This window comes from Equus przewalskii, chromosome 10 (assembly GCF_037783145.1).
Source record: "Equus przewalskii isolate Varuska chromosome 10, EquPr2, whole genome shotgun sequence".
Classification (NCBI taxonomy): Eukaryota; Metazoa; Chordata; class Mammalia; order Perissodactyla; family Equidae; genus Equus; species Equus przewalskii.
In genome coordinates this window covers 40764270-40815333 of record NC_091840.1, presented here as the reverse complement: position 1 = coordinate 40815333, position 51064 = coordinate 40764270, and the positions used below count along the sequence as shown (strand labels likewise).

Below are 51064 nucleotides of genomic sequence, written 5' to 3'. Positions count from 1 at the left end.
GGGGAGCCAGAGAACAAGCTCAGTGCCTCCAGCTCTATGGGATTTTGTCCCAGAGGCAGGTTGATCCCTCCCAGCCGTGGAGATGCATGTGTGCAGCTGTCTGGCAGGGTGGCTGGGACGTTAAGATTGTCCATGACACCCCCCACCTCCACCTCCACTTCCACCCCCACCCCCATCCCAGGGGCTCTGAGCCTGGATTGCTAAGGAGCCTGACTCCTGGGGGCCATTTGTCGGGGGCAAAAAGGGCTGAAGTCCCAGGGTTGACTTGGAGAGGTAGACTGCATTGTGGGAAGGACAAGCATGCATGAACGCCCTGGAGACCGGGCCTCTCTGAGATGACGACTTGGTGAAATGTGTCCTAGACCACGGAGGTTGGGTGGAGAGGGGCTGGTCTCGGGCCTGCATTTATTGGCCAAGTGACCCTGGCAAGTAATTTCACCTGTCAAATGCGTGTTATGATACCTCCATCCTAGGGTTGTTGTGAGAGTGTAAGGAGAAGCTCTTAGCACAGGGTCTTGGTACCTAGAAATTTCTCATCCTCATCACGATGAGGCAGTATTTTTCAAATTGCAGGAGGTAACCCATGAGTAGATCATGAAATAAACTTAACAGCTTGCAAGCAGCATTTTTTACTGGAACAGAATGGGATACCAAAATACATTTCAGTGTGTAAGAATTGTTTCATGAAACACTTTATATACATATATAGATGTACATATTTCCTACCATGGGGCATGACCGAAAGTTTGCAAGCCACTGTCCTAAGGCAGTGCTTCTCTCAAGATGGTCGTAGGAGTGTTTTTCTAACTTTAGAAATTTGCATGCCACTGTCACCATTTTTGCCAAATCAGAATACCACTTGTATTATTGTGGACTAAACATTTATCTTTGAGTTGGCCCATTTTAACCAGTTTAACCTCATCCTAACAACAATATTCATGAAACTTGCATTTGAAAATATAAAAATTTTTTTAATCTGAAACCATCTCACGTATGAACACCGCACTTTGGGGAACACCGGTGGTGAAGAGTGTCATTGTGAAAGCACCTTCTCGAAGCTGGAGGCCAAGAGAATTGTGGGACACGAACGAGTGCCAGCCCCTCTCAGGGTCCCTTCCTGGCCCTGGAGGCAGCCCAGTCCCACTGCCCAGCTTTCCGAGTTCTTGTGGTTGACCTGCCCACACCGACCACCTCAGGAAGCAAAGGACAGGCCCTGTCTGCTTGTGGACCAGCCCAGGATCTTTCTTGGGATGTAACCCCCAGTGGAGGAGGCCAGGGCCCTGGTATTTATCTTTCTCTTGTGAGCTGCGTCCTGCCGCTGCACCAAGTTTGCAGAATTTCCTTTCTTGTCCAGCTTTGATTCCATTGATGGGATTAGGTGCCCCCCACAGCCATGTCCTTTGATGTGGTCAGGGGGTAGCAGGGAGATTTCAAGCTCAGGGAGCAAATCTTAATCTTCTGCGGGCTTCTCTGGGATCAGAGCTGGGGTAAACCCATTACATCCCTGCCCTTTCATCCCCCCAGGACACCCGCTTCTCCAGTCTCAGAGATCCAAAGGGTTTGTCAGATTTAGAGAGAGCAATAAAAGGAGAAGAGAAAGTAGACCGCGAACCCCAGACCCCCTCCAGCATCGGCAGCATCACCAGCAATGTCAGGGCATCTTCCTCTTTCTTCCTTCTAATCCTGGGCTCCCACAAAATGGGGATTACAAAGGCTTGGGGCCGGGGGCCTGCCCTGCCCTAGCACTGGGCACCTCTGCCGGCACCTGGCTGCCATCTGCCCTCCAGCCCCCCAAGAGCTGCTCTCTCCTGGGAGCACCTGCTCCTGCGCATCTGTCTGTCCTGCCCTAGAATCCTGATGTGGGGCCGTGGGAGGGGCAGCAAATCGAGCTGATAAACCCCTCAACCTCCACCGCTGTGAGGTTTTAAGGCATGATTTGGATGGTGAGGCTGGGAAAGAGAAGACAGGAACAAAGCCAATCTCTATGTCAGGCCACAGACAGGTATGTCTCATTATTTTCTTAAATCTGACTTCAAGGCTCCATCTGAAGAGAGGTGGGGGAACTGAGTCGTTATTTGGGCTTCCCCATCACTCCCTTATTCATAGTCCCTGGAGTCCTGGCCATCTTGAGGATGGGGATCTTGGCAGAGGCCTATGGATGCTCCAGACTGGTCTCAGAGAAGGCACGCAGTTACTCCCCCACGTTCTGGCGTCTCCGAGAGAGCGAGAGAGCGGGGCAGGGGGTCCCCATCAAAGGGGATTCCACCGACCTCTGACCCCTCCCTAATCTTGGGAAAGCTCCCCCTCGGCCTCGAAGTTTCTCTGTACCACCCTCCTTCCCTGCCCACAGTCCCCCTAGAGGAACTCAGGTTTTGCAGAAAGCACCGCCAGGAAGAGGTGTGCAGGCAACTGGAAAACACAAAATTAACATCTGAAGAAAGCATGCTGCGGGGTACCAGGCTGGGCGCCTTCCATTTCGCATCTCGCTGGGTTGCCTCCAAAGCCCCGCAAGAGGGGCCTGGCCGGCTCCAGGTTCCAGGTGGGGAGGTTGAGGCCGGCCGCGGGAGCGCTCCCTCGGGGCGGGGACAGAGTCCAGGAGCAGAGCGGCCGGCAGGGGGCCCTCCGCGCCGGCCTTCGCGGGAGGAAGCGCTGGCAGCGGCTCGGACCGGTCAGAGGAGGAAAAGGGAAAATTACTGGAGCTCGGGGGCGGGAAGGGCTGCGGGACCGGGAGGAAGGCGCTCGAGGCTGTCGAGCCGGGCGGCCCGCGCCAGGCCCGTTCCCGCGGCGGCTCGGGCAGTGAGGAGCGGGGCCCCGGGCCGCCCCGCCGCGCGCGGGCGTCTTCGCGCCGGTGCCGGGGGCCGGAGCGGGCGCCGCGGCCGGGGCGGCGCCGCCGAGGGGCGGGCGGGCGGAGGGCGGGGCGGGGCGCCGTCCGCTCGGCTCCGGGAGGCGGTGCGGCGGGCGCTGGCCGCGTCCGCCCGCCGGGAGCCGCGGGCCGCGCAGCCTTCCTGATGTGTCACCAGCACGTGGAGCCAGCTCGGGCCGCGCGAGCAGGCGAGCGGAACTCCCCCGACTTTCGAGGGGTCTCGCTGCCGCGCTGCTCTCCTCGCCGCGCCGGGCTTGCTCTCTTTGGGGAGGGGGCGGCGGCGGCCCCCGGGACCCGGGCAGGTTGCATGAGGCCCCGGCCCGGGGCAGGCGCGCGCTGGGCGCCGGAACGTCGGGGCGCCGGGCCGGCCCGCAGCCACTCCCTCGACCCCCGGCGGCGGGCGCGGCCTGCGGCGGGAGGCGGCTCGGGCCGGCCCGGCGCCCCTGGAGCGGAGCGCAGGTAACGAGGCGGCGCGGGATCGTGGGGAAGTTTCTCGGCGGGTGACTCCTGCGCTCGCCCGGGGGCAGGCTGGGCGCCCGCACCCCCGCCCCCGGCCCTGTCCCGCGGCCTGCGCGGCGGCGGCCCGGGGGCGGCCTGGAAGCCGTGGCGCACGCCGAGCGTCGTGTAACCCTTCGAGGGCTGGTTTCGGCGCGCGCGGGCCGAGGGCCTGCGGGTGCCTTCTTTGGGGAGGCTCGGAGCCTCGGCGGGCAGAGCGCGCTGGGAAGCGGCCGGCCCGACCCGGCCCGCGGAAGCCCGTCAGGGGCGCGCCCGCACCCCAAACTCCGAGACGCGCGGGAGCTGAGGGCTGGGTCTTTGCGGGCGAGATGAGGGTGTCAGTTCAACTGGCCTACAAAGTCCCAGTCTTCGGCCCCCGGGACCGGCGGCTCCTCTGCGCTCCTCGGGCCGGGCCGACTTCCTCCCGGGCCCGCGCGCCCTCGGCGCCCACGCGGGGTCTGCACCCCGGCCCTGCCGCCGCCTCCCGGGGCCACACCGGAGCAGGGGTGGCAAGGCGCGCTCGTCGCGGGCTCTGTGCGGCGCTCCAAGGGATCCCCGTGCTTCGCGGGAGCAATGGGGACGCGCTCGGAAATCGGAGTCGGTCCCTGTATGCGGTCCGTGTCCTCCCGCATCCCCACAGGGCAGACCTGGAGTGAGCGGGGAGACGGCCTCCCTCCCCAACGGGCCAGCGCATTCGCCTACCGGGGCCTGCCCTGCTGTGCTTTCCAGGGCGGCAACCTTGAGCTTGGGGGTGGGGAGGACCCGGCCGACTTCTAGAGCTGCCCCTGGGGAGACGGGACGGGATGTGGAGGTCTAGCCGCCGGGGAGTGGGAAGCCCCTTTTTCTCCCTCCCCCCATTTCTTTAAAGATGGATTTTGGTGGATGTGTTGTGAATGGCTGGCCTTTTGTTCCCTGACATATGCAACATAATGCTGGCCGCTCAGAGTCCTCTTCAAGTTTTCTGCTGAGATTCCGGTCTCCTTAAACTCTCTCCCAATAGCTTTGTTTCTATCCACCCAGGAGAAAAACCCCACCAACCCCTGAAACCTCGGGTTTGCCTGCTGTTGGAACTTTTCGTTTGTTTTTGTTTGTTTCTATTGTGTTTTGGCTGTCCCAGCAGTGGGGGCCTTGGAAAAACATTTGGGAACACGCAGTGAGGTGACCTGAAGGGTGTGAAGGGCAAGTTGACAAAATAAGGCACCTTGGGGCCCCTTCTTCCTGGCTTTGGAAAAGAGGAGAGGTTTTTCGAAACAGGGAAGAGGGAGAGAGAGAAACCAGCCCGACTAGGTTGGCCCACCTCTCTCAAAGTTGTGCAAAGAGCCATTCTGGAAGGTTTTTCCACAGGTTTCCCCGACTTCTTTGGGCTAGTGTAGAGTAGACCTTGCAGGAATTCCACAGTGCCTTTGTCCCTGTTTTGATGGCCTTGTGGGGGCCTGATCGGAGGGCAGCCAGGTGTGTGGAGGTCTGTGGGGTCACTGAGGCCGGGTAGGGCCTGTGAGCCCAGGGGTGGGCACAGCCCTGCACTGTAGTTGTCCTCATTTTTTCAGTCCTGAGTTTTGTCCTGCATGCCGTAGTCAGTGGAACACGCCGCAGATGCCAGAATTATGGGAGGAAAGAGTTTCTTTGGCCGTATATCTAAACAGGCAAGCATCTTGACAAAATCTCCATTCTGAGGCAAAATCATCTAGGAGGAGACTGGTGGGAGCTTCCACTGGAGGCCTTGCCCTAATTAAGAAACAAGGCTCTCTTCCGAGGGAATCGGAGTTGCATCAAGTTGGGAAACTGAATCAGGTTGGGAAAACAAAGTTCCCCTTTGAACCCACGCTTCTCCCAGCCCTGGGGATCAGTATCTTAAAGTAAATGAGGTGGAAAGCTCCAGAATATTACGTGGTCATAAAACACCCGCAGAACTGGGCTGGAGCAAGGAGATGCGGAAAAGCAGGCAGAATTGGCTGCTTCGCACCCACCCTGGAGGGGACAGGCACATTGGACGAGGGACATAAGTCACTGAGAATAAGGCATCAGGAGCCTGGCAGCGCCCCAGCCGCCCCTGGCCTGGTCCAGGCTGCTGGCCGTTTTCCCTGAGGCTGTGTCCCGTGGTTGTCGGGGGCTGATCAGGGTTTTACCGATTTTTTGGAAATGGCTCGGCGCTTCATTTCTTTGGGGGAAGTGAGTGATTAGGTTTTTCCTTCTTGGGATTTTTCCTTTGCAAAATGTGATTGAATCAGCTACGCAGTGGGCTGGCCTGGCCTCCAGCAGCCAATTTGTGCTTTGATTTAGCAATCTTTGTAGTTCGGAATTGTGTTTTAGTTGAGAGCTTTTTGATTTTGCCGTCCCTTTTGAATTCTCAGTTTCCTGAAGCAGATGCCCTCTTCCTCCCCCTCCCCCAGTCCATCCCTCTAAGCTGGGTACCTCGGGCCTTGCGTTCACCTCTGTGGGGGGAAGTGGCTTAACCGGCAGCCTTGTTTGCCCTGGAGCCGTCCTCAGGAAGCAGCTAAATGCAAGGTGGAAAGCTGGTGGGAGGGAAGGATTTTAGCCAGACCCCCAGGGAGACCCACGGAAGACTCCTAAAAATCCAGCTGGACTCCTCGCCCTGCCTACTGGGAGGAAACTTGCATTCCCTCAACTCTTAAGTAAATTGCAACCTGGTGAATAATTAACTTTGGGCTTGTAGGTTTTTTTTTTTTAAGAAAAATAAAATCCCAACCTATGAAAGAGATCAATTTTTGTCCAATAGGACTGGATTGACAGAGGAGGTGTTGGGAGAAGCTGACCCTCTCATCTCCACACCCAAGTCCTAGCAACTCTGGAAATTCTGATAGTCAGGAACCCCTCCAGGGTTTTGCTGGCAGCTGTTCCGGGGGTGGGGGGGCCTTTGAGCTACTTCACCTGGTCTCCTTCAGCGCCCCTTTGCCCAAAGCGGAGCTGTCTGAACCCTCAGCGATCGTCAGGATTCCGTCCCTAACTTTGTATAGCGACAGCCTGCCCTCACTCCTGGCTCTGCTGCCAGGCCTGTTTGCCGCTCTGCTCGGGATGGTAAATATTTGGCCTGTCTCAGTTCTTGTATACAAAAGAACAGCGCTTCTCATCTGTGACAAGTCCCTCAAAGTGCTGTCTCAGAAGCAAGGGATCAGTTTGGGGTCCATGGAGGGTTTTTCTCAAAGCAGCCTGGTGTGAGGGCCATGGAGGTGGACTTTGGGTCCAGATGTGCTCGAGTTGGAGTCCTGACGGCCACTTGCCAGCTGGGTGGCCTTTGACAAGTAACTTCTCGGTGCCCGTTTCTTCCCTTGTGATCGAGGGTCATGATACTCACCGTGTCCCTTGTGATCCAGGGTCATGATACTCACCGTGTATTGTCGTGGTGAGGCTTGTGTGAAAAGCACAGGCACAGTGCCTGGTGCACACCAGGAGACCCTGGGCCGCTGGTCCTCTGCTCAGCTCTCTTTCTCTGAATCTGCGCATGTAGATGCACTGGCTGAGTAGCGTGCAGTGATGGAGGCCTCTGCCTTGTGCGTCTGGCAGTCTCTATTGCTTGCTAGTGTGTGGCCTTGGGCAAGTTACTTCACCCACTGGGAACAGCAGCCTTGTCATCATAAGGTGGGGGTAACATCTGGGAACCCCTTCTTCTTTTCTGACTCCTCTGCAGCTGAGGAAAGTCTCCCGCGGGATTTCACAGCTGCCTTTGGTGCCGCAGAAGCAGGCTGCCCAGGCTTCCAGTGCGGAAGGGCCTCCCAGGTCGGGAGCCAGCAGCCAGGGAGTTGTGGAGCAGGAGGTGGACAGGTCTGGATTAGCCAGCACAGAGTCCTTAAAGGAACCCTGCATGTGCAGATGTGGCCACCTCACACATCTGCTCTGCAATGCATCCAGCCTGCAAGGCCCCAAAACTCCGATTCTAACACAGCACATTTCATGAAAGGTCCCCAGGAAAGGCGAATTGCCACGACTGCTCTTGGCTTGCTCTCTCGTTGACCTAGTGGGCAAGTTCAACACACTCTAGTGGGGCCAGTCAAGCAGGGTACAGAATTGAAAGGGGAGGACAGAAGGAAATAATTTGCTATTCCAATAAATGCTGCAGAGTGATCAGCGAGAGAAATAAAAATCAGAATTTCGTTGGACTTCCTTATATTTTTTTATGGCTCGGTGATATTTTTATTTTGAAGTTTCAATCTGGAGCTGGAGATAGACCATAATCTTTTCAGTGCCTTAGGGCCTTTAGTAGTCCTGGCTGGCCCTGGGCAGTGGGCAGGGCTTACAGATGGACACAGAGCAGGTGACTTCTCACCCACTGCGCAGCTCCCTCCCTCCCTCCTCCCTTTGGCAGGGACTGGGGAATTTTGAAATCGCCCTGTAGCCAGACCCCTTGTGTTTGCTGCCCAGGAGGACTGGGGAGGGAGGTGCTATGTGGAAAGAACCATTGCCTGATTTTAATCTCAGCTCTGCTACTCTGGGCCCGAGAGCCCCTTTCTCTGTCAAGCTGGGGGTTGCGCTGAATACCGTCTACACCTCTTGTAGCCTTAACATTCTTCTAAGATTCTGAGCCGGGAGGTGCAGAGGAGGGCACAAGGTTGGAAGCTGGGGCTCTGGTGGGGAGGGGTAGGGCAAGGATTTGGAGATGTGCAGCTGGGAAATTTGGGTCAGTCTGTGAAGACTTTGTGGTTCATTCTCATGAAACTCGCTTCCTCTCACTGGATTTCTGCCCTGGGGTGTGTGGAGTTCAAGGGGAAATGCCGGCTTCTCCTTCTTGGTGATGGAGGCTTCAATTCTGGTCTTCTAATTCTGTCTCTTTCTCCACGTCCATTGTAAAGTGGACCCCCTCCCCTCACCCTTCTGAAAACAAATCACAATGCCGCTTAGATGCTGATGGCACCTAGCTTTCCAGGAGACGGTCGGTGGAAGACAGAATGCTTTCCTGCTCAAGGCAGGCATTGGGGAAAGGGCCTTGGCTTTGCAGGGAAACCAGGCTCTCCCATGGACTGGCTGGGTCACCTTGCATCAGTGACATGCCTTCCTGAGACTCAGTTTCCCCATCTATGGTAACACATGCCCACTTCGTACTACCATATGAGGATCAAATGAGAATGCCTCTGGGAAATGCCAGGCGCGTGGGGTTGGGGGTGGGGGGAGGATATGGTGGCTGTTCTCAAGTGACACCATAATTCATCCCAGGGCCTGTGGGGCCAGTGAAGAAACCCCAGTGAGTTCAAGGAAGGACGACCTGAGCCTGGCAAGCTATCTGGGGAGAAAACATTGGACGAAAAGCAAGTCCTTGCTGTATGTGTGGGGGTGGTTCCTGCCTCCTCAGGGAGCCCTGCCTGGTACAGCCTGGAGGGGAGGGGGCAGAAGTGTCTCCCGGGGTGAGTTCAAGCCGGTGCTGTGCTCGAGCCTATCTGAGGGGACAGGTTAATGGGAGAGTCGGGATAATGTTGCCTTGAATCTCTTCCTACGGATCTTGCTGTGTGAGCTTAAGAACATGAAAAAAAAAAAATGTGTCTTTGCTCTTGAAACTTTCAGGGTGATTAAACAGATACTTGGAACCAGGACTTGCATATAAGCAAAATGTTGGTCTCCAACTCGCCTGGCCAGACCACTGTATATTTGAGAAGAGTCAACCAGACCACTTGTTCCCAGCTGGTTCGTGCGAGTCTCTCTCCCTCTCCTCCCCTGTCTGGTGATAGCCAGCCGTCATTGTCGCTCAGGGCTGGGTGCACGCTAACCTTGGCCAAGTCGCTGAACGTTCTACCATCTGGCAAAAGATCACATTTCGACAGTAGGCCTTTTCTGTATAGATGGGGATAGAGGTGGGCAGTGCCGGGATGCTGGAAAACCACTTAGGCATTGACAGTGGAGGAGGGCAGGGTCCGCGATCCTGACTTGGATTAAGGGGTGGGGATGGAGCAGGGAGGCCACTCCTTAAAATAGAAGTAGACCCCAGAACCAGCGCCCCCTGTTTCCAGAGCCTGAGTAGGGGAGGGGGCTGTGACCCACCTACCTCGGCTTCTCCGTTGCCTATTCGTCCTTTTGGTGGATTTTGTTGTGATTAAACAAGTCGTGACAAATATTGCCCCTTGGGCCGGGGAGTTGTGAGGACTCCTGCCTGGAAACCCAGCCTCGTTCACTTGGGAGCCATAATTAGGCAAGAGAACAGTTCACGGGCCCTTGATTCAATAAAGACCCTTTTATGATGTTGGTTTTTCCCAGAAAAATAATACCGCTTTGCCCCGTTTATTGCATTTAGATGTGTAATCATATTAGAGCTGAGCCGCCTCAGGGACCGAAGTTACGCAGTTGGGGTTTTCACCAAAGCCTGTTACCCGGTCTTCAGAGGAAAACAGTGTCCTCAGGAAAAAAAAAAAGAGAAAATGACAAGGAACAGTTGTGAGGATTTTCTCTCTTGGCATTTTAAAGTACATTTGCTCCCTTCAGGGAGAGAGGCGACCCTGGAGAAAAACCAGGAAGTGAAACTAACTTGTCTGGCCAGCGGCAGTGCCATCCCTCTCTTCTGTCTCCGCAGCCCTGCCTGCCTGGTGGCGTGGTCCCTCCTTTGTCGGGCAGAGGATATTTGTCGGGTGGGTGGCACGTGTCCTACAGAGGCTGGAGGAACCTCGAGAGAGGATGCCCGTGTCCTCTCCACCAGGAGTCGTGCTGTCCTAGCCCGTCTCCGTGGCCGTGGCAGGGCTGCAGGCGCCGGCGTCCACAGGTGGCATTGCTCGCCTCCCCCAGGCCCCTCCCTGTTGGGGCAGTCAGCCCTGACTAAATATAGTTAGTCCTGGAGGTCACGGAGGGTTTGCCTGGCCCCCGCCCACGTTCAGTGGACAGCCTTGCGGGCCCTTGTCTGGGAGCTGGATGCCCCTGGCCCCTCCCCACGCAGCCGTCTGCTCTCACCTTCTGACCCCTGGACCATTTCAGCTAAAAACCATTTCCCAATCTCAGAGTAAAGTCCTAGAAATCTGCCCCGTGTTTGGGTAGAGAGAGATCACCAGTGGTATCCGGAACCTCTTTCCCAATATGGGGTTTAGAAATCTCAGGCGATGAGGAAATTTATGGGAGTAGGAGCACTTGCTCTGTTAAGAAATAGACGGTATGACATTTCAGAAGGCTCAAACCATGTTGCATTAAAAAGGGGGAAAATCCACTTAATTCCAGGGCATCTGATGGAAATGATGGCTGAAATATCTTTTCAGAGAGATCACCCTTTAATACATTTTATAGGAGATGGCTCATCCGTTTATAGATAAACTGTGTTAAAATATTCTTTCAGTGTCCCTACTATCCCAGGGTTCGAGGTGATTTTTTCTTTAACTTTATACTTTCTGGATATTTTATAGTTTTGGGGAAGAAGTGCTGTTAAGTTATATACAACTTATCATAAAGACACAAATTTTTCTTTTGCTTTTTCCCATCCTGAGGGGTATAATTAGAACATCTGAAACCAGATTATCCAATTAGTACATTTTTCTAATTAGCTGTTAGGAATTTGCAATGAGAGAAATTCTTTTAGGTTTCCAAATGAAACTTTGGCCCCAGACAGGCTCTGAGGAAGTACACAAGGGAAAAAAGATCCTGGGTTTTCCGTTTCAGCGACTGCCACTCACCTGCTCGCCCCCAAACACCTAATGTGTCTGCCCCTCAGGCAGCAAAGTGACCAGAAAACAGTTTATTTTCCTTGTCCCGAGTAAATGGGGTTGGAAAATTATTCATTTACGTTGGCTTCCTTCTGCTCCTGGCAGTGGAGCAGGCAGACGAAGGTTGGGTTTAAATACTACTTTTCTACATTTTTCACCAGTATGTTAGTCGCTGTTCTTTCGAGCAAAAAGAAACGGTGACATGAGTTCACTTGGTTCGTATTTTCTGCGTGCCTTGTGTGTGTGCTTTCTCTGTGCCAGGCAGCCCCAGGGGCGGTCTGCAGGGATGGGAATGTCCAGCCAAGACCCGCGAATAAAGTCGGGACCCAGCTTTTGCACGTTGTAGCTGGTATTGGTGCAGGCCCACGATCCTTTATCTGAAATTCTGAACTCCAAAAAACTCGGGAAACCAAAAGTTGTTTTTGCAACTAATTTCGTGGGAAAACAAATTGACCCAAAGTGACTTGAGACTGTGATAGTCTATATTTGTCTTGGAGAGTATGAATATTCATGGGTTTCACTGCAGAGATATTAATGTGTTTGATTACGGGCGCCGCCCTGCTGGGATGTTGCGTAATATGTGGTGTACGCACCACAGTACCTTTCTAAAACCTGAAAAATGCTGGAACACACATGGCCCGAAGGTTTGGGGTGAGAGACGGCAGCCCTGGAGTAGGAGCATCAGCTTAATGAAAATGACAGCAGTTCTGTGCCCTGAGAGGGGGGCAGAGTCCCAGCTTTCCAGGGCCTGGTTGTCCTTCAGCTATAGGAGGAGCCTATGGGCTGAATGAGGGTCCAGCTGCCCAGTGGGCCAGATGCCCAAACAGCAGGCCCCACGGCCCTCAGAGCCCTTCCCTCGCCAGGCCGTGAACCAGCTCAGCAGGTTTTGCTCACTGTTGCATCCTCGGTGCCAAGCTCCGTGCCCAGCACATGTGAGGAGCCAAGTGTATACTGCTTGGGAGCAGAGATTGGCAAAATTTGTCTATGAAGGGCCCAATAGTAAATATTTTAGGCTTTGAGGGCCATGGGGTCTCAGGTGCAGCCCTTCCGCCCTGCTGTTGTAGCAGAAAAGTAGCCATAGATAATACATACGTGGAAGAGTAGGCCCGTGTTCTAATAAAACTTTATAAAGACAGGCTGTGGGCCGGGTTTGGCCTGTGGGCCCAAAGTTTGCTTGACTCCTTGAGAAGGATGAATGCATCCTTAACTGTAGACTCTCTCTTCCCCAGGCTGTTAGCCCCGCTGTCTGTGTGCCTTGTCTCCTTGTCTTGGTTCCCTCCCTCCGTAGAGTCTGCTAAAAAGAGAGAAAAGCTGCGGCTCTAATGCCGGCACCCAGTCCTAGTTTTGGCTTCTGGATGGTTTGGAAATGTGGATGAGAGGAAGGCACTGCCCTCCCTGGACTGGCCTTGTTAGCAGGCGCACGCATCTGTGTGGACGGACACATTCGGGCTCCGGTCCAGCCTTGCCAAGGGGCACTCAGGCCCCTGCCCACGGATGAGTTTTTTGGCGGCTGAGCCAACTCCAAGGCACGATGGCCATCAGCCTCAGGCCAGGCAGGGCTGGAGCGTTTGCCGGGCGTGGGGAGAACCGAGGGGGTGAGAGTGAGCATTGAGGAGCCGAGGTGTTCTTAGGAAAAAAATTTCTGGCAGAGAGAGGAGTTGTTGTAAGCCCAGGGACTCTGACGGATGAGTTTCAGGTCTCCTGACTTTGCTCATCCCGGCCCCGGAAGAATCAGCAAGGGTAGATGGGGTCAGCAAGTCCAAGAAGGCTTTCCACCGCAGCAGGGGCTCAAATCCAGCCTAGCCCTCTGGCTCCCACCTCCATGGTGGGCTGGCCTGGGGCAGACTGGGTGGGTGGCTGGACGGAGGGCAGGACCCTGCAGAGCCCACCCCCCTAAGCTGAGTGCCCCGGGCGGCAGCGTCCCTCCATCTGGCCACACCTGGCTCTCTCTGCCAGGGAAGCTTGGCCCCTGACTCAAAGCAGGCCTGGCCCCTCTGGCCCCGGACAGACCTCTTAGCCAGCCCCTGCCCCAGGCCCCAGCATCCCTGTCTGGGCCCAGCGGCTTCTCTGTAGCAAGGATTCCCCCAAGACATTCTGGGACTGCTGCCCTCGCCTGACCACCTCCTGCCCTAGTCAGGGTGGGACTGGCACATATTTCTCTCTCTCAAGCAAATTCCAAACAAGGGCTGATATCTCTGGTTGGCCTTTCTTTTCCTTCATCCTGGTTTTGTGGATTGCTGGCTATTTTAGGGAGTCTGTGTTCACAGAGTGGAGCTGCCTCACTGCAGCTCCCTTGCAAGCCCTGATGGCTTTTCTGCCACCAGCAGAAGGGGCAGCCCCTCGGTCATCAGCGTGTGTTCCGCACAGGCCGGGCACAGAGCGAGGGCTCAGGGAAGGCCTGTGGACCTGGACTGGGGGCTGGTGTTTTGTGACGGGTCAGCTCTGCTCTCAGAGCCAAGCCCCAGGTGGGTCACCTTCACACACCTGGCACGGCGTGGGGGTAGGGGATCCTCTGGCCCCTGCCTGGGGCAGCTCCCCAGAACTCATTATTGAACACCTGGGCTCGAGACGGCCTGTACTCTGGTAGTAAGATGCCCCAGAGCGGTGGTTCTCAAACTTGGGTGTCCCTGAGAACCACTCGAGGAGTCTGTTTACAATGCAGACTCCAGGGACCCTCGGTCAGCTATGTTAATAAGTGCATGTGAGTGTGACACAGGTGGTCCCGGGACCGTGCTGCCAGAGAGCCGGTAGGTAAAGCAGTGTGATGAGTGTGGGGTCGGGGGAGCAGGGAGAAAGAAGGGGCTGTAACCCAGGGAGGGGCTGGGGTCAGGAAAGTTCACCTGGAAGAGGTCAACTGAGTCTTGAAGAACAGAGGGGACAGTCCTGATAGCTAGCCCTGACGGATGCTTTGTGCCTGGCACGGTTCTAAGCTTCAGCAGGCATAAACTCATTTACCGCTCCCCACAGCCCCACTGGTCCCCTGAGGAGCAGACAGAAGCCTCAGGGGTTGAGTAGCTTGCCCAGGGCTCCCCAGGCACCGGCACCCGCTCACGCACAGGCTGTGCACAGCCAGGGCTGCCAATGCGGTCGTGTTGTTGAATGGTTCAGACAGCTGCCATCCTAGCATGTGGGGACAGCTTGGGTTTTGCTGGTGGAGTATATGGCCGTGATCTTGGTTGGGCCAGAAAGCTCTGGGCGAGGTGACGGTTGCCATAACAGTTTTGAGAGGGCTGGGGCTGCAGCCGGGCAGTGGGGGCTCCAGGCACGCTTCCTCCAAGTGTGACCAAGGCAGGACCCTGGGGTGTGGGGAAGGTGCTCCGACACCTGTCCCAGGTGCTCTTCTGAGAGGGGAGCATTCCCCAGGGCCCGAATCCTTGGAGAGTCCCAGGAGTACCTGCCCTTGGGGTCCAAGGGCAGGAGGGAAGCTTCTTGGAGAGAGGAGTACACTTCTGTTCAGAGCCTCTGGCTGAGCACTTTGGGTGCTGTCTTTCCTTCAGTCCTCCCACCACCCTGCAGAGTGGGCTTGTGACTCCCATTTACAGATGTGAAGGCCGCAGCGCAGAGAACCAAGGTGACTTAGACACAGTCACACGGCGAGTGAGCTGACTGGCGCCAGGTCTGTCTGTCTGCTATGGGATGTGGGATGCAGAGGGACCACCCGTGTTCTGAGAGGCTGCGCGTCCTGCACACACAGCAGGACCTCGAGGAGTGGGCGCAGTGCTGGGCTGGCTGGGACAGGCTCCTGGCGGCCAGCTGGGCAGATTCCAGCCAAGCTGGGGCCCTGGGTGGAATGGCCTGGCTTCAGGGGATGAGTTACCACCGATGGGTTGCATTCCATCCCACTGGTGCCGTGGGGTTTGGGGGAGTCAGAAAGGCCCTGGGGTCTGTGGTGAGTGTCTTGCTGGGGCCTTCTTGATGGGGATCCTGATGCTGGGAGTTGAGCCTCTGCTGCTCTGGGCCACGCCCGGTCCTGGGGGCAGAAGGATCTTCCCATTAAGGAGGACTTAAACTGCCTTATTCTGGAGGCCCTTTTCATCCTCCTATAAGAAAAAAGTCCATCACTGTCCCTTTTGTCGTCCTTTTTTTTTTTTTTTGAGGAAGATTAGCCCTGAACTAACATCTGCCACTAATCCTCCTCTTCTTGCTGAGGAAGACTGGCCCTAAGCTAACATCCGTGCCCATTTTCTTCCACTTTATATATGGGACGCCTGCCACAGCATGGCTTGCCAAGCAGTGCCGTGTCGCACCCGGGATCCAAACCAGTGAACCCTGGGCCACCGAAGCGGAACTTGCAAATTTAACCGCTGCGCCACTGGGCCCTTTCTCATTGACCACTTTCTGACCATCCTCCTTACCCTCCCCGCAGTTTCTTCCAGGCTGTGCTTCCCAGCAAAGTCTATGAGCTCGTTGATTTGAACCCGAAAACCATCTGGGACAAACCAGAAGTCTGCGCTTCTCTTTACCCATCTTAGGCTTTTTCTGGGGGGTAGGTGGGGACCCGCCTTCCTCCTCAGGCCCAGGCAGTGTCGCCTTCTCCCAGGCTCACGCTGATGAAGGTGGGGTGGACATGGTAGAGCAGAGGGACTGGCCTGAGCCGGCGAGCAGCAGCTCCCTCAGGGCGAGCCGGGTCTCAGGCTGCAGCCTCCTGTTTCCCACCTGGGACAGAATCTATGACCTTAAGCTTTTCGGGAACAGTCCCTTGGGCTTATATGTCAGAGCTGAAAGCCTGGAATTTCCCCCCTTTGCCTTTGCTTTGAAATGGGAGAGTGCTGGCGGGAGCTGAGCTCCCGGGTCCATTTTACAGAGCGGGTAACTGAGGCTGCGACTGCTGGAGGGAGGCAGACCAGAGCTCAGGTCCAGTGCCTCTTGGAATCGTGTGACTTTCAGCTGTTCTTCCAGAGTTGAGCAGCTCCTCCCCTGGGTTTTCTGGCCCCGTTGGTCTTGGGCAGACACATACACACACACCTTGACGTTTTCTCCTCTCCACCTGAACCAGGTCTGGCCTCTGAGGAGTGTGGAGCTGCTCTCTTCCACTCACGCATCACGTCAGGCCTGTGACTATCACTTGGCCTCTCGGGAACTCAGTCCCTGCAAGGTGGGTCCATGCTGCCCCACATGAAGACAAGGGCCAGCTGCCCCTTCTCCCAGGTCTCCCTGCATCCATTCGTCCACCTTCTAGGCCACGGCTCCCTGTGGGCAGAAGGCTCATGTGCCAAGTGGCTCTGGGCAGAGCAAAGGCTGGTCATTCCTGGGCGTGCCTTGGGGGCAGCAAAGCTGGCCACTGTGGAGACCCTGCAGCCACTCCACCCACCACAGAGCTTTCCATGGACTGTGGGGAGTGGGCCAGTGTCAGGTCTGGGGACACCATCTCCACCTCGGCTCACCTGAGCCAGCCGGGCGACTGCGTACTCACCTGGAGAGTGCCCAAGGACAGCAAGAAAAATGAGGGACTTTCAGGGGCAGCTGTGTTTTCTGACTCAGTCATAATGCCCCTAAAAATCCTTATTGTTCTTGCAGTGCGCATCGGGCAGCAGCCGCCAACCCGCCCCGCACCCACCTGGCCGCTCTGGGACAGGAAGTGCTTCCCGGGGTCCCATTGGGATTTCTTCCCCCATCCTCCTGAAGTGAGAGGCCGTGGGGACTTGCTGTTGATGAAAACAATTTCATTGGGCCAATGCATCGATTTGCATATATTTTTGTAATTTCTTTTTTGGTGGAGGATTGATGAGGGCTGGGCATCGAGATGTTCCTGTGCGGAACAGAGCCCAGGAGAATGCAGGGTCTCCTCGGTTTGTGTACGGTGAAGGTCCTGAAGTGCAGGTGCAGGGTGGCCTCAGGGCCAGTTAAGGCAAGGGCAGCAGTGCTGGGCTGGCCAGGGCGCCCCATCTTTCCTGAGGAGCTGGAATGGTTTAGGGGCACCTGGGCAGAAACTTGCGCAGTGTTTGAAAATAGAAGGCGCATCAGTCCACTCTCTGAGACCCGGTAAGCTGGCCATTTTGCAAATACAGTGGATTCAAGGTCTTCCCCCTGCTGTGACCCTGGAGCTTGCTTTCTCTACCCCTATTTCACCTTCTGGGGTGCCTCCATGCTCAGCAGGTGCCCCTACCTTTTCCAGCCCCACCCCACACATATTTTAGCTGAGCCAAGGGCTTATCTTGGGGGAATTTGGGGTTTCTGGGGGATTGTCAAGAAGCAGAAGTACCAGTCTGTGACATGCCCCCCCCCCTTTCCCCCCAACCCACAAGAACATCAGCAAATCCCACAGCAACAGTCTTCCTCTTTACTGAGGCTGGGCAGGTGGCCTCCCTGTGGACGGACAGATGGGGGAGGTGAACAGGTGGCAGGCAAGACGGCCTGCTCCCCCTGCCCACCCTGGGTTCCATCCACCTCACGGGGCAGCAGGGGAAATTCATCCTCAAGATATCTCTAAGGTTCCCAGGTGCCGACTCGTAAGCTCTCATCGCTCCAGAAGACGGCCACTGCGTGTGGCATTGGCAGGACCCTGACCACCCTGCTGTGCCAGCTGTGCCTCCACATCAGCTGTCCCAGAGACAGTGTTGAAGGGGCTGGGTTTGCTCAGAAGCCTCAGCATTCCTCCCAGGGGAAGGGACAGCTCCTCCCTCTGAGGGGAGAGAGGGGGTAATGGTGACCCTTCTTGCAGGGTGGAGCTCTCATGAAATGAGACTCTCACAATCTGCAATGGACACAGAGCAATGCAACACGTTCCATCATCCTTCATCAGCTAAGTATTTGCTGACTTCAAATCATCTGTCCCCGCTGGGGTCCCTTTGCCCTGCCCTTCCGGCCCCCCAAACCTCCTTGTTCCTGAGCGTGTGCCTCATTCTTTACCCCAAAACATTTGCAGAAGAAAGTACAGCAATCTTTTCAAGAAGGCAATACATCAAAAATAAGACTGATTACTCTTTTTTCCCCAATTATAAAAGAATTGTCTTCCACTCTAGAGCATTTCAAAAATACAAAAGGATGAAAAGGCTTCTAAATGCTGGTACCTAGAGATAATGTCTGCTAATGAAAGAGATCCTTCCAGCATTTTCCCTATGCATGTACACCCCCACCCAGTTAGCAGGATTGGGGCTTTTAAAAGGGGCGAGGCTCAAAACCCATTTGAGCAATGGCCCTGTGCCCTCGGGAGCCAGAAAGTCTGTTTTCTTTTTGCCAAGTGGGATGTGCCGCGGACCACGGCTGCTCGCCTCCAGCCAGCAAGCTCAGCGACCTCGCGGGGTGTTGGAGCAGCCCTGGGTCTCTCTCAACCAAGACGATGAAGTTGTCAGGAGGATGCTAGCCATGTGGCCTCCATCCTGGTTGATTGGTTTCTAAGTGGGCTGCTGTGCTGCTTCTCGACCCCCGTCACATGTAAGAGTCACTTGGAGAGCATTAAAAAGAAGTCAGTGCCTGGGCCCCACCCAAGACCAGTTGAGTCTGAATTGCTGGGGGTTGGGGGGCGCCCAGGGACTGGTATCTTTGTTTTTGTTTTTCTCATGTTCCTCGGCTGACTAATTAAGCAGCCAGAGAACGATCCGGCTCCATGCCCCCACGTTAGAGAAGGACGAGATTTCCTCCAGCTCTGCCTTCAGAGCCTCATCGAGGAGATGTGACCACTGGCAGCTGGCAGACTTTCACTTCCCTTATTTTCTCTTCTGCTCAGTCATCCTTCAGTCCTTGTTTTACAGACGGAGGACCGGGGCTAGGGAGGTCAGGAGACTTATCAGAGGATGCACAGCGAGGATGTACGGAGCTGGGGTTTAGATCTGCAGCTTCTGACTCCTAGCCCAGTGCTCCTTCAGTGATGATTGCTATTTATAATTAGCATATAGAGATAGAACAAGCGTATCACAGTACTTACTAATACTTAAGCATTTGGTCATTGCAGTGTCCTGAGGTGGGCGCGTACTGCTGTCTCATGGAGGGGGTGTCGGCTCCTCCAGGAGGCTGGATTATCATCCCTTAGTCTCCTCGATACTGAGTTGTACAGCTGGCCCCCCTCGCCCCCCAGCTTGCTCCCGCTCAGCCTGCTGTGCTGCCATGGATCCCAGCTCTGGGCAGGGCAGTCTCCAGCCCCATTTTCAGAACATGCAAGAGGCGTGGCCCAGGTCACACAGTTGGTGGGTGGCAGAGGTGTCCAGGAAGGAGCACACCCCTGCCTGGGGCTTACTCATCTGGCCATGCCCAGGACCAGTGCCTACAAGGTCAGGACCCCTCCTAGGGGTGCCTGGGTCTCCAGAAGGGTGTCCCTGCCCTTCCCTCTTTGCTATAGAGCTTGACGCCAGGAGCCTGGCCCGAGGGCCACCGGGCAGGCTGCCAGTGCAGGGAACTAACAGGCAGGCGCGTTGTCAGCTCCAGGGAGCAGTCGGCTGTTTCTGGGCTCGTCTGCGGAACTGGAGGGCAGCCTGCCTTGGTCATGATGGGAGCTGGGAGCAGAGAACGCCACTTTGCTGGAGCCCCGTGGCTCTGGGCCAGGCCCACAGGCTCCCTTTGGCAGAGGGGGCCTGAGCCTCGGCCACGCCTTCCCTTGCTGGGCCTCAGCTCCCTCCTCCCTCAGTCTGGCTCTCAACCTGCTCCCCACCCAGCTCTGCAGCCGAGTACACACTGCGCGACGACGTCCTGCTCACCTGTTTCCCAGAAAGCAGGGTGGCTGGGCCGGCAGACTCAGCCGGCACCTTGGTGGGAAATGGGGCAGTGGGCCTTGGCTCAGGCATTCCCTGGGGAGCTGGGCTGGGAGATTGCTCTAGGCTGCTAGGTAAGCTGAGTTATTTCTGACCCAGGTAAGCCAGGGCTATGGGGCTGAGGTGAGAGCCTTGAGCTGGAATCTGCAAGGAGCAGGGGTGTGGCAACAAGTCTTTGCCCAAGCATCTGATCAAGGACAGTCACTTAGCTGGGGGCCTTGGGTAAAGCAACCGCCCCTCACCGTGAGCCTGTTGCCCTGTTTGTTTCTTGGGCATAATAGTGCGCTATAGCAATGTGCCTACTTTCTAGGCTTATTCTGAATATAGATATGAAATTGTCGCTCCCTTTCCCTCCCCTTCCAGGAGGACACGGAGAACTCTGGGTGGTGTATGGTGGGAGAAGATGCTCAGTTAATGCTAGTTGCACCGTGCAGTTCAGGAAGCAAGGTTTCAGTCCCAGCGGTGCCTTCCATCTTTGATCCTACAAAGACAACCTTTCCTTCAGTCTCCTCTCAGGCCCTCCCGCCCTGGCTGGACCGTGTTGGGATGGTCATTCTGGACTGAGAAGCTGCATTCCTCTGTGGTCTGGTCTGGCCTGCTGAGGCCAGGAGCCCACAGAGGCATCCTTCCCCTCCTCAAGCTTCATCCTGCAAGTCTGGACACTGTCAGCTCCGAGGCGTTCCCTCTGGGCCCGGGCCAGAGGAGCTGCTGGGAGCTCCTCCCTCCCCCGCCAGCCTCCTTGGGGTCCAGACGGCTCGGCACAGGCAGGGCTTTCTGTTTGGCTTGGCTGGTGGGGAAGAGATTAGCACTTGCTTTCTGTTTTGACTCTTGTATCTAACAGGCAAAGCCTGTGACACCGCAGAAAAGCAGCCTTGGACCTTGAACGAGTGTGGGGCCCGTCCCTGATGGCCTGGCCACTGTGGAGGCGTCTGGAGGTAGGAACAGGTGACAACATCACTTCTTGGCTATGGGGAAAGATGTGATGGCCATCTGTCAGCTTTCCCTGCCCAGTTTCTGTGGCCCTTCTGATAATGCGTTTCTTTTCCTTCAGGGGACCACCCCCTCCAGCCCCGCTATAGAAGCAGGCATGCAGCCTATGCTGGACACTAAGATTCCCCCTTGGGACTTTGCAACAATTAAGGGGAAAGAGGCATTCGCATTTTGTGGGAGTTGCCAGGTTGATAGGATATAAGCTTGCAACTGCTGGTGGCCATCCAGTTTTCCACTTGAGGATGAAGCCAGCAAAGAGGAAAGAGAGCTGAGACATGGAGAGAATATGTTGTCCAGACATCAGCAAGCCCCTGGATCCAGCCATGCCTGAAGCTAGATGCACCCCTTGGACTAACCTGATTATATGAGCCAATGTGTTTTTTTTTTTTCTGAAAACTATCCAGAGTTGGATTTCTGTCATAGGAAAAGTCTTAATAAAGGCAATGTTTCTTTGGTCTCATTTTAAAAAATCAAGTATACTTTACATACCATAAAAATCCACCCATTTTAAGTGTCCAACTAATAAGTTTTGTCAAATGTGCACACCCTTGTAACTACAACCACAATCGAGATGTAGAACATTTCAGGTCCCCTCATTCCCCTTTATGGTCAGTTCCCCCAACCCCAGACAGCCACTAACCTGCCTTTGTTCTAGAATTCTAGAATTCATTTTGCCTTTTCTAGAATTTCCTATAAATATTATCACATGGTGTGAACTGCTTTGCGTCTGGCATCCTTTTTGCGATTCATCCATGTCGTTGCATGCATCAGCAGGTTGTTCCCTTCTGTTGCTGAGCAGCGTTCCATTACATGGATGTACCATGGCTTGTTTATCCGTTTATCAGATGATGGACATTTGGGCTGTTTCCAGATGTTTGGCTGTCACAAATAAAGCTACTTTCAACATTCACGTACAAGTCTCCATGTGGGCATGTTTCGATTTTTGTGCCTAGACGTCAGTCCCATTTTACAGTTGAGGAAACTGAGGCTCGGAGAGGTAGAAGGACTTGTCCAAGGTCACATGGCTGCTGGATCCTGTGGTTTGCACAGGGAACACAAGAAGGGGCAGTTATGTAGCTGGAGGAATGGACCTTGGTGGAATGGAGGAATGGTGTTTGGGTGTTCCTTAAGGGGCCTCTGGGGCTGTTTGAGAAGGGAGTGCCTGGGACCCTGGTGCCCAAGAACCTTGTTGCTGGGAGGGACTATCAAGGTGAGCTGCTGCCACTGTCCTCACGTTTTCACCCCCTGGACCGATGTCATTTGTTTTTCCCCTGTGGATTCCACTGTTTGAGAGATTATATCTACTAAACAGGCTGCATTCATGAAGCCAGTGTCTACTTCACCAGATGTATTCCTCAAATATGTAAAGACTATCCAGGGGCCGGCCCGGTGACATAGTGGTTAAGTTTGCAAACTCCACTCTGGTGGTGCAGGGTTTGTGGGTTTGGATCCTGGGTGTGGACCTACACACCGCTCATCGAGCCATGCTGTGGGGGCATCCCATATACAAAACAGACGAAGATTGCCGCAGATGTTAGCTCAGTAAAAATCTTTCTCAAGCAAAAAGAGGAAGATTGGCAACAGAGGTTAGCTCAGGGCCAGTCTTCCTTACCAAAAAAAAAAGAAAGACATATCCAGAACTATCTGAGCTAACAGTCACTGTAGGCAGACCCATATAAAGACATGGAGAGGAAAAACGGATTCCTTTTTTTTTTTTTTGGCAAGGGACCAACAAATTATGGAGCCATTGCAGAAGTTCAGAGGATGTCAAGTTGGTAACCCCCAATTTAGTCCAGCCTCTTGTTTCACAGATGCTTCAGCACATCTCCTTGTTGGTTTTCTCTCTGCTCAGGTCAGCCCTTGGAGGTCAAGGAGAGTGTTTCCCTGATGTTCGTGCTGTGAATTCAGTGTGGGTCATCTCTCTTGGGACTCGGAGTCACCACCGCCCCCCCCCCCCCCCCGGCCCCGGGCCCAACTCTGCTGAAGCCAGATGCACCCCTGGGCCTTCCAGCTTTGCGAGCCGATACATCCTTTCCTTCAGCTGCAGGCTGGCTCAACTGAGAGTCCTGGCCAGTACAGCTTAGCCAGGCCGGCACCCTTAGTGAAGCGTTCCCTGGGGACCCCCAGGCAAAACCAACTGAGAGCGAGTCGGGCTCCCCTCCTGGGGGCCAGGCACCACTAAGCGCCTTAGGTGCGTTATCTCAGATCTTCTCAACAACCCAAGGGCAGGTACTGCTATCCCCATTTTACTGCCAGGGAAACTGAGGCATGGAGAAATCAAGTCACAGAGCTGCGATGTGGGTGTGTCAGATGCAGCTTGTGCTCCTCTACAGAGTCTCTCAGCTTCCCCGTCCACCAGACGCCTGGCCGCTGGCTGTGCCTCAGCCACAGCCGTGGGTCCCCACAGTTCCACAGCTGAAGCTGACCAGCTGCCTTTCCAGAGCCTGGCCTCTCCCAGACCTCAGCTCAGGGAAGGGGCTGGAAAACGCAACCCAGAGGCGTGGAGGGAGGGAGTTGGGGACAGACTTCGAGCAGTGGGAGACGAGATGGGAGGGTGAATTCCTCCTTCCATTCGAGGCACCTTTCCCCCGGGGTTTGTCGTAAAGCAGAGGCCGTGTGGTCACACATCATCCGGCACTGCCTGCCATCCTTCCTTACCTCCCTCTTCCCGCCCTGGAATTCCTCCTCCAAGTTAACGCGGCAGCCTTGATCACCTGCCTGTGTTTTCTAGGGAACACGGGCAGCCTGGATCCTGGGTCTGCGCTACGCTGCTGCAGCGAGGCTTGGACAAAAGGATGGATGCGTTCCATGCCATTGCCATGGGGACGAGGGAGTGGATGGGATGGTGCCAAATTCATCAGATGACTCCCCTTTATCTCCCCCTCCATTCACTAGATCTAATCTGTGAAATCCTCTCTGACTTCCGGCCATATTGCAGAGAACGTGGCCTCCCCCGCTAACCCGTCTGTGCTAACCCGTCTGTCCGGTACTAAAGAAGCCCCTCCCTGATCCTCCGCTTGGTAGGGATGTGCCGCTGGCATGGCACTCGGCCTCTTGGCGCCAGCTTCCCCATCTGTAAAATGGGGATGAGGATGGTCTCGCCACGGAAGACTGTTGGGATGCGTCACTGACAGTAGCTTGGTGCCTGGCGCCTGGGAGCTGTCGGGGGCATTGTGGAGGCTGCCCTGCTCCCTTGGAAAACCACCCCTCCCCCATTCTCAGCCTCGGTCCCTACTGAGTACATGAGGTTGTCCCCCACCGCACCTTGTTCCCATGCCTGCCACCAGACCCGGGCCAATCGGCACAGCCCAATATTGACTACAAGTACCGGCTCAGTCCTAGGCACAAGACCTGAGTCCGACTGGTCCCTCTAACAGTGCCCTGAAGTTTCCCGAATAAGGAAAGAGGTGCTTGCTCTTTGCTGAGATCCTTAGCCTGGAGCTATCAGAGGCCATTTTTCACTCGTCGGCCACTTGAGAATGAAGTCAGTGGCATGAAGGCAGAGGACAGCAGAGCTAAGAGATGGAGCAGGACACAGTCCTGCTGATGTCTTCGGAGCTCCTGGATCCAGCCATGCCAGAAGCTAGTTAACCCCTGCTATTTTTAGGAATTAATACATAAACCAAAATTTTCCTTTTTACTTGCTTAAGCCAGTTCCAGTTGAGTTTCTCTTACTTAAAACTGAAATTGTCTTGACTAAGATATAGTAGTTTCTCTATAAATGATCACTGCTGTTAGTGCAATTAATATTGTTATTATAAACACATTACCAGGAAGACGCAGCCCTGGGGAGGCACAGGCCAGTTCCCCCAGGGGCCACGGCTGCTCTCCACACACCTCACCCCGGATATCAGCCCTGAGGCCGGGGGATTCATGTCTGCTGCTGTATCCCAGGTGCCCAGTGTCTGCCTCAGCGGAGGTGATGAATAGACATCAGTGGAAGGAGCAAATGAATAGGCCCACTGCCTTCTGCCCAATGCCTGGGGACATATTTTGCCCTCTCTGTTTGTCCTTGGCTGACGTCTGAACCCACTGTGGTATCTGCCAGGAGTCTGTCTTGGCAAACTGTTCTCTTGTTCTCACAGTGTCCTTTCTAGAGCCTCGTTCATCCCTCTATCTGTTCATGTATCCAGTTTAAAACATCTCTGTTAGGAATGTCCATTATAGATCCTATCTTATGCCACTTATAGAAATGAACTCCAAATGAATTAGACTTAAATGTAAGACTGGAAACCATAAAACTCCTAGAAGAAAATGGGGAAAACGCTCCTTGATATGGGTCTTGGTAATGACTTTTTGATTTGATAACTAAAGCACAAGTGACAAAATCAAAAATAAGCAAGTGAGACCATATCAAACTAAAAAGCTGCACCGCAAAAGAAACCACCAACAAAGTGACAAGACAACCTACAGAATGGGGGAAAAAATTTGCAAATCATTTGTCTGATAAGGGGTTAGAACTCATACAATTCAATAGCAAAAAATAAAAAATAATAATAAACAAAGGGCAAAGGATCTGAATAGACATTTTCCTAATGAAAATACATGAATGGCTGACAGGTACATGAAAAGGTGCTCAACATCACTAGTCATTAGGGAAGTGCACTTCAACACCACACTGAGATATCCCCTCGTACCTGTTAGGATGATTATCATCAAAAAGATGAGATAACAGGGCTGGCCCCGTGGCCGAGTGGTTAAGTTCGCGCGCTCCGCTGCAGACGGCCCAGTGTTTCGTTGGTTCGAATCCTGGGCGCGGACATGGTACTGCTCATCAGGCCACGCTGAGGCGGCGTCCCACATGCCACAGCTAGAAGGACCCACAGCGGAGAATATACAACTATGTACAGGGGGCTTTGGGGAGAAAAAGGAAAAAATAAAATCTTAAAAAAAAAAAAAAAAAAAGATGAGATAACAAATGCCAGGGAGGATGTGGAGAAAGGGAACCCTTGTGCACTGTTGGTGGGATTGTAAATTGGTACAGCCACTATGGAAAACAGTATGGAGGATCCTCAAAGAATTAAAAATAGAACTGTAATATGGGGCTGGCCTGGTGGTGCAGCGGTTAAGTTCGCACATTCCGCTTTGGCGGCCCGGGGTTCGCCAGTTCGGATCCCAGGTGCAGACCTACACATCACTTGGCAAGCCATGCTGTGGCAGGCGTCCCACATGTAAAGTAGAGGAAGATGGGCACGGATGTTAGCTCAGGGCCAATCTTCCTCAACAAAAAGAGGAGGATTGGCAGCAGATGTTAGCTCAAGGCTAATCTTCCTCAAAAAAAACAAATAACTGTAATATGATCTAGCAATTCCACTTCTGGGAATATATCCGAAGGAAATGAAAACTATATCAAAGAGATAGCTGCACCCCCATGTTCATAGCAGCATTATTTACAATAGCCAAGACATGGCAACAACTTAAGTGTCCACTGATGGATGAGTGGGTAAAGAAGGTGTGGCATATACATTGGAATATTCTTCAGCCATAAAAAAGAAGGAAATCCCGCCATTTGCAACAACATAGGTGGACCTCGAGGGCATTATGATAAATGAAATAAGTCAGACAGAGAAAGACAAATACTGTGTGATGTCACCTAGATGTGAAATCTAAAAAATAAGAAAAAGAAAAACCAGAGAGATCAGATTTGTGATTAGCACAGGTAGGGGGTGGAGAGAGGGGGGAATTGAATGAAGGTGGTCAAAGGTACAAACTCCCAGTTAGGAAATAAATAAGTCCTAGGCATGTAATGTACAACAGGGTGAGCATAGTTAACACTGCCGTATGGTGTATTTGAAAGTTAGGAGAGTAAGCAGGTCCTGGGAGTTCTCATCACAAGGAAGAAAACATTTTTTTCTGTTTTTTTTTTTTTTTTTTTTTGCACCTCTATGAGATGGTAGATGTTAACTAAACTTATTGTGGTAATCATTTCACAATAGATATAAGTCACACCATTATGCTGTGCACTTTAAACCTATCCAGTGCTGTATGTTAATTATATCTTGATAAAACTGAGGGCAACAAAGTGTCCATTATGCTAGGTACCAGGGGAAGGTGCAAAAACGCCTTCAGGGAGCTTCTGTTCCAGTGGGGATGTAAGTTGACAATTTTGGTACAGATAGGTTATTTTAGGCATTTGGGTAATTTTCTGGTATTCTTTTGCAGACTATAATCAAACAGCTCTAAGGAATATATTTTGGTTTTAAGCTAAATTGGAACTCCTCAGTTTATCTATCTTTAAAGAGAAGTTGGCAATGTGCCTCCCATCTCCTCTGCCGGTTCACAACCCACCTGTCAGCTGTAAGTTCTTTTTACATTGTTCCTCTTAGTGACATTCACAGTCTCTTCTGCTCCACCATCAAGTCTGTACCGCTTTGTCCACGGGTTGACTCAGAATAGATCAAGAGCCATGAAACAGCATTCCAGGACTATAATTGTTAAATACTGTTTGCTGTAAACAGCCCTTTTCGCTGAAGCTGGTTGGATTTGGGTTTGTGTTGCTCATGGCCAATGTGTCCCGACTCACACACCTACGTGCTGTTGAGTCGGCTGAGATGTAGCCACATGCCGGCTGGGACGCAGCTCCTCCAGGGCCGGCTTTCCGGGCCTGTGACCTGTGCCATCACACGGGGCCTGTGCTCAGAAGGGCCCTGCACGTGGCCCCACAATTATGTGGCGAGTCCTGAGCTCGTCGCCTTGCTGAGAGAGGCCTGAGCTTTCTGAGGAACCCTCTCCTCGGGCACTTGGGGGGCACGGCAGGTGCCTCGGCAGGTCTAGAAGGTGCCGTGCACAATAAAGTGAGATGCCACGCACCTGAGCGCTGGCTTCACGCTCCCCACTTTGTGAGGCGGGGCTGGGCTTCTCCCAGTTCCTCCTCATGAAAGGGCTGGAAGGTTGGCGAACCTTGGGCCCCAGGAGGTGGGATTATCCCCACCTTACAGAGACCCCCCCAGGGCTGCATGATCTGACCAAAGCCCTGCTGCTTAGAAATGGCAGGTCCTAGATTCAAGTCTGGGTCTCTGACTCCCGGTCGCAAACCATCTCTGCTCCATAGCGCTGCCTCCAGACCAGGGCTGTGCATGACGTGGCAGACCTGGGTTGAGTTCTAGGCCGCAAACCATCTCTGCTCCATAGCGCTGCCTCCAGACCAGGGCTGTGCATGACGTGGCAGACCTGGGTTGAGTTCTAGGCCTGCTCCTAATTTGCTGCGTGTCCTTTGGTGAGGGAATTACCCTCTCTGGACCACTTACCCCAGAGTTCACTGAGGGAGAGGATAAACTTTGAAAGTCCCTTTCAAACAGAGTCACTACATAACCGAATAATAGAAAATGATGACTTTCTTCTGTTGACAGCTTCCAGCTAATAAAGGCAAAAGGAATGAAATTGAATACCAAGTTGCAGTCCCTAACAAATTAATTGCTTGAATGACAGCGAACATCACAAGAAAGAGAAAATAAGACACCGTGTACCACCTGATGGAAGTTTTCAACCTTGACGTAGTCTTGCCAAAAAAAAAAATCAAACTTGAATCTGATCAAGCCCCTGCCTCCAAATACCAATCTCCAGGACAGAGGACAGAAGAGCACATTCGACAACACCACAGGGCCGCAACCAGCACAGTCCAGATGGAGCCAAACTCACAAGGCAAACTCATTTCTTCCAGTGAATAAATAACAAAACAAGACAGTAGACCAAAAGAGACTCAAAAGGCATACTGACCGATTGCCATGTGTAGACCTTATCCGGGTCAAAATTTAGATAAACTATAAAAAGACAATTATGTGTCTGTTGGAAATTTGAACATTGACCCTTTGATACTATTATGAATTACTATTCATTCTTTGGTGTGCTGATGGTGTTGTGATGATGGTTTAGTTTGTTTGTTTGTAAGGAAGAGTCCTTTTAGAGTGCACACTGATGGATTTATGTCTGAAATGACATCATGCCTGGGATCTGCTTCAAAATAATACAGAAGGAGGGATGTGGATGGGGGCTGGTCCAGATGAGGCAAGATGGGCCATGGGTTGTTGACCGTCGCAGCTGAGTGATAGGGGTATGGGGGTTTGTTATATTATTGTCTCTGTTTTTGTGTGTAATTTTCAGTTTTTAACAAGTCCATCAGCCCATTGTAGGAGTCTGTGGTGGCCCCGGCAGAGGGGGGAGACGCAGGGGAAGGATGGCCAGGCCTTCTTGGAGCAGGGCTGGGGGCTGGTTTAGGGAACATCAGGTCTTGCCTCTCTCTCTCCACCTCCCATGCCAGGCTGGGCCCTGGAGCATTGCGGTCCCTAGTGTCCAGGCTCAGATCAGAAGGGTGGCTTTCCTTGTGTTTAGATGAGCTCACGGAGCCGGGGGCTGTAACTGTAGAACTCTGGTCCCAGCTCACAATCCCAGCGAGCTCTCCCCTCCCCGGGGGATGCTAGGCCCACACTACAGGAACATCCTCAGCCAGGTCAGGCCATCTGGCCGCCAGCATGGGCGAGAGAAGGTGCAGCAGCTGGTAGGAGCTGCCGGGCATTCCCAGACACATTTCCTATGACATCCCTGGTGCTGGAGTGTGGCCGGGCCAGGGCCTGAAGGGTCAGAGGGCCCCTCTCAGGCCCACCACCCAGGAGCATTCCCCCAAGGGACTAGGTACCAACCACCTTGGTGCTCAATTTGCTGCATGACCTTGACAAGATGCTTCCCTCCCTGGGCCTTGGCTTCTCCCTCCCGCAGGAGGTGGCTTGGTGTTTCTCAGTGGGCTGCTGTGGACCCTCGGGGATGGACAGTTCTTCCTAGTGAACATTCCTGGCCCCATGCCGATTAACTGCCAGCAGCTGTCCCTGTCAGTGTGCCAACCAAAAAATGCCCAACACATTTCCAACCACCCCTGGGTTGCAAACTACCATGGGTCTCTAAGGACCTTGCCAAGGCCATAGTCCTGCGCATCTGTGTTTCTGGAGAACTCAGCACACATTGGGGAAGAGAGGGGCAGGAATTGTTAACATGGCTCACCATCTTGCAAAGAGATGATATTTGGATGGGTCTTGAAGTGTAACTACGAGTTTGCAAGGTGAGCAATGTATGCGGATTGGGCGAGGGTGGAAGGGTCAGCCTGTGTGCCGCACGGAGCGTGAAAGAGCGTGGAGTGTTTGGAGAAGTGTGGAAGTTCCCTGTGGCCCCGAGCTTTGTCCTGTGCCCAAACACCATGCAGTGGAGATGGGAACCTGTTGTGGACAACAGGCAATGAGACAGGATTTGCAAATGGGGGAGGAGCAGGTTTTCCCACCACGGTCCCTCTGAACTGAGAAATCACCGGCCGCCCGCATGAGAAGCTGGAGAATAGGTCACTCTTCTTAGGAAGAATCATGGGTCAAAACTGCAGAGAAGGCAGGTCTGCAGCTGGGGTTTCTTGCCCCGGGGACACCCAGATGGTAGAGAGATTTGGGGGTGATGGGGAGGGCGGGGGCTGCTCAAGCTCTCAAATAACTGAAGAGGTCTGTGTGTGAGTGAATGAAAGTGTATGTGTGTGTGTATGTGTGAGTGTGTGAATGCATGTGCAAGTGAGTCTGTGTACAAGGTACGTGAATGACTGGGGGTAGGTGAATGAGTGTACAAGTGAGTGTGCGTGCCCCCGAGCACAAAGGCTGTTCATTCATTTATTCATCTGACAAGCATGTACCGGGTACACAAAAGCGGACACACACTGAGCTGGCCCTTGTCCTCATGGAGCAGATAATCTAGTGCATCTGGTGCAGGAGAGAAATAAACAAGAAAACAGAGCCGAACACACTCCGTAAATCACATTGGGACCCAGGCTGTAAAGGAGACGACGAGGGTGGGAGACAGAGAGTGTGGAGGGGTGGGGAGGAACCTTTGGGATGGGGTGGTCAGGCAGACGTCTCAGAGCGGGTAGCGCATGAGCGGAGATGGTACCGTGGGCATGTGCTGGGCTTGGGCCACCGAGAGCTCCCCTTCCTGGCAGGCCTTTGACTTCTTTGCGGGGGAAATCACCTCTTCCCCACTGGATGGAGCTGCCACTCTCCCTCCAGCCAACCCCAGCCCCAGGGCACACATGGGATCCCATCCCAGCCAGTCAGAGTCTCCTTCTCTCTGGCTCTTGGGCAGAGTGACAAAGGGTTTGAGACCCCCGCTGCCTCCTGCCACACGTTCCTGCCCCAGGGCCACGCTTGCCATTCCTCTCGCTTGGCCCTCCAGAGCAGCCTTGGGTCTTGCCTGCGTGCAGGCCCGTTTTCCAGCCTTCCCTTCGACTCCGAGCTCAGGTGGGTGTGTCTGTGCCTCTGTGGGTTTGGTTTTGGCTTTGAAATTAGCAGAGGCAGAATAAGAGTGCCAGGGGAACAGAGGCGGCTCGTGGGGACTCCCCTTCCCGTCGTGCTCACAGAAGGGGGTGCAGAGGCTGCTGTCGTTCCCGGAGCTGGGTGCTCTACCTGGCACACACCCGTGCACACGCGCACACACTCACTCGTGAGCCAGCCCGAGCACCGAGCCCCGGCAGGCGTCACAGGGAGGAAATGCCAGCCGCGTTTCTTTAAGCCTCTTTCGGCCTCCCCAGGGACTCTCTGCCGCCCCAACGCTTCCTCTGAGGCCGTGTCAGTGGTACAGGCCTGGTCCGCCCCGGGCGGGCCTCCGGCAGGGGCTGTGACTCAGGGCTCAGTCAGGCAGAGGCAGGATGTCAGCGCCATTCACTGGACCACGAGGAATCTCATTCTTCTATTTATAGGCAGCCCAACTGCTGGCCCAGCCTGGCGGGAGGAAGTGGCCACTGCTGCCGGCGAGTCAGGGGAGTGGAAGCTGCAAGTCCAGAACCAGGATGGGACTGAGGTCTCACCACCCACCCCCCCCCCCCACTGCCTGCCTCGGGGGGGTTTCCAGACTAGCAGTGAACTGGACTAGCTCTCCCACTCTAGAACGGTCCAGGCTGGGACAGGCCAGGACAATGAGCCCAGAGCCTGCATGACCCATGTGCTGAGTAACAGGAGGTGGTGGACACCAGGTGGCTTGGCCCATCATGCACCTGGAAGGGTGAGCAGGGTGGGAAGAGGTTGGGTGATGGTAGCCCCTGGGGGCCTGGCATCCTAGAGTCTGGCCCCAGATAACTCACCCGGTTCTTCCCCTATTGGGCTCCCAACTTGCTTCATCTGTCAAAGACTCCTGCTCCCACCTACCCATCTTGCCCCATGGCCAGGATGGCTCCTTGTTCTTAGGAAGTTAAGATTCGATACATACTGTGAGCCAGGCCCTGTCACATATGTTCCCTCGTTTAGTCTCATAAGGTCTGCCACATAGGGATCAGCAAGCCCATTCAAGAGAAGCAAAAACTGGGCTGGCTTTGAGTGTGTGCATAAACGTGTACTCTGTGTACAAGTGTGTAAAACGGGAGCTACAGTATCCTGTCGTACGGGTGCTTTGAGGAGTGAATGAGATTACATTGCCACTGTTATTTGTCACCATCTCTTTGTGGAGCACCCATCCATCCACATGGGTTACTTTGTCCTCGACTGAGATTTCATCTCTGATCAGACTGAAGCATTGTGATGTTTGTCTCCTGCACTAGGCAAGGTGGGAGAGAGTCTGGCTCCCCCTGTCACTCCAGCCCCTAGCCTGGGGCTTGGGACATGGGCTCTGTGACTCTCAAAACACAAGAAGGGCCACTGCTTCTGGAGGGACTGGGAGCCAGGCCGGGAGTTCCAGGCTCTCGGTCCTCTTGTCCTTCTGGTGGGAACCAATTTCCTGAATAGGACACTCTTCCAACTGAGCCTGCTGGGGCCACTGCAGAGGGAACCAGCCGAGGGCTGCAGTGGATATTGCAAATCTGCCTTCATCATCAGAGAACGTGCAAGGAGCCCTCACACAGCTTCCCTGTATTCCACAGGCCGCCTCCCCACCCTTGATTCCTCCCTGAGGCCTAAATATGACCCTTCTCCAGGGCTGCCATGACCCCATGCTGGTCCACCATGTCTGTCCCCTGCCTGCCTGGCCCATCCTCACTGACCTGATGCACACCGCACCCTGAGGGCTCGAAGTGGCTAGGAAGGGCTGGTTCTGACAGGCTCCCTGAGGCTGAGGAGGACTAAGTGTGAAGGGAAAAGGGCCCCCAGCGGTGAAGACCTTGGGGAGGGGAGGTCAGCCTTCAGGGTGAAGAAGGAGGGCTGAGTCGTGGAGTCTGGGGGTGGGGCAGGTAGGAAATGAGAGGCTGGACAGAAGAGGTGGGTCAGGCTAAGCTTTCTTCTGAGCACAAAGCTGGAGCCAGTGAAGGGTTCCAGGCAGGATGCTGTTTAGAAAGCTCCCTCTGGCCCTGGGGTGAAGGGGTGGAGGAGTCAAGCTGGCGGCAGGCAGGAGCGTGAATTAGCGCCACCTCAGCCTTCCTGGTGAGAGACGACGTGGATGAACTGGGGAGGGGAAGGGGGGAAAATGGAGAGCTCGGAGAGAGCTCCCATGTGGCATTGTCCGGCCTCGACACCCTCCCCCAGACCCCCCCAACCCCCACTGATGAGGGTTGGGGTGACCAGGTGCAGAGAGGAGGTGCCCCTGGTGCGGCCAGTGTCTGGGCCCTGAGAGACCCTGCGAGCTGCGCCAGCTGGATGGGTGCAGAAATGACATCATTTTCGTGTACTTAACACAAGGTAAACAGGGGTGGAAAAACCCAAGTACTCATTATCTAACTTGGTAGCTGGCTGCTGGCTCCTTAACAACCGGTTTCCTGGGATTCTGCTGTCCTCAAGCAGAGCCGAGCCCCGGCTGAGTCGGGCCGAGCCTCGGGGCTTCCCCTCCCTGCGCACAGAGGGTGACCCTGGTGCCCTTGCCCGGCCTCTTCCTCTGAGTCATTCCCTGCATGCTCATGGAGCTCCGCCTGCCGAAGGCCAGGCACCACGGTGGAGAGCAAAAGCCAGCGTGGTTGGGGTATTTGATTCAGGTGACCAGGTGGGCTGGAGACCCCAGGAGTACAAGGAGGAAGTGGGGGGCTGGCAGGGAGGAGGTCCTAAGCATTCAAGCATGAGCCAGATGAATCTTACAAGGCCCCTTGGAGCTCATCCACTCTGACCCTTGAGTCTACAGATAGGTAAACTGAGGCCCAGAGAAGTGAAATGATGCATCTAGAGTCATATCCTGGGAGAGAACCCGGCTGGGGGGTGGACGGTAAACCCAGATGTTCCAAGCTCGGTGGGTCTTTCGGACAAAGACGCTGAGAAACTGGCTGACTCAAGAATAGAAAGAAAAAAGAATCTGAGCATATAGTGCGGCCTCCCCTTCCAGTCACCACCCAGGCCGGCGCACAGGCTCTCAAGGAGCTCAAAGACGTAGAGAGAAATCTCTTCTTGCTGGGTGTGTCCCAAGTGCCTTCCTTTTGTCCCCCAAACCCTGGTAGATTTCATTCTTTGCCTTAAACATCAACACCCTTTTTCTGATGTCAGCTGAGTAAAACAGGCAGCATGGCGAAAAGCTGGAAAACCAGCCCTATGACTTCGGACAGATCCTTCGCTCCCCTTGAGCCTCGGTTTCGCCGTTTGTGTCGAATCCTAAGCATCCCTAAGCTTCGCTGAGCTGTGAGTTGGAATAACCACTTAACGTTAATGCCCAAAGCCTGCTGACTCCAGGCCCCCACTGCTACTCCTTCAGATCTTTCTGAGAGCCCCACGGAGATGCCCCACCTGCCCTCGGGTTATGTTCTGGGCTTAATAGTGGCCCCCAGGGACACCCATACCCCAATCCCCAGAACCTATCAATATGTGACCTCGCACGGCAAAGAGACTCTGCAGATGTGATCAGATTGAGGACCTTGAGACGGGGAGTTTCTCTTGGCTCGTCAGGATGGACCCAATGCAATCATGAGGGTCCTCATAAGAGGGGGCAGAGAGGCAGAGGGGGCAGAAAAGAGGATGCAAGAGAAGGCAGAGGTCAGAGCGATCCAGGAAGGGGCCGGGAGCCAAGGGATGCGTGCAGCCTCTAGAAGCTGGAAAAGGCCAGCAAACGGATTCGCCTCCAGAAGGAATGCAGCCCACCAACACCTTGGTTTTAGGACTCCTGACCTCCAGAACCCCAGGAAAATAAATGTGCGTCATTTTAAGCTACTAAGTTTATGATAGTTTGTTACAGCAGTGACAGGGAACTAGCACAAGTTAGGACAGATGGCCACTCACTCTCATCCCAGACCACTGCCTGGCCTCCTCTGCCCCTTCTGCTGGGCCACTGCCATGTCCTTGGTGACCCCAAGACAGCTACCTCTGCCGGCCGCAGTCTCCACATGGGCATTGCCGAGGGGACCCCCAGTCTGGAGGTCTCTGCCTGTTCATGGCAGCAAAAAAATTTGCCATCTTTAAGGAACAGCAGTGCCTTGTTCCTCTCCCGGGTCCTGGGTGTCACACACATGCACACGTTCTCTCCCCTGAGCACAGACGCACCTGCAGGCTAGAGCAGCCGCCACATCACGCATGGGCCCATCCTCACCAGCATCCCCAGGCCCGTTTCTGAGTGGGGCTCCCTGTGGTGGACGCCCTTCACCTCTTCATGAATGCTCAGGGACCCCCATTCTCCACCCAGCCTGCCTTGTCCAAGGTGGCCAGACCTATGAATGACCCCAGCTGTGGATGTGGTTCAAGGTTTCTGTGTTTCTTCCTGAGGCTCCTCAGCCCCTCCATAAATCAGCTGAACCACATAGATACATGGCAGGGTCGGGGGGTGGCAGGCAGCAAACTCCACGTGCCGTGGACCAGCCAGGGACCAGCTTAAATTAGGGCACAATGTAACCGTCCCACATGGCCTCTGAATGGGGTGTATCGGTCAGGTGGGTTCACGGTTTATGCACCCACCATGCCTGCCAGCTCATGTTCTGGCCTGGACCCCCTGACATTGACGTCCTCCAGGCCCTTCCCACCCCCAGGTCCGTCCCCTACCTCCCCTTCATTGGCACTGATAAGCCCCATCCCACATTCCAGTTTAGCAGTTTCTTTCTGGAGAAACCATTGACAACAGTCAGTTACGCAGGATTTTGGGAGCACCTTCCTTTGAAAGACTTTTTATTTATTTATTTTTTTTCTGTTTTTCTCCCCAAGTTCCCCCAGTACATAGTTGTATATTTTAGTTGTGGGTCCTTCTAGTTGTGGGATGCCACCTCAGCGTGGCCTGACAAGCGGTGCTATGTCCACGCCCAGGATCCGAACCAGCAAAACCCTGGACTGCTGAAGCGGAGCACGCGGACTTAACCACTCGGCCACAGGGCTGGCCCCCCTTTCATTTAATTATGCAAGTGACATATGTTCCCTGAAGAAAAAAAGGTTAAGAAAAATACCCAGTTAAGCAAAAAGTCCATCGATAGATGAATGGACAAAGAAGACGCGGTGTATACATATAGCGGAATATTATTCAGCCTTAAAAAAGAAGGAAATCTTGCCATTTGCGACAATATGGACGGACCTTAGGGGATTGTGCTAAGTGAGATAAGCCAGACAAAGACAAATGCTCTATGATCTCACCTATATTTGGAATCTAAACAAACAAACAAACAAACAAACCCCACCAAATTCATAGAAAAAGACATCAGATTTGTGGTACCAGAGGCGGGGGTGGGGGAATTGGATGAAAGTGGTCAAAAGGTACAAACCCTCAGTCATGAGATGAATAAGCAGCGGGGATGTGACGTGCAGCTTGATGACCAGCATTAACACTGCCATACGGTCTGTTTGAAAGTGGTTGGGAGAGCAGATCCTGAGAGTTCTCCTCACAAAGAAAAAAACGTCTTTTTCTTTTCCTTTTTTTGTACTTATAAGAAACGAGGGATGTTAACTAACTTTATTGTGGTAATGATTTTACAGTATATGTACATCAAGTCATTATGATGTACACCTTAAACTTATACAGTGCCATATGTCAATTTTATCTCAATGAAACTGGAAAAAAAAAAATAGAGCAAGGTAGGGGCCGGCCCGGATCCCAGGTGCGGACCTATGCACCACTTATCAAGCCGTGCTGTGGCAGACGTCCCACATATAAAATAGAGGAGGATGGGCACAGATGTTAGCTCAGGGCTAATCTTCCTCAAAAAAAAAAAAAATAGAGCAAGGTAGAAATATTCAGCCTGTTTGGATAGCAGGAAAAAAAGAAGCAAATAAAAATGATCTCTATGGGGCTGGCCCGGTGGTGCAGCAATTCAGTTCACACGTTCCGCTTTGGCGGCCCGGGGTTCTCTGGTTCAGATCCCAGGTGCGGACCTATGCATTCCTTGTCAAGCCATGCTGTGGCAGGCATCCCACATATAAAGTAGAGGATGATGGGCACAGATGTTAGCTCAGGGCCAGTCTTCCTCAGCAAAAGGAGGAGGATTTGTGGCAGATGTTAGCTCAGGGCTAATCTTCCTCAAAAAAAATTTTTCTCTAATCTCACTATATAGACATAATTCACTGCCAAAATTTTGGAGTGTATCTGCTATGTGTGTCTCACTTCTCGCTGCTGGAATATTGTTTACTTATTTTAACACACCACAATCATATCCTACATGCTACTCCCACACAGGCTTCTTTCTCACTCAGTGATGAACGGCCTTCTGTGTCTACACATACGGCCACATCTCTGTTTTTCACGGTTGTGTGGTCTTGCCTACGTGAATGCGTAGTATTGGATTAAGCCTGTTGGACAATTACGTTGTTGCCAGTTTTTCAAAACGGTAAACAATGTTGCCTTGTAAATACTTCTTGGCCCACTTACTCAGCTATTTGGGGAGAGTAAGTCCCTAGAGGTGAAGTCGCTGGGTCAGAGGGTGTGCACATTTTTAAGGCTTTCGGTGCGTATTTGTGGCCTGTTCTTAACTCCAGACTCATTTCTTTCATGCCCTTCATTTACCATCCATTTCAGCATGAGCTCAAGGACAAATAAATTTAGGTGGTGAATCTGCTATTTGTAATTCTCCAGGTTACTTCTCTCCATTAATATGTATGATTGAAAAAAATGACTCAGGTTCCCATTTTTAAAATGCCAAGCGTCTTCTCACCCTGGTGTTCCAGCGCGCCTGGCCCTTCCTAGTCCTATTGGGCATTGGGTTAAACGCTGTTTTTCCCTTCTCGAGTGAGAAGTTCCCAGATTAAGTCAAAGATAGCGTAATTTCTCTGAACCTCAGTTTACTCATCTGTAAAATGGAGATAATAATAGTACTTTGAAGGATTTTCACGTGGGTGGAAGGAACCCAGCTCAGTATCTGACACATGGTGAAACCTCAGTACATTAGCTTCACCCCAGCCCCCTCGAGGCGAGGTGGCGTGTGATGGGGGCTCCTGGCCCACATGTTGGCACCGGACACTTGGCTCCTCCTGGGCCCAGCTCCCAGCAGTTCCTACCCACATTTCCAGCCACCCAAGGCTACTCGTCTCGCTCAAGAGCAACCCTCGGATTTACTCCACCTCTTTGAGAGCCCTTGAGCTCGCACAAGGACAACCGAACAAGAGAACAGAACATTAGAGAAAATTGCTTGTCTAAAATAGACAAATAATTTTCATTTCATCCTTACCTCTGTGTTCCGCTTTATCTGTCTCCTTGCCGTCTCTTTTTCTACATAAGCTAGGCACTAGGGTGATAGTCTTATAAATTCTTGAGATGGATTATGTAATAATCTAGACTAGAAACTTAAAAAGAAAGGCATCCTCGTGGTAAATGGACAGAAGTCTTACAACTGTTTAAAGAGACAAGGCCCAGATCACTCCTTGCCTGCCGACGCTCAGTAGCTGACTGACCTCATTCTTGGGTTTTCCAAAGACAGTCCCCGCTGAGCCTCATCAGAGCTGCATGGCCCAACTTCCCAGAGGACCAGAACCATCTGGGATGCTGATGAAAATGCAGATGACTGGGCCCCAGGCCAGACCTTCTGAAGCAGATTTTCTAGGGGAGAGATCTGTATATTTATACATTATACATTTAATAAGTGGCCACAGGTAATTCTTAACATCAGAAAAATACAGTCAACACTGTTAGAGAAAACTTCAGTAATTTTCAACCTCCGCTGCAAATTAGAGTCTCCCGGGGACCTTTAAAAGCCTGATGTGCAGTTAAATCAGAATCCCAATTGTCTTGAACCATGCGCAGGGGCCGGTGGGAAGACCTCTGACTACACATGGACCAATAATCCAGGGTTCCAGCACTGCCTTTGCCACTAACTCAATGGGTAGTCTCACTGGCCCCCCATTCTACACACGCAAAAGGAAGGACATGGGGTAGCTCAGTGGGAAATGCTTTCTGTCATGCGTGTCTGTCTGATTGATTGGAAATGGCTGCCTGGCTCACAACATTGAGAAGGATGCTGGGGTTGGGAGTGGGCTAAACAAGGAATAGTGTCTTAATCGATTAATGATGTCTGCCCTGGATGCAGTTGAGAGGGTGTTGGCTTGTGTGTCAAGGGTCTGCTATCTCTGGACTAGATCATCTTTAAGGTTCCCTCTAAGCCTCAGTGACTCAATAATAACGAGAATGGCACCAAATTTGTTGTGATGAACAATTGAGAGAATCTATGCAAATAATACCTTGCAACCTGTAAAGTGCTTTACAGATGTTAGTTATTATAATAGTAGTTATTATTTTAATTCTAGGATGCTACTTCTTCCATACTTTTTTTCTTCTGCTTTATCTCCCCAAATCCCCCCAGCACATAGTTGTATATTTTAGTTGTGGGTCCTTCTAGTTGTGGCATGTGGGATGCCACCTCAATGTGGCCTGATGAGCAGCACCATGTCCGCGCCCAGGATCCAAACCAGTGAAACCCTGGGCCGCTGCAGCAGAGTGCACGAACCTAACCACTCGGCCACAGGGCTGGCCCCTCTTCCATACTTTTTAAGGCAGAGTCACGAGCAGCAAGCGGCCTGCCCGGGGCAGAGTCGGGTGGGCTGTCTGGGTCAGAATACGCTATTGGATTGGGAATCACATAGATTCTAGGAATGGATAATTGATGCATTAGGGGTTTAAAAGCAAGAACTCTGTTTTCAACCTAACTGAGGAGTGAAATGTTAGAGGGACGGTAATAAATGAGGTTCTAGATTCCGGGGAACCTCTCTGCCCTAACCAGAGCCTACTGGACATACAGTCTTTTTACTCTCAGGCAGGATCATACTTAAGGACAGCACCCACCTCTCCACCCACCCCTCTACCTACCCACTTGTGCATCTGCCCATTTATCTATCCATCCACATTTATTGAGTATTTACCATGTACCAGGAATATTCTAGAATCTAAGACACAGTTGGGTCTGCTATGTTGCACAACTCTAGGGAGCAGGATTCACATAGATGTTCACACAAGTATCACAGAGATAGAAATTTGCATAGATCCAATGGACACGGAAGTGAACAAGACAGACAAGGTCTCTGCTGGCATGGGTCTTTCATTCTCGAGGGGGGACAGACAATAAACAAGCGAACAAAATGAACAAGCAAGATCATTTCAAATAGTGGTAAGTTCTAAGAAGAAACCAAGACAATGGGGATGATATAGACAGTGACAGATGGGGACAAGGTGAGTGCCTATTTTGGATAAGATGGCCAGGAAAGGCAACATTTGAATAAAGATCTGAATGACAAGAAGTAGCTTATCATATGAAATTCTAAGTCTAGAGCATATCAGGCAGAGGGAACAGCAAGTGCAAAGGCCCTGAGGCAGGAACAATTCAAGGAACCAAAAGAATGCCAGTGTGGCTAGAGCTTGATGTGTGAAGGGGACAGTGGTAAGAGATGAATGAATTTTTTGGTTTAAGCAGGTAAGTGACTGGTTGATGCCTTTTATTGAGATGAAGATGACTGAGGGAGAAACAGATGGGCAGGGAAGTGAATCAAGAGATCTGTTTGGGCCATATTACCCTTGAGGTGCATATTAGACATTCAAGTGAGGATATCAGGTAGGCCATTAGATTTAGTAGGTTGTACCTCAGAGGTCAGGACAGAGGTGAGGATTTGGGAATTGCGAGAGATATGGGGATTGCTTGTCCAATATCCATACCCCTTTTCATGATAACTACGCTAATTTATGTTCCTGTGACCATGTCTCCCATGTGCTTGGAGGAATAAGTCCGCCCCTGCACCAGGAACGGGACACAGAGCTCTAGCTTAAGCCAATGATACAGCCCACCCTCTGGCCATGTAACTGGTTCTGGATTGGGCATTTGACCCTATTCGAGGCAGTGAAACTAAAGAAGGCAAGTGTTAGGGTTTTCTGGCTCTTTCAAGAGCCCTCTGGAAGAAACTTCGTCTCTCTCCCTGAACATGAAGAATCTGGACGTTGTTGGCAGCCATCTTGCAACCATGAAGGGGAGCCAGGATGACGGCAAGATTGAGACAACGGAAGGCAGAGCAGAAGGACATGGGGAGAAAAGGGTAAAAGTCCTGACGTTAAGTACCTGAAGCCTTAGAGTTTTGTAAGACAGGAAATTCGCCCCATCACCTAGGCCGGGTGGAGTTGAGATCTCTGTTACTTGCTGATGAACACAACCCAGGGGACACTGGCCATGGGGCTGGATGCCATCTCCTAGGGAGGGAGTGTAGACGGACCAGGAACGGGTGGACCTGGAGGCAGGATACTGAAAGTTTTACAAAAAAGGGTGGGGGGTGGGGTGCGGTGGTGAGGGCTGTGATCTCTGAATGCAGAAATCCCAGAAGCTTTCCCGTGAATGGCCTAGATCACGCCTTCTGGGGAAGAAGTGAATGCACCGGAAAAAACACAGGCCTCTGTGCCAGAGAAGCTGGATAGGAGCGACCTCTGCCATTTGCCATCTGTGTGAGTTTTGGCAACTCATTTAACCCCTGTGAGCCTCAGCTCCCTCCCCTGAGAAGGAGGTGATAACACCCCCATCAAAGGGTCGTGTGAAGGTCGCTGGTGTGAAGACCGTGCCTGGCTCTGGCAGTAGACACTTTCAGACCCTCCATCTTGCCTTCTCCTTCGTGGCATCAGCTGCTGTCTCTCGAAGCATGATGAGGGATGCTGAGTCATTTTATCACCAAACTAAAATTTTTAAGTCTTCCCTTAAATGACTGTCTCCAGAGAACCAGTTGACAACCAGGCACATTTGTTCCTCCTTTTCATGCATCCATCACATTTCAGCATGAAAATAGATGCTCTAATGAGGAGAGAAAGAAACATCAGCTCCAGTCTGGTGGCTGCTAAGTGATGACTCATGTGGGACCGGAAAGAAAGGCTGCTTCTAACCGGGGTCACCCAGGTGGGGCAACGCCCCATCCCGAGAGGTCCCTGAGTGCAGCCCCAAAAGTGGGAAACACACAGAGCTTTTCTGGAACGGGAACGTAACTATTGGAGACAGGCAGTCCCAGGAGGCCAGGACGCTGGTTAGGGACAGGTGAAGGCTCCCTAACCTCCCTCCAAAGGGTAGACAGCGAGGTCCGCCCAGGCCGTTGCCACGCCTGTTTCCTACCATGGGAACGTGTCTTGGCTGGGTCCAAGATCCACCCCTGCTACTTAATAGTTCTATGGCATGGGCAAGTTGTTCAACGCCCCTGCACTTCTGTTCTTTCCTCTGTAAAACCTAGAATCGGGAGTGTGATGTCTGTTCCAGGCGTGTTCATAGATCATTGGCAGGAATGCAAAAACGGTATAACTCCTATTGGGGAGAATTTGGTAGTATCTGGTAAAATTACACATGTAGTCACCCTTTGACCCAGCAATCCCGCTCCTACGAATCTATCCCAAAACTACAATGGCGGAAATACAAAATGTGTATGCATGAAGCTGTCTGTTGCAGCAGGACTGGTGGTAGTAAAAGGCTGGAAACAACCCAAATATCTGTCAGCTGGGGGCTAGTTGAATAAACTACAGCCCATTCACACAATGGAGTTCTGTGCAGCTGCTAAAAGGAGTGAGGACTATCCTGATAGACTGTTTTGGGGTTATCTCCTGGAAACAATGTAAAGTGGAGAAAGTAAGGGAGAGAAAAGTACGTTTAGTATACAGCCGTTTATCCAAGAAAGGAGGGAGAGCATGCACACGTGCGTGCGTGCAAACACATACACATGCAGTTTTTCAATTGGGACAATAACCCAACATTTTTTGGAATGGTTACCTGCAAGGAGAGGTAGAAGGGCAAAGAAAGAGCCTAGATTTCTCTGCACGTGGTTCACATTACCATTCCTCTACTTTTGTGTATGTTTGAAATCTTCCAAAATGCAATATATTTTTTTAAATGCTTGTTCCTTTGACTCATAATGGACCCCACAGTCCAGCAAAGAGCTGCCACCAACCCAAGGCCTTACCCTGGACTCTCCTGCGAGAGGCAGCAAGCCTTTTCTTGATTAAGCGATGGAATATTCAGCATCTATTTGTTCTGCAGCGTCGCCCCCCCCAACTAATACACAATCCCGCCATTTACTTCCTAGGTTCTGGCTTGGCCTGTCCCTCCCTGCCTGAAAGGTTCGGACTCACCTCCCAGAGGACTAGCCTCCAGTCCTTCTGTTACTATACGTCCTCAAGGAGATGGAAGCCAGGAGTCTGGGCCCTGCCTTATCCCTGGCTCCAGCCCCAGGCCCACACAGCAGTTGGAAGTACACTGGCAGCTCTATATTGTTGCTGTTCACTTGTTCTGTAAGTAAGGGACTCTTGCTTTGGTCCAGTCATTTTGATTCTTCTTCTTCTTCTTTTTTAAAATATAGAGTTCTTGAGCTCAAATCTTACAGTGAGCCCAACCTTTTAAGCAGATAAAAGTAAGCTACTCTGGTTAAAGTAGAGAAGAGTTCAGTGGTCTTATCTCCCTCTGCTGCAGAGCCTACCAGCTGTCCACATCATCATCCTTTCCCCTCCTTCCTCCTCAGTTAATAGAAACCCTATTTTTAGCTGGGCATATTGCTGCCTGGAATAAAACTATTTTCCAGCTTCCCTTGCAGCTAGGTATGGGTCATGTGACTACTTTCTGGCCAGTCAGAAGTAAATGGATGTGTTGTATGTGACTTCTAGTAAGTTTTATTAAAGTGGAGTGAGAATTTCCTTCTCCCCAACCTCTATCCTGCTGCCTGAAACACAGATGCAATGGCTGGCACTCTAGCAGCCTTCTTGGACCATGAGGAAAAGGGCCACATCCTAGGAATGGCAGAACAGAGAGCTAGCAGGAGACTACATCCCTGATAATCTATGACATCACCACACCAGCTCCAGGCTGGCTACTTCTGAACTTCATAAAAGAAGCAAAAATGTGAGAGAAATAAACTTCTATCATGTTTAAGCCATTATTATTTTGTGATTTTAAAAAATTGAGTTTAATCTAATCCTAATTGATACATCTTCACAGATCCCCCCACTCCTACCCCAATAGCAGCTCAAAGTACCTCTGCAGGGCCCCAGACTACAGTGGAACATCACTCTGGCCAGAGGTCACTATGAAGTGTACTGGCTCTTAAAGCTTCTGCCCAGGGCTGGCCTGTGGCCGGGTAGTTAAGTTTGCAGGCTGCACTACTGTGGCCCAGGGATTTGCTGGTTCAGATCCTGGGTGCAGACATGGCACTGCTCTTCAGGCCATGCTGAGGCGGTGTCCCACATAGCACAACCAGAAGGACCTGCAACTAGAATATGCAACTATGCTCTGGGGGGCTTTGGGGAGAAGAAGGAAAAAAGAAAAGAGATTGGCAACAGATGTTAGCTCAGGTGCCAATCTTTAAAAAAAAAATAGCTTCTGCCCAGATCTAACACATGCCAGTTCTGCTCACACTTCGTTAACCAAAGCAAGTCACTCAGCCAAATCTGATAGCAGCAGGGTGAGGATGTGTAATCCTCTCATCAAGAGGGGCAGGGACAGTAATACAATAAATAAAGCAATAATACGATCCAGCTTAACAGATGGGAAAGCCAAGACCTAGGGAAGCACAGAGGCTCGCCTGAGGTCAGCCAGGATGGTAGGAGACAGTGCTAGAACCCGAGTCGGGCTGATTCCAGCTGTGATGCTCTTCGATTACGCTTTACTGTCTCTTAAAAGAAACATGTAACTTGGGAATTTACACAGCTCACGAGGCGGCAGTGCTTGGGAACGTCAGACTCACTCCTAGGTCCTTGTGTGCATGGCTCACCCCTCTCCTGCACTCCTCTTGGGGGTGGCAGTTATAACTTGGCTTCTTGTCCTGCCCCTCGCCCCTTCTTCCCCACTTTTGAGGTCCAAAGTATCAAAATTTATTACTGTAGTGGAGGCTAGAAGTGCAACCCTGCCCTTCGTTAGGAAGGATGACAAAACGTGGAGGAATGTGTGAAATAGTTTCCACAGACAAGCGTGGATATTCCCAAGGGCGAAGAAAAGAGAGGCATTTAAAGAATCCAGTATGGTCATCTTGGGGAACTTTCAATGAACTCAGATATTTTAAGGACACAGGCAAAAGTCGGGAGAAAAGGCGTATTCCCAAGTGGTACACAGGAAGGAATTATGGGAGATTCTGTGTCTCTACATTTTTCTCCTGTGGGGTGAGCTGTTTCTGCTCCTTGATCTTCCAAGTCATTAATTTACTTTTCCTAATGACCACTCTACCTTTCAATAGTCAATATAGTTTTAACACTTAAATTTGTACTTTTTTTTACGTTCTAGGAAATTTTTAATGCTCCAATTGTATTTCCCCAAGTTCTTTTCCCTTTTCTGTTAGTTTTCTCATGTAATTCCTCTACCAGTTCAATGGGAGCCACTTGTTTGACTAAGAGAAAATGAGAAAAAGGGAAAGTAAACAGTAAAAAGTAAAATGAAGAGCAAACATAAAATAAGATTGGTAGGAATGAAATCAAGAAAATCGGTTATAAAACCAGGAGACAAAGATAGCCAGAGTAAAATTTATAAAACAAAATATCATACACCCAAGAGTACACTTAAAGTAAAATGGTAAAAGGATTAGAAAATAAAGGGACGAGAGGAAAAGTAGAAGTGGCAGTGTTAATATATGATAAAGAGGAATTTAAGATCAAAAACCTTATATTGGTCAAAGAGGAACATTAAGTAATGATAAGGAAAAATCATAAATCTTTTTTTTCTTTCTGCTTTTTCTCCCCAAATCTCCCCAGTACATAATTACATGGTTTTTTTTAGCTGTGGGTCCTTCCAGTTGTGGCACATGGCATGCCGCCTCAGCATGGCCTGACGAGCGGAGCCGTGTCCGCACCCAGAATCCAAACCAGTGAAACCCTGGGCTGCCACAGCGGAGCGCACGGACTTAACCACTCCGCCACGGGGCCAGCCCCATAAATCTTTAAATACTAAGCAATACAGCAGGTAAAAATACACAAGGCAAGAATTCCTAACAATATTGAGAAGATTTGATGAAAATGTACATATGGTGGGGAAGATTTTTAAATATCCTCTTAGGAATTTGACAAGTTAAAACATAAGCAAGGACTTAAGGCAATAAGAATATTGTAATAGACAAGCTCGGTTTAATAGACGTGCTAGAATTTTGCTACCTGTTATGTTTTTCTTTTTCATATTCGTGAAACAATGGCCAAAACCAATTTTGAACAAAGAAAGATGGAACTGGAAGACCTCATATCAATGCTCCCAAAATTAATTCATAAATTTAATGTAATGCCAATGATATCTCCAATCGTTTTTGAAGAGGACGGAGAAAGTGATTTTAGAGTTAAATATAAAGAATAAGCGTTTCAAAATAGCCAACCAAATTACAAAGATGAAGAGGCGTGAGGAGAGACTTGCCTTACCAAATATTCAAAACTACTGTAATTAAAACAGTATAGCACAGGGATAGACCAATAGCTCAGTGGATGAAAATAGAGTCTAGAAACAAATCCAATGCATGATAACTTAATGTCAAAGGTAGCGTTTCATTTTAGTGGGAAAAGGATGGTTTATTTAATAAATGGTGCTGGCACAATTGTCTACCCATCTGGAAGGACTTAAAAAAGGACTCCATCTCACGATATTAAGAAAAATTAAATTCCAGTTGGATTAAAATTTTACATGTGAATACAACATCATAAAAAAATTATCAGAAAATTTAAACATTTTGTATAATTTTAGCAAGACAAGAAATCTGAATGCTATAAAGAAAAAGATTATATTTGACCATGCAAACTCATAAATTTTGTATGTGTTAAAAAACATCATAAACAAAGTCAACGATAACACTATGGGGAAACCACCGTCAATAAATATGACTGATAATGGATTGAATCTGTAGCATATCTAGAGTTTAAAAAATTGATAAGATTGGGGCCAGCCCGGTGGGGCACCGGTAAAGTACACACATTCCGCTTTGGTGGCCCGGGGTTCATCGGTTCTGATCCCAGGTGTGGACATGGCACCGCTTGGTATGCCATGCTGTGGTAGGCGTCCCACGGATAAAGTAGAGGAAGATGGGCATGGATGTTAGCTCAGGGCCAGTCTTCCTCAGCAAAAAGAGGATTGGCAGCAGTTAGCTCATGGCTAATCTTCCTCAAAAAAAGAAAAAAATTGATAAGAAAAAGACAAATACTTTGACAGAAATAAATGGATATAAACAGGCAATTCCTTAAAGAGGAGCTCCAAATGGCCAATAGATATATAGAAATGATGTTCATGCTCTCTGAAAGTCAGGGAAATAGAAATGAAAACAGAGAGATGCCATCAGATTGGCAAAACAAAATTACCATGTTCAATCCTGGTAAGGATGAGGGGAACTGGGCACTCATCCAGTTTGGGTGGCAGTGCCAACTGCTAGTCTTTTTGGAAGGTTATCTGGCAACATGTAGCAAAATACAAAATACACATTCCACATCCCATCCTTTTATGTATATGCTACCTCTGAAAGTATACCTGAGAAACTGGCAACAGTGGTCAGTCATCTATGGGGAAGAAAACCATGTTCTGGAAAACAGGGATGGGTGGGCAACTTTTACATCATGAATAGCCTTCTGTATCTTTTTCTTTTTTTTTTTCTTTTAATGATTGGTAACTGAGCTAACATCTGTTGCCAGTGTTTTCTTCTTCTTCTTCTTCCCAAAGAAGGTTTTTTCCCAAAGTCTCCAGGTATGTAATTGTATATTCTAGTTGTAGGACCTTCTGGTTGTGCTATGTAGGATGCCACCTCAGCATGCCCTGACGAACGGTGCCATGTCCACGCCCAGGATCTGAACTGGTGAAACCCTGGGCTGGTAAAGTGGAGCATGCAAACTTAACCACTCGGCCACCAGGCCAACCCCCGTATCTTTTGAACTTTATATTGTATGTATACGTTTTTGTCAACAAACATATTTTATGTGATACATATGCTCTTTAGTCAACAAAATCTTCTTTTGTAATATTTTTGATTGTAGATCTTTCTTCTTTTTTAATATAGGTATTTACAAGTATAAATTTTCCTCTAAGAACTGCTTTCACTGCATTCCATAAATTTTGGTATGTTGTGTTTTCATTTGTATTCATCTCAAAGTATTTTCTAATTTCCCTTGAGATTTCTTCTTTGACTCATTGGTTATTTAGGACTGTGTTCATTTCCACATATTTGTGAAGTTCCCAAATTTTCTTCTATTACTGATTTTGTCTTTCATTCCATTGTGGTTGGAAAACATGCTTTGTATGATTTCAATACTTCTAAGTTTATTGAGACTTGTTCTGTGGCCTGACGTCTGGTCTGTACTGGAGAATGTCTCACGTACGCATGAGAAGAATGCGTATTCTGCAGTTTTGGGTGGATCGTTGTATAGCTGTCTGTTAGATCTCCTCGATTTATAGTGTTGTTCAAGTCTTCTCTTTGCTCGTTGATGTTCTGTGTGGTTGTTCTATCCATCACTGGAAGTGGGGAATTGAAGTCTCCAAATACTCTTGTTGAATTGTGCATTTCTTTCTTCAATTCTGCCAGTTTTCTGCTTCATGTATTCTGGAACTCTATTGTTAGGTGCACGTATATTTATAATTGTTATATTTTCTTGATTGGTTGATGCTTTTTATCATTATAAAATATGCTTCTTTGTACCTAGTAACCATTTTTGCCTAAGATCTATTTTTCTGATATAAGTATAGCCACTCCAGTTCTTTTTTGTAACCATTTGCCATCCTTTTGCTTTCAGCTTTTTTGTGTCTTTCAATAAAAAAGTGTTTCTTGCACACAGCACATAGTTGGATATTTTTTTTATCCATTCTACCAATCTCTGCTTTTTGATTGGAATGTTTATACATTGATATTTAATGTAATTATGGATATGGTAAGACTTACCTTTACCATTTTGCTATTTGTTTCCTAGATAGCTTATGTCTTTTTTATTAATCTATTCTCTGTTACTGATTTTTTGTTTTAAATATATATGTTCTACCATTTTAATTCCCTTGTCATTTCTTTTACTATATTGTTTGAGTTGTTTTCTCAAAGAAGGGGATTGCAATTAATATCTTAATTTATAACAATCTAGTTCAAATTAATACCAACTTAATTTTATTTTATTTATTTTTTTTTGAGGAAGATTAGCCCTGAGCTAACTACTGCCAATCTTCCTCTTTTTGCTGTGGAAGACTGGCCCTGAGCTAACATGCATGCCCATCTTCCTCTATTTTATAAATGGGACACCTACCACAGCATGGCTTTTGCCAAGCAGGGCCATGTCCGCAGCTGGGATCCGAACTGGCGAACCCCAGGCCACTGAGAAGTGGAACATGCGAACCTAACTGCTGCGCCACCAGGCCAGCCATACCAACTTAATTTTAATAGTATAAAAAAACCTTGCTTCATTTCTTCCCCACTTTTTATGCTGTTTTTGTCCTACAAATTATATCTTTATACATTACATGCCCATCACCACAGATTTATAATTATTGTGTTATGCTGTCTTTTAAATCAGATAAGAGGGAAAAAAAGAATTACAAACAAAAATACATGCATACTGTCTTTTATATATACCTATGTAGTTACTTATACAGTATTCTTTATTTCTTCATGTGGATTTGAATTACCGTCCAGCATCCTGTCATTTTAGTCTAAAGGGCTCCTTTTAGTGTTTCTTGTAGGGCAAGTCTGGTAGCAGTGAATTCTGTTTTTATCTATCTAGGAATGTCTTTGTTTCTCCTTTATTTTTTAAGGTTAGCTTCACTGGATATAGAATTCTCAGTTGACTGGGTTTTATTTCAGCACTTTGAATGTCATCCCACTGCATTCTGGCCTCCGTGGTTTCTCATGGGAAAGCACCTGTCAATCCTATTGAAGATCTCCTGTATGGAATGAGCCATCTCTCTTGCTGCTTTCAAGATTCTCTCTTTGTCTTTATCTTTCAACAGTTTAATTATGATGTATCTTGAGGTGAATCTCTCTGAGTTTATCCTACTTGTAGCTCACTGAGCCTTTGGATGTGAAGAGTAATGTCCTTCCTCAAATCTAGGAAGTTTTCATCAATTACTCCATCAAATCTTCTTTCTCCCTCTTTCCCCCTCTCTTCCTGTGAACTCCACAGGTCTCTGATGCTCTGTTCATTTTTCTTTATTCTTTTTTTCCCTCTCCCTTAGACTGGATAATCTCAACCAACACATCTTCGAGTTCACTGATTCTTCCTTCTGCCTGCTCAAGCCTGCTGTTGAGTCCTCTAGGGATTTGTAAATTTCAGCTATTGTGATTTTTAACTCCAGAATTTCCGTTTGATTCTTTTTTACATATAATTTCCATTTCTTTATTGAAAATCTCTATTTGGTAAGACATTATTCTCATATTTTCTTTTAGTTCTTTGTAAATGGTATTCCTCAGTTCTTGAACATATTTAAAATAGCTGTTTTAAAGTCTTTGTCTAGTAAGTCCAATATCTGAGCTTCCTCAGGAATCATTTCTATCAGCTTCTTCTCTCCTGCGTGTAGGTCATATTTTCTTATTTTTTGCATGTCTCATGATTTTTTTTTTGTTGAAAATGGACATTTTAAATAACATAACATAGAAACTTTGGAAACCAGTTTCTCTTCCCCAGGTTTTGTTGCTGTTGGTTGTTTGTTTAATAACTTTTCCAAACTAATTCTATATTTTCTTTCATGGTTCTGGACTTGAACTTATAATAAAAAAAGGCCTTCCATGTTCCAAGGTGACAAAGGAGTTTGTCCATGTTTTCTTCTATTACTTTTATGGATTAAAGAAAATTTGTTAAAATTTCAACTTTGGTTTGTTTATACTTTAGCCCAACATAAAGTATGAGGTATATATCCAACTTAATTTTTTTCCAGGTAGCTGTTTATTATACCAATACCACTTATTGGAAAGTCCATCTTTCTCCCACAAATTTACAATGCCTCCTTTGTCATATACTCCCATATAAATTTGGTTTTCCTTTTGGACTTCCTGTTTTCTTGTCTAGGTTTGTCTGTTCATAGGTTAGTAGCATATTATTTTAATTATTAATACTTTGAATTATATTAAAATAGCCAGTAGGAAAACTGCCCTTTCATTGTTCTCCTTTTTCAGAGTTTTCCTGGCTCTCCTTGCCTATCTATTTTTCCATTTGAGCTTTTTGAATCAGCTTGT

The 51064-nt window shown here is 50.6% G+C and overlaps 1 long non-coding RNA gene across 4 annotated transcripts; it reads left to right on the top strand.

The window, feature by feature from the left end:
* The first annotated feature begins 2927 nt into the window (after positions 1 to 2927).
* Positions 2928 to 28428, top strand: LOC103565429 (uncharacterized). 4 transcript variants are annotated; one of them, XR_011523147.1, is made up of 5 exons: positions 2928 to 3051; positions 15977 to 16075; positions 20506 to 20609; positions 26817 to 26951; positions 28004 to 28428. It is a non-coding gene; the product is annotated as an uncharacterized lncRNA (long non-coding RNA). The 4 variants fall into 4 exon arrangements; XR_011523146.1 differs by lacking the exons at positions 2928 to 3051; positions 15977 to 16075 and adding an exon at positions 3219 to 3322 and having other exon boundaries at positions 20506 to 20599; XR_011523145.1 differs by lacking the exons at positions 2928 to 3051; positions 15977 to 16075 and adding an exon at positions 17294 to 18354.
* The last annotated feature ends 22636 nt before the right edge of the window (positions 28429 to 51064 follow it).